This window comes from Hevea brasiliensis, chromosome 14, assembly GCF_030052815.1.
Source record: "Hevea brasiliensis isolate MT/VB/25A 57/8 chromosome 14, ASM3005281v1, whole genome shotgun sequence".
In the NCBI taxonomy this organism is placed as follows: domain Eukaryota; kingdom Viridiplantae; phylum Streptophyta; class Magnoliopsida; order Malpighiales; family Euphorbiaceae; genus Hevea; species Hevea brasiliensis.
Genome location: NC_079506.1, coordinates 77,838,898 through 77,910,986, shown reverse-complemented (window position 1 = coordinate 77,910,986; position 72,089 = coordinate 77,838,898). Strand labels below are relative to the sequence as shown.

The following is a 72,089-nucleotide window of genomic DNA, read 5'->3' as shown; positions in this document are numbered from 1 at the left end:
AACCTGATGATTGGGAATACCTCCAACAGCTTCTCTGACATCATCCAAGCCGGTGAAAGGATAGAAGCTAATTTAAGGATGGGACGGCTGCAGGAGTTGACTGAGAACCCTGTGAAGAAGACTGCCAGTTTTGGCAAGAAGAAGGAGGGTGATGTGCATTCCATCACCCGTCAGAATAATTATTCCCCATTCCCTCAAAATAACTACCGGCCATATCCTCCCCCTCATGGCCAAACAGTCGCGAACATTCCACCTCCTTTCCCAAATTATCCACACCCGCGCCCACAATACCCACCACCTGCAAATTATCAACCCAGACCGCTTCCTCCACCTAACCAACCCAGACCAGCCCCAAATAACCCGAGACCACTAAGAAACCCTGATCCACCTCTTTCCCTCCCACTCAGTGAAATATACCGATACCTCGTCGGTATAAACCAAATTGTACCAGTCCCCCTAGACCCAATTCAGCCACCATACCCCAGGTGGTATGATGCCACTGCCCGTTGTGAATATCATGGGGGGGCACAAGGGCATTCAACAGACAACTGCGGGGCACTCAGAGGGAGAGTGCATGCCTTAATCAGAAATGGGTGGTTGAAGATTGAAGGGAATGGTTCTCTCCCCAATGTTACCTCAAACCCATTGCTCACTCATGGTACAGGCAATGGCGTGAATATGATAGAACCTGGGGATGAAAGCAAAGAATCTCCTCTAGAACCATCCATTGACGTCATCCACCTAGATTCCTTGTATGAGGCTCTGGTCTCGCCAATAGCTGAGGGGCAAGAGTTGGACAACTGGACAGCAGAGGACATCCCTATACTTAATTTCGAGTAAAGTACCTTTGGTTATCTACACTTGATCATTTTGTCCATGATGACAAGTGTAACATTGTAAATGGACCCTTTTCTTATGTCATAAATTTTTAATAAATTAATAGCGCATTTATTTCCAATTCTTTTCTCCATTTGAATTCCATCCTTATAATATATTCTATTTTCGTTCATTCAGGACCATTCATCAATTAACACCTAATAATTCAATAGACTCGGAAATTCCTCTGGTTAATTTTGAAATCCCCATAACTGCCATTACTTCAAGTGATTCTGAGGTGGAACTCACAGAAGAAAGCGATGAAAGGGATGAACCTTCCCTAGTGCCTTGTGGCGACGAAACACGCACCATAAACTTAGGCACGGAAGAAGTGAAGAGGGAACTTAAGGTTGTGGAGAGTGAGGAATTGGGAGATATGATCAGTTTGCTCAGAGAATTCTTGGACGTATTTTCCTGGAGCTATAATGATATGGTTGGTCTGGACCCCCAGATAGTGACGCACAAAATTCCCCTAATTCCAGGGACAATCCCGGTGAAGCAGAAGCTAAGAAGAATGAATCCTGACACACTACTCAAAGTTAGGGATGAGGTCAAAAAACCGTATGACGCTGGGTTCCTGGAAGTAGTCAAGTATCCCCAATGGATAGCTAACGTTGTCCCGGTAATGAAGAAGGACGGGAGAGTTAGGGTGTGCGTCGATTACAAGGATCTCAATAAAGCAAGCTTGAAAGATGATTTCCCTCTCCCCCACATTGATGTGTTAGTAGATAATGTTGTGGGATTAGGTAGGTGTTCGTGTATTGATGGGGCATCGGGGTACAATCAAATCCCAATGGATGGGGAAGACAAGGAGAAGACAACTTTTATCACTCAATGGGGAGTATTTTGCTATCGGGTCATGCCTTTCGGGTTAAAGAATGCTGGCGCCACTTACCAACGCGCTATGGTCACATTATTCCACGATATGATGCATAAAGAGGTGGAAGTGTATGTGGATGATATGATCATTAAATCAAAGGGGGAAGAGAGCCACGTGCAGGTGATGAGAAGGGTATTCGAGAGGCTTAGGAAATTTCAGCTGAAACTGAACCCTGCCAAGTGCATATTCGGAGCTAAATCTGGAAAATTGTTGGGATTCATAGTGAGTGAAAAGGGAATTGAAGTTGATCCGGACAAAGTTCGAGCCATTCAAGAGATGCCATCCCCAAAAACAGAAAAGGAGGTACGCAGTTTCTTGGGGAAGTTGAACTACATATCAAGGTTTATCTCCAATCTCACTGCTAAGGCTGAGCCTATCTTTAGACTACTCCGAAAGAATAACACCCCTCAATGGGATTGCCACAAGAGGCTTTTGAGAAAATCAAGCAAGACTTGTCCAACCCACGATTGGTTCCACGATCATGGAAGGCCTCTGATCCTGTATATGTTAGTCCAGCAAAACTCAATGGGATGTGTTTTGGGGCAACACGATGATACCGGCCGGAAGGAAAGAGCGATTTATTACCTGAGCAAAAAGTTCAATGATTGTGAGTCAAGGTATTCTTTCCTAGAGAAAACTTGCTGTGCACTAGCTTGGACAGCGAATCGCCTCAAGCACTACATGTTGAATCACAAGACATGGCTCATTTCTAGAATGGATCCCATCAAGTATGTATTCGAAAGCCCATTCGTGCCAAGAAGGATAGCCAAGTGGCAAGTCATACTCTCCCAGTATGACATTGTCTATATGACCCGGAAAGCAGTGAAGGGTAGCGTGATCGCTAATCTCCTTGCAGAAAACCCTATCCAGGATTATGAAGCTCTGGATTTTGAGTTCCCTGATGAACATATTAATGAAGTAGACTGCGAAGAAGAAGAACCAGCTGATGTTTGGGAAATGTATTTCGACGGAGCTGTCAATTTGTCTGGTAATGGAATCGGAGCTGTATTGGTATCCCCGGATGGGAAACACTTTCCGATAGCTATCAAGTTGAGATTTGACTGCACCAACAACATCGCAGAATATGAAGCTTGCATAATGGGTCTACAAGCTGCTATCGAAATGAAAATCAGAAAGTTGGAGGTGTATGGAGACTCAGCTCTGATCATCTACCAAGTCAAGGGAGAATGGCAAACTAAGGATCCGAAGCTAATCCCATATCAGAAGTACTTACTGGACCTAATTAAGAAATTCGAAGAAATCTCTTTCACTCACCTTAGTCGAGACAAAAATCAATTTGCAGATTTCTTAGACACCCTGACTGTTATGGCCCAAATGGAAGAAGGGCAAACGACTCAGGTGTTAAAAATTAAAGCAAGAAGTGAGCCGGCTTACTGCTTCATGATTGAAGAAGAACCTGATGGTAAACCTTGGTACCATGACATCTTGCTTTATATCAGGACCAGAGAATTCCCTCCCGGGGCGAGCAAGAACGAAAGGAGGATGATTCGGAGATTAGCATTGGGATACTTCCCCAGTAGAGAAATCCTATACAAAAGGAGCTCCAACGGCGAATTGTTGAGATGTGTGGATGCAAAGGAGGCGAAGAAAATCCTTTTCGAGACTCATGAAGGGAACTGTGCCACCCATACTAATGGACATATGATGGCTAAGCAAATCATGCGACGGGGATATTTCTGGACCACCATGGAAAAGGACTGCATCGAATATTTCCGGAAATGCCATAAGTGTCAAATCTACGCAGATCCGATAAATGTTCCGCCTCACAAATTGTTCAACCTCGTCTCACCATGGCCTTTCGCAATGTGGGGCATCGATGTGATTGGTCCCATCAACCCTAAGGCATCCAATGGGCACAGATTTATCCTAGTAGCCATCGACTATTTCTCCAAATGGGTCGAAGCGACATCCTACGCCCACATTATGCAGAACACATTTCTCAAATTCCTCAGAACTAACATCATCTGCCGGCATGGCCTCCCCAATGAAATCGTCACTGATAATGCCAAAAATTTGAATGGTCCGAAGATTCAGAAATTGTGTAATCAATACAAGATTCGACATCTCAATTCCTCCCCGTACCGCCCCCAGATGAATGGAGCGATGGAAGCTGCAAACAAAAACCTCAAGAGGATAATCCGGAAAATGACGGTCACATATAGGGATTGGCATGATATGCTTCCCTACGCTCTTCACGCATACCGGACTTCTATAAGGACCTCAACTAGTGCAACTCCTTACTCACTGGTTTACTGGATGGAAGCAGTACTACCTATTGAAGTTGAAATTCCTTCCTTAAGGATTCTGAAGGAATCAGGGATTGATGAGTCAGAATGGATCCAGTCGAGGTTGGATCAATTAAACTTGCTGGATGAGAAAAGGCTAGCAGCAGCATGTCATGGGCAGTTATACCAGAGGAGAATGGCCAGGGGATTTGACAAAAGCGTTCGCCCACGCGAATTCCAACCCGGGGACTTAGTTCTGAAGAAAGTGTTACCAAATCAAAACGATCCCCGGGGTAAATGGTCACCAACCTACGAGGGACCTTATGTGGTTAAAAAAGCATTTTCTGGTGGTGCCTTAATTTTGACCCACATAGACGGTGAAGAACTTCCAAGACCTGTGAATGCTAACACCGTCAAGAGATACTATGCCTAAAAAAAAAAAAAAAAAAAAAAGGGGTAGGGGTGAAAACCCGAAAGGGCGCTCCTAGCAAAATGTGTGAAAGAAGGTGAAAACCCTCGAAAGGCGCTTTCTGTAAAATGAGTGAAGGATGAAAACCCGAAAGGGCGTCCTGAAAAAAAGCGAGCTAAGAAAAAAAAAAAAAGAAAAATCTAGGGGTGAAAACCTGAAAGGGCATCCCAAGAACCAAAAGGAGAAATAAGGAAAGGGGCAATGAAACCGAGGATGGAAATAAACCGTCATGGCACGAGGCTTTAGAGTACTTGAAATAATGGCAGTTAAAAGACTTCAAAGCTAACCACAAGGAATATGTGAGATCTATCCTTGTACCCTTCTCTTTTGACACTGTACCTTTGTTTCCTAGAACCATAATAAAATCATAGTTTTCTATCTATTTGCTTTTATTTTTCCTTCTTTAACATAGTCCTTCTTTAATCTTTTTACCTGATGTGCTATTAATCATTTAAAATTTTGCTATAAGGTTTGGATTTGAAATTGATAATCTCACGTACTTTACTATGAGATTTGCAGGGAATGGCCTAAAAAAAAAAAAAAAAAAACTAGAGGTGAAAACCTAGAAGGGCGCTTCTAGTCAAATGGACGGAAAGTGAAAACCCGCAAAGGCGCTTTTCAAAAAACAAGGAGAAAGTCAAGAACGGAAAGGGGCATCCGAAGAAATAAAGTCGTAGGCCAAGTCTTATAACTCGTCCTCCATTAATCATTGGCTTTCGGGATCCTGTTAAGTACACTTCATCGGGGAAGAACTTCTTGTGTCGAGATTAGGCTTGCTTTGTAAGTTGATTTTAATTTTTCAGCATTTTGAATTTCTTGTTATCAACCTCTGGTTCCTTGATCTAAGTTGATTTTAATTTCCTGCATTTAAATTTCTTGTTATCAACCTCTGGTTCCTTGATCTAAGTTGATTTTAATTTCCCGCAATTTAAATTTCCTATTATCAACCTCTGGTTCCTTGATCTAAGTTGATTTTAATTTCCCGCAATTTAAATTTCTTGTTATCAACCTCTGGTTCCTTGATCTAAGTTGATTTTAATTTCTCGCAATTTAAATTTCCTGTTATCAACCTCTGGTTCCTTGATCTAAGTTGATTTTAATTTCCTGCATTTAAATTTCCTATTATCAACCTCTGGTTCCTTGATCTAAGTTGATTTTAATTTCCCGCAATTTAAATTTCCTGTTATCAACCTCTGGTTCCTTGATCTAAGTTGATTTTAATTTCCCGCAATTTAAATTTCCTGTTATCAACCTCTGGTTCCTTGATCTAAGTTGATTTTAATTTCCCGCAATTTAAATTTCCTGTTATCAACCTCTGGTTCCTTGATCTAAGTTGATTTTAATTTCCTGCAATTTAAATTTCCTGTTATCAACCTCTGGTTCCTTGATCTAAGTTGATTTTAATTTCCTGCATTTAAATTTCCTGTTATCAACCTCTGGTTCCTTGATCTAAGTTGATTTTAATTTTCCAGCATTTAAATTTCCTGTTATCAACCTCTGGTTCCTTGATCTAAGTTGATTTTAATTTTCCCGCAATTTAAATTTCCTGTTATCAACCTTGTCCGAGCATTAAATGCTCACGGCATCCCAGGCGGTGCATCGGTCAGCGAGATCTGCCAGCTATTTCTAACACATCTCATGAATATTCTGGAAATTCCATAAAGAGATCGGCTAACTAGAGATCGGCAGATTAAGATAAATCTTTTGAATTGCGGATCGGTTTAGGGTCATTTAAATTAAAGGTCAGATCGGGTAAATACTTCAGAGATCGAAAAATAATTAATGCAATAATAATAAGATGATAATTGACAAAATAAAATCTTTATTTCCAAAAGATCGGATTACATCATTTGGGCGATCTCTAGAGATCGGATTGCATTAAAATTGGACTACATCATTTCGGTGATCTCTAGAGATCAGATTACATTGAAAATAAAATACATCATTTGGGCGATCTCTAGAGACCGGTGGAACATCCCATCTAAAGGCCTATGTCAAAGCCTAGTCTCGTGGCTGAGTCAAAAGATGTGGAGATCAGCTATTGACATCGGATAGATGTACAGCTCAGATGGGGTGACTATGACTCCCATGAAGATAAGAGACGTCGTCATCGATGTTCTGCCAAACCGAAGTCATTGTCGGAACACCGGTGCGGGAGGAGCGGATGAACGCCAAGGCGATCGGTGTTAAGGGGAATATTAGCGATCTTCTCGCTCGAAATCAGTTCGCCATTTGAATCGATCGAATGATTCGAGATCGGCACGATCGAGGTCCGCGATCCAGATCGATTAATTAGTCCATTTCTCTCACCATCATCAGATGAGGTCATTACGATTCTTCGATCACCGGGATCATAAATTTTCAGTCGGGGAATAAAAAGGTCCATCGGAAAAAGATCAAAAACCACAATCATGGCCGGAACAACTGCCGGAACAACTAGAGCAGGAAAGTAAGGAGGAAAAGAGGAAAATCGAATGGAGAAAGTTTTTTGGTCAAGGGTACATATAGGGGGAGATCAAGCATTTATTGCTAAGCAGAAAACGAAGCGGACGTTTTGGGAATCGAGAGAAATTAATGCTTTGACCAGACCGGACCTGATTAAGGGGAGGATCGGAACGATACAGATCGGAAGAAGGGAGGTCGGTATAAAAGATCGGAGAAGGATCATGTTAAGAATATCGGAAAGGAAGAGAGAGCAGGGCGCCTATCGCTGTCGTCATAATCAGAGCCGAGTTAGTTAAAGCGTTGCAGGAGAAATCTCAACCGCACGCCCCAGAATCGCTCGCATTTCTGACATGCACCAAAGTACGTCAGGACAGCGCTGTACATCCTAATCTCTACCATTGATCTTACTTGTAAGGACGAGCTCGGAGCCCTCGGATCGAAGAAGAAAACGACAAGATCAGCGCCTTTCACTCCCAGCCCTCGGATCGCCCTGGACAAGAGAATTTGGGACCGTCAGATTAGAAGAAGAAAATGACAAATATTCTGAACGGGATCTCAGCCGTCCGTTCTGATCCTCTTTAATTCCTGAGCCTCAGATCAGGTCCTTCAAAATCCTGACCCTCCATCTCCCTCAAAATAGATCCTGACCCTTCATGGGGAGCACCCGGTTCCTATAAATACCTGCATGAAAACTGTTCAAGGGACGGACAAAAAAAAAGGAAAGGAGGTAGTCACTATAGCGGAAGAACTCTGAAATTTAATTCAGATCGTTACTCTGCTTTCATAAGAAGAATTTTTGAAACCAGTTTTCTGAAGTGTTTTCTTAAAAAGATTTTGAACACTGAAACTCTCCATTTTCAGCTCGTTCATTATCCCGTAACGCTCACCTTTTCAGTTCCTTGTTATCTTTATTTCTACTTCCATCGTCCATGCTCAATCTCATTTAAACTCGGGTACACTTCTGACTCGATTGCATTTTAGCGAAGCACTCTTTGTTTCAAGGCGAACCTTAGTCTTCTGGATATCAACCTGCGATCTTATTACGTTTTGTGATTCTGTAGTTAGTTCAATAGATTCGACTCCCTACAGGTCAGTGTTCATATTGCCATCTTATTTAGTTCCTGTTTTACGTACTTCCTTTGTCCTTTTATGCATGTTATTTTCTTTAAGTTCAGAGCACGCTTAAAAAAAATACAAAGAAAGGTTATGTTCTAGTTTATTTTCGTGTCGGCCAATCCATACTTTTTCTCTATTATTTCTGAACGCAAGTCATCTCGTCCCGAGTAATGTATAAGTGGTTGAATAAAATGTAGGTAATGGCAATTTAAGAGTCCCTTCGAAATAATGAAAGGTCTAAATAATAAGCCAAGAAAATGGTGAAGCTGAGTCACTAGAATAACTCAATAGATTATTGGGCAAGACGTCATAAGACAGAGTAAAACCAAACTTTGGATAACTAGATGGAATAGATCGGGTATCGAAAAGTGCTGGTGAGGTGACCATATAGGAAGGTCAGAGAATTCGGTTTGGTATCCCCTGCCCAGTCCTAAGGTACCAATAAGTTAAAGAAGTCTTACTCAGACCCCCTGACACCTTTGAATGTCAGAACCCTTAGCCTTAGGTCCTCTCGATAGGTAAAATTTAGAAAGATCGGAAAAGTCCTTATCCGACTATCATTTAAATAAAAGAGAACGGAAGGGAGTCCTTATCCGATCCTCAACTAAAACTTTAGCAAATAAATATTAAAAGAGGTCGGAGGAGAGTTCTTATCCGATCCCCAAGCTAAAACTTTAACAAATAATTTAAAAGAGATCGGAGGAGAGTTCTTATCCGATTCTCAATCCAAAATTTAAAAAAAAAAAAGAGATCGGAGGAGAGTTCTTATCCAATTCTCAATCCAAAATTAAAAAAAGGTGATCGAAGAAGAGTTCTTATTCGATCCAAAATTTTAATTTTAATCTAAATGAGATCGGAGGAGAGTTCTTATCCGATTCTCAAATTGAATTTTAATCAAATAGCTCCTTCAAACAAAATTAATATACAATAGTAACTCACTAAGGTTGTCTCATTTACTTATGTATCTGGGTTATTCGAATTTAGTGAAAAATCAAATATTCCTTCTTGTCAAAAGGATTAACATTTCCATTCAAGCCCTCCTAACTAATTTATGAAGAATGCAAAGTTAAATCTACTTACCCTTATTAAGGGACGAGGTGGGGTGCCTAACACCTTCCCCACCCGTTTACGGACCCCGAACTTAGAATCTCTATTTTGAAGTGGTTTTATTTTACAAATGGTTTTCTTTAGTTTCCCTCAAAATTAAAGTGGCGACTCCTCATTCTTTTCCACTTCGGTGAGGGTTCATTCAGGCGACCGCAAAAACACCTTGCGACACAAACTATTGTGACTTATGTGTGCAAACTATTAAGTTTAACATTTTGCATATTGAAATTGTGAATATCTTATGAACATGTTTTGTAGCATAAATTCAGGGGGAGTTTTGTATAGTTGTTAATACTTTTTTTTTTTGAACTTGTGTGCATACATTTAGAGGGAGTATTTTCTGCATACTAACATGCTTGGATATACATAAGCTTACGCACACTTTTATTTATTCTTGATTGATGATTTAATTGAGTTTTATCATCATCAAAAAGGGGAAGATTGTTGACCCCGTGTAGCTCAAAATGAGCATTGATTTTGATGATAACAAAACTCAAATAAAATCTATCTAACTCAATCTTAAGTGATGTGTAGATTCTTTCTCTTATTCATGAAGTATCTTTGAGGTTGCATCTAAGAAGGAAGAGCACTCAATGGCATCTCAAGATGAATCAAAGTTGAGAAAGAACAAGATTATGAAAGTTAAAACTCAAAGTAAAGGTATGAAAGTCATAGAATTAGAAATTGAGTCTTAGGACTTGTGTAAAAAGAATAGATGAAAGTTTTAGTCAAATGGAGCTCAAAATTAAAATTTTCTTTTAATTGCTTTATAAAATTTTCTCTCATCATGACCTTGGATATTGCTATTGGAATATATTTTTTTAAGGTCTAAATTAAATTTTTAAAGATTACAATTTGAAATAGGCATCTGGTAAATTAGTTTGCTAACTTGTTTGCTAAAATATTAGTTTGCTAACTAGTTTACTACTGTCGCCAAAAATTTTATTAGTTTGCTAAATAATCAGAGTTGCTCAACTTCGCACAAAAAGACAAAATATCGGCTATTTTGCCTAGAACAGAGTGTATAACATTCCAAAAAGGGTTCAAACAGTTTAAAATGATTTGGGACTATAAATACACCTTCTTTACTTCATTCTACACTTGATGAAAGCTTACAATTGCACTCCAATCTTGATTTTTCATTTATTGCTTTCATTCAAAAGCTTTAAAGTGTTTGAGCTACCATTGACAAATCAACTCATTTCTTCTTTATAATTTGATTTGTATTGAGTGAGAGTGAGTGTTAAAACATTAAATTGCATTTAAGAGAAGTTGTACAAGCACCTATTGAAGCTTGAGAGTGTGAGTGCTTGAGATAGCACTTGTCAAGGGTTCAAGCTACGTTGGTAAAAGCTTGGTGTTGAAAAGTTGTAAAGGGCTTTTGGTCTCTTGTTTTTAAAAGAGCAAAAGTGGAGAGAAGACTCAAAGAGGGTTCTTTGAGAGAGTGGATGTAGGCTAGTCAAGCCGAACCACTATAAAAATCATTGTATTTGATTTCTCTAACCTTAATCTCTTTATTTTTTTTGTAATTTAATTTATATGCATGATATTGAATGTTGATTGAATAGATTGAGTTGATATACTTAAGGATATATTGAGTAGGTTGAGAAAATAGTTGAATATTTTGTGATGCATTTTATGTTAAAAATTGCAATAAATATTGATTGAAGCTTGAATTGTAATTTAGGGACACATTAACTCAACTCAACTCAACTCAACTAAGCCTTTATCCCAAAAATTTGGGGTCGGCTATATGGATTCGCTTTTTCCACTCTGAACGATTTTGGGTTAAATCCTCAGAAATGTGTAATGCTTCTAAGTCATGCTGTACTACTCTCCTCCAAGTCAATTTAGGTCTACCCCTTTTTTTCTTTCTATCCTCTAGCCTAATGTGTTCTACTTGTCTAACTGGAGCCTCCGTATGTCTACGCTTCACATGACCAAACCACCTCAATCTCCCTTCTCTCAACTTATCTTCAATTGGCACCACTCCTACCTTTTCTCTAATACTTTCATTACGGACTTTATCTAGTCTAGTATGGCCACTCATCCACCTTAACATTCTCATCTCTGCCACTCTTATCTTAGATGCGTAGGACTCTTTCAGTGCCCAACACTCACTACCATATAGCATAGCCGGTCGTATGGCTGTACGGTAAAATTTTCCTTTTAATTTATTGGGAATCTTACGATCACATAAAACTCCCGTGGCACGTCTCCACTTCAACCATCCGGCTTTAATCCTATGACTAACATCCTCCTCACATCCCCCATCTACTTGAAGGACTGAGCCTAGATATTTAAAGTGATTACTTTGGGACAGTGCCACTCCATTCAAACTAACTCCTTCCCTATCACCAGTTTGGCCTTCACTGAACTTGCAATGCATGTATTCTGTCTTCGTTCTACTTAACTTAAAACCCTTTGACTCTAGAGTACTTCTCCAAAGTTCTAGCTTCCTATTGACTCCTTCTCGTGTCTCATCTATCAGAACAATATCATCCGCAAACATCATGCACCAAGGAATACTCTCTTGTATATGTTTCGTCAGTTCATCTAAAACTAATGTAAAAAGGTAAGGGCTTATGGCTGATCCTTGGTGTAATCCAATTGAGATCGGAAAATCTCTTGTGTCCCCTCCCACTGTGCGCACAATAGTAGTTGCTCCTTCATACATATCTTTCAATACTTGTATATACCTAATAGATACCCTCTTTTGTTCTAACGCATTCCATAAGACTTCTCTTGGAACACTATCATAAGCCTTCTCCAAATCAATAAAAACCATGTGTAGATCTTTCTTCCCATCTCTATATTTCTCCATCAAGCTTCTAATGAGAAAGATCGCTTCCATAGTTGAACGACCAGGCATGAAACCAAATTGATTTGGAGCACCTAGTTGAAACCAAATTTAGGGACACATTATTGAAACAAATATCACTTTCACTATATATAAAGGAGCACCTAGTTGAACAAAGCCACAATTTTTCATTAGGCTACAAGCAAGGGCCGAAAAATTGTAAAGTCCAATTCACCCCCCCTCTTGGACTATTTTGGGATAACACCATATTAACTATAAATAAAATCGAATAATTGTAATCAATTGACACAATTTATTACTTTATTGTATATTAAATTTTTATATTATTAAAAGATTAATATTGAAACGTTAATTGTAAAATAGAATTTCATATTAATCTCTTGGATAACAACACATAAAAAGAAAAAGCTTAATGTATTGTTCCTTCCAATTTAAAAAAGTCTATTGGCTAAATAAATCCAAACAATTCCAAAACTTTTAATTTTAGACAATTGAATCATGACTTTCAAAATTGAAGAATTTTATCCAAAATTTTAAAAATTAATTTAAGAAGAGAGAGAGAACGAGGGAGAGAGAGAGAGACAGAGAGGCAGGAGAGAGAGAGAGAAAAAATGAATCAAATAAAAAGAAATAGAATATGTGACAAGCCACATGACAATCTAGGTGTAAAAAGTCAAAATTCTCAAACTAGTTTTTGAATTTTGGATAAATATTCTTCAACTTTGAAAGTTTTAATTAAATTGTCCAAAATCAAAAGTTTTAGATATAAATAGTAACCAATGTAAATATTTGGATTTATTTGGCCAAATGGCCTTAAAAAAATGGGTAGAGAAAAATAAAATTTAATATCCCAGCGTGCTATTGGTAGTAGTGCCTAGGCTATTATTTGACTATTATTTCCCAAAAATAAGTTGTTGTACGAAGCAAGGGTGTAGAATTTGATTTGTTATATTTTTTTTAAATAGGAAGATTGGAGAAATGGGGATTTAAATTTTAGTTTGTCGGGTGAGCAATATATTTTTAGCTACTGGACCAAATCAAGTTAGGCTTTATTTGTTAATTAGTCCCCAAGCAACACTATTTAATTACTTATTGGTCAGTTCTCAATTCATAGCACCAAAGAAAGATTGGAAGTTTCAGGGAGAGAAAATAAGATGATATCATTGGTTAGAGAGGAAGAAAATGAGAAAGGTAAGATGGAGTTCCCATGGCCATGTGGGTTTCGCTTCAGACCTTCTAAAGAGGAGCTTGTCCACTACTACCTTTAAAGGAAGTTGGATGGACAACCACTAATTCCTGATGTTGTCACCGACTGTGATCTTTATGCTAGGTATCTATGGGAGATCTTGGGCAAAAACAAGGTCAAAATCTTTGACAAGCACTATTATGTTATCACCAATTTGAAGAAGATGAGTAAAGCTAACATTGAGAGAAGAATTTGTTATGCTACTTGTAAGGGGCAAAGTACAAGATGATTAGGTAAATATAAGGGAAAAAGTCGGTGGGCAAGGATAGATTTTGTGTTTGAAAATTGACAAGAAATATGCCAAAGTTGTTGGCCATAAAAATGGCCATTGGCTTATGCTAGAGTTATCAATAGGCATGTCGAAGGAGTAAATAATTAAAACCGTAAAAATTCTTTGTTCCAGGGTTTTTATACTTTTTAATTAATTTTGATTAAGCAATCTTGCCCTAAATTGATTTCAATGCAATCTTACACTATCAATTCTTTCTTGTTTTTCTTTGCAGCATGATGGTAAAATTGTTATCTGTAGAATTTTCAACAAACATGGAAGAGATTTGGCAAAAAAAAGAACAAGTTAATATTGATCATTCAGAGGGTCTACAAGCCATTGTCCCATATTCTGAAAAGAAACAAAAATAGTCAGTTGATGATGAGGAAGAAAATTAGAACCCAAGGAAGAAGAAGAAAGGATTTGAGTATGATCAGAACATTGAGAGCTCTAGCTTCAATCCTTCAAATTCGATAATAGAGCAATCTCCTGTTAGTGTACTGCCTGAGTATTCAACTAGCATTCTAGTACTATCAGATGTGATAACTAGCCTACTTCTTCCCTCAATCAAATTTGATATTTGAGCAAGCAATGTTGCCCAAAGGATGGAGCTAGAGTTTCACCAGAGGTAGAACTAAATTCCAATATTCTTTACTTTCCATTAAAATGTGATCAAACATCACCCCTCATCTCAAATATGGATTTTGGAATCAAAACTTCCCTTAAAAATGAGCTTGATGAGGAGTAGGGGTGAGCATTCAGTTAACCAAACCAAATCGAGTTTTTAAGTAATTGAATTATTAATCGATTCTAAAAATATTAATCGAATCGAACCAAAATTGAGTGAGAATCGAAATTAATCGAAATTGCAAATATTCGATTTGTTGTCGATTGTGACCAAATTAACTAAAAAAAATAAAAAATATAATTTATACTATTAATTAATTAATTATTAATAAAATATATTTAAAATCTTTTTTATTTATAAAAAATAATAAATATGATACAATATTAATAAAAGAATAATTAAAAGTTAAATATTATTATAAAAATGTAAAAATAATTATAAATAATATATTATTAATAAAATTATAATTAATATATTAATTAATAAAAATTCGGTTATTTTGGTTACAAAATCAAAGGTAATCAAATCAAAAACCAAAAATTTTTAGAAACTACTAATCGAAAATTGAATTGAATCGAACTTACTTTTATCAAAATAAACGAATTTCATCTGTTCGATTCGATTATTCGATTATAATCGGATAATGTACGTCGTAACGAAGAGAACATTGAGAGCTGTAGCTTCTTCCCTTCAAATTTGATAATAGAGCAATCTTCTGTTGGTGTAATGCCTAATGTTCAAGTAGTATCCCAATGCCATCAAATATGATGCCTTGCCTCACTTCTCTCTATCAAATCGAAGGTCTAAGCAAGCAATGATACCTGAAGATGGAGCTGCAGTTTCACTACTAAAAGAAGGAATAAATTCCAATATTCTTTACTTTCATTAGTTAATGATTTGACATCACCCCTTTTCTCTGATCTTGATGTTAGAACCAGAATTTCTTTTCAAAATGAGCTTGATAAGCATTGGCGGAGGACACCCACGACCGTGGCTTCCTGTACTCCCTTGCCACCATGACAGTGGCTTCCTGTACTCCCTTGCCACCTCTTCCTATGCAAGGCGATCACGATAACGACAACAACTTCTACTCATCCAAGCCTCCATTGCCACGAGACTTCTTATTTTTTTTAGGAGAGTGCTGCAGAGAAGAATGCAACTTTACAGGATTTTAGTTCATGTGCTTGATTTCTCCATTAAATAGATATCTTTCATTAATTATCTGCTCTTTTACCTTGATTATAAACTATATACGCATATATAGATTGATTCACATATCTGCCACTATTAATCTAGGATTCCACTTTTTGCATTGATTTTTGGGTTCAATTTCTTATATTGTGTGGTTTAGGGGTGAACACTATTCGATTTGACTAAATAAACAGAAACGAATTGCCTTAAATCGGTTCAAATTTTAAGATAATTCAGTTTGGTTCGGTTTTGTTTTGCATTTTAAGAATTTTGATTATTTTAGTTCAGTTCGATTTTAGAGAGGAAAATCGGTTGAACTGAATTAAATTGAATCACTTTATTAATTTTTAAATTGATTTATTTTCATAGGGAATTTATGACTTATATTAATTATATATATATGAATTGTTTAACTTCATTGATTAAAATTTATTAGATTCAAACTAAGGTCAAAATCAGATCAAATAACTTAAAAATCAAATATGAATTAAAAAATCCATCAAAACTTAAAAACTGATCGATTCAAACCGAACCTAACCAAAATAGAGCGATTTAGTTTGATTTGATTTTTTATTCATTTTGATTTGGTTCAATTTTTAAAATATAGTAATTCGGTTAATTCATATTTAATGATTTAATTTGATTTTATTCGATTTAAACCAAATGCTCAGCCCCAATGTATTTAACAAATTATTGGGTTCTTATTAATCTAAACAAACACATGCAGCTGCAAAGGCACACTCCTTGAAAAAAATATGCAGCATATTAATGTCATGACAACGTGTGGATGTTTTCTAGTATGCATAAATGAAATATTTAAATGTTGTTGCCCACCAATTTTGGATGATTGGTCTGAAATTAAAATGTTAAAAAAAATTATCACAGATTGGGTTTAACATTTGGCTTTTTTATCTAATTGGCCTTATTTAAATATTAAAACATATTACTTTACATAATAATATATTTAGATAATATTATATTTAATCTTATCTTTGTATACCTTTCACCAAAATAATGAAGGTTACAAAATTATCATACATTAATCCCAAATTAAATAAGATTAAAAAACTTTACCTTACCATACATTATTTTATCTTATTTTAAAAAAATAGTAATTTATAACTAAATTTCTAGGGTGTAAAAAAACCACAAGTTAATCCTTTCTTTTCTTTTTTTAATTACAATTTGATTTTTAAATTTATATTTCATTAATAAATTGACTCATACCGTTAACTGCTTTTTAATTTAAAATAATTTAGTATTTAAAATTTTATTTTATTATAAAAATAGTCATTAGATCTAAATTTTATATTTAAGTAATTATTTATTTTATATTTAAATAATTATGTAAAATTATTTATTTTCTATTTATGTAATTATTGAAATATAAAATAAATAATTACGTTAATACAAAATTTAGAAATAAAAACTATTTTACTAATAAAATAAAACTTTAAGAATTATTAAATGATTAAAATAAAATTTCTCCCATCAAAAACAAAATAAAGTAAAATTTCAAGAAATAACTTTTTAAATTAAAAATATTTACGATATTAACAATTAATTTATTAACAAAATTAAACTTTAAGAACCAAATAGCACTCAAAAACATATCAGGAATCTCAAAGACTTAAATGTAAGTTACCCTAAAAAATTTTATTCTATGTCCTTGCGCTCCTCGAAGCCTCCAAACCTCCAACCATAGTGTTAAGTGTGGTGGGCTTGGGAAAAACATGTGGACTACCTAGTTGGGATAGGCCAGCCCATATATACAGCTCCACAACAGCCCAACTTGCAGGAATAGCAGGAAAAAAAAAAAAGAAAAAAGAAAATTATTCTTTTGATTTGGTCCCTACAGAAAGTCAGAAGCAAAGTTTGTCCTCGACGCTGGGCAATTTAGCAGCCCATAGCTCGCCATTAGCGATCTGATTCTCTCTACACCCAGAAACGAAATACGTCAAATTCCACAAAACCCATAAAGAAAGTGGAATTTTTTTCTTATAATTTCTCCCTCTCCAGGATAGTTGAAGGAAGAGAAAAGTTATGGCGCTTTCCCGGTTTAGAAATCCTGTGATCTCACGCGCCCCTTCTCTTTTCAGAGCTCGCTTTCTTCCCTCCACCTACCATTCCTCCTCTGGATCCTTAGCTCGGTACTTTCTTTCTTTTTCTACATATATGCACTTGCGCTTGACATAGAATTACATGCTCGATTTTTCTTGAAGATCATGCTAATAAAAGTGATCAATGATTGAATTTTTCGTATTAGAAGACGAATTAGAGTGCATTTGATTCGCTTTTCTTGGAGGAAATGAAGATTTTGAGAGGGGGGGTTGTTGGGTTTTGATCTAAATCACATGATATATGAGAATTGGCTTTGAAAATGAGAATGCAAGAAATCAATAATAAGTCGAAATGAGTGTTTGCGAGAGTGTGTATGACTTGGTTTAATTGTATCGAGGTTAGGGTCCTTCCTCAATTGTGGAATGGTGGGCCTTTGTGTTCCTTTTTAACTTGAAAATTATGTTTCACTTGACTTTCATTTTGGAGAGAATTTCCAGTAAGTTTATCTGATTCTATTGCTAGCAAATTTTGTTTGAAAGTTTGATTGAGATTGGACTACTTAAGCATGCACTTTAAGTCTTAAGTTATAACAACTCAAGCGAACTTGCATCCCTACCTTTTGGTTCCCAGGAAAATGTAATGCTGTTGAATATGATTCTATTCCTTCTTCAACCTTTAAAATGTGCCTCCATTTTACTAAGTTCAATTCTAGCCCATTTGCCTAAAAGAAAATATATGGTAGCTCTTCAAAATCCGTTCAGAGCTTTTGTTGGTTCACAGTAGGTTGGCCCTTACCAAGAGAACTTTGTAGGATCCCGGTAACCAGAGAAATTTCACATGCTACCTCTATTATCTGCTAAATGTGTTGCCAACTGATAATCTTTTGTGGATACTGGATGATATGCTATAAACTGTAGTTTCAACTACTTATAACAGTTTTATGTCCTTATTGTCGACTTCTTGTCGTTGATGCAGCTGTTCCAGTGGGCAAAACTCTTCTGTGGATGGCAACTGCTCTCTGCTAAGGTTACTGTTCATTGACTTTTCCATTTGCCTTTAACTATAACCTGCTATTACTGCTTTACATGGTTCTATCACACTTTTGTCAAGCTTCAGTAAATAAATTTTGTACTTGTGTAGTGGTTTCCTTTAGAGGAATCAGCTTCCGTTTTGCTTTGGTTACTGTGAGTTTTTTGGACGAAGTTCATAGCTAGACCAATTGAAAAACATCCGACACATCCATTTGACCAAAAACTACATCTGCTTAAGTTGTTGGTATATTATAATTTAATCAAGATAGAATCAACAAAATGATAGGTGATTGAATTTTCAATTAACATTGAGTGTGTTTGGTTTTGGTTAATAACCTGTTGCTGTTTAAAATACTGTACATCCATCAAATTGAGTTTGTCTGGTTTCTTGTTTTTCTATTTAGACTGAGCTAAGTTGCAATCTTCGTTATGTATTATTTGGTTGTATCTTTGTTGGAAATTCACCTATAATTGTGTTTATCAGGCTGGCTTCCTCATATGGAGTACATGATAGTTCTTGGAAGCTCAAGGTTAGCATGAATTTTATAAGAACTACCAATTTAGATATATCTGCTTTTTAATGTTGGAAGTTCATGGTAGTTCTTGGAAGCTCAAGGTTAGCATTAATTTTATAAGTTCTACCAATTTAGGTATGTCTATTTTTTAAAATTTGACTGTTATTTTGCAGTTGCGAACTGGTTTTCGTCATTTCTCATCTACAGGTAAGTATCATCTTCATTTGATTAGCAGACACTCGGTATTTTATGTTTGTATCTCAGCAGTTGTTACTTGAAGGAACTTGCTTGGTTGTATCTTCATTGTCTTTTTACCTAATGGCATGGTGAAATTGGAATTACTGAAGATGGTATGATCTTATTTAAGTTCTCAGGGCCAGTACAAAATTCTCAATTTAATGTTAGTAAAATTTAGTCCTACTCCAAACTACTGCTTGGATAAAAAATATTTACTGTTAACTATCGTTAATAACCTGTTGATATTTGAGTTACTTTAGGTAAATAAATGTACCAATATTTTTGCTAATTTATTTATTATTAGGTGACGCTAGTTCCAAACAAATCAGGAGTATCAGAGTCACACCCAGAACCCAGCTGTATAATACTGGGTTCGCATGGACTCTGGCTTGCATTTATTCTGATGTTTATAATTTAGTTTCCTACTTGGATAAGTGGGATTGCAATGAATATGGAGTTATGGACCAGGTCGGACTTAAATGACAATTTAACTGGCTGAAATCTTTACTGATTATTGTTAACTAATAATTCATGTTTGTGTGTATTATAAAAGACTGTTACGTACAATGAACTTGTGTATTTCTTTATTTCAAGGAATATTAATTAGTCCACCTAGCTGGGACATATTTGGCTTTTTTTTTTCCTTTTTGTGGGGGGGGAGGGGGGGGGGGTGTGTTTGTGTTGGGGGACTTCTTTGTGTGTTATCCAACTTGATTGTGGGACTCTGCTTTTGTAGTTTTTTTCCCCTTGCTTGCAGTTGCATTTTGTTTTTTTGTGCGTGCGTGTGTGTGTAGGATTCCTTATCGTAAGAAGAAAGAAAAAAAAATCATGTCAGGGTTCTTGTTAATATTTCATCGTGCATATGAGTAAAGATCCTAGCTTTTTATGTGAGGTTTGACCTTATTTTCTGCTGTGTTTTGTTATTATTTTCTGGTGGATCTTTTTTTATGGGAGTCTTATGAATTCGACTTAACTCAACCTCTATCACACTCCAGTTGGGGTATGTGGATCTTTATTCTCTATTCAGCTCTATATAGCGCCATATTTTCTTCTATCAGTTGAGATATTAAATTCTTCTTCACCTTTCCAATCAAAATTTTTTTAGGTCCACGTCTTCTCTTCTTGAATCTGCTTCTTTCTCAGCACTAATGCATCTGTAGGATATTTTGGATTTTCTAACCATCTCAGTCTTCTTTCCCTCAACTTGTTTTCTCATGCCACATCCTCGTATTTATGGCATTTATGCCTTTTGATAATGATTGTGATTAATTTACATTTTTCTATGCCTAGTTATGTAGGTCATTAGATTTATGTACATATTTATCATCAAGCTCTTTGTTGTTCTAGACCTTCCACCTCATGCAGTCATTGGAATGCCAGCTTTATCTCCTACAATGGTAAGATGTGTAGGGATGGTATAATATCAAACAATTCTCTCTCTTCTCTTAGGGGTTTATTCTCTTCTGCTAGAAGTCATGTTTTTATTCATTTTATTTTGTGCAGACTCAAGGTAACATAGCAAAATGGAGGAAGAAAGAAGGAGATAAGGTGAATTTTTTTAAAAGGTGATAAGATTGAAATAAATCCTTTCCCATGACAGAACAGAGTTAATTCTTTCATTGCATCTCTGGGCTCTGGTTCTACACTTTTGAACCAATCTAACAGATAGAAGTGGGCGATGTACTGTGTGAAATAGAGACAGATAAAGCTACACTTGAGTTTGAAAGTCTTGAAGAAGGGTAACTTGTGTTTTTTTTTTTTTTTTTTTCTATTCTTTCCTTTCTTTATTTCTTTTTTTCCCATATGTGTGTGTGTTACTTAGGCTTATACTTGGGGATTTTCTTGGAATTATTCTTGCAAATGAATCCTTCTCAGAATTTTGATACATGATTTATTTGCATTATTTTTGGACCAAAGAGCAGAACCATGGTCTGCTTTTATTTTCCTTCAAACTGCCATGGAATTTCATTTCTCTTCATTGATTCATATTTCTTCCACTGCAGGTTTTTGGCCAAAATACTGGCACCTGAAGGTTCAAAGGATATTCCTGTAGGACAACCCATCGCAATAACGGTAATTTGCGTTCATCCCTTGAAAAATTCTGTGCTTCTGTATTATTTTGTAGTCTTAGACCTATTTTTATTTGATGAGAACAATCATAGCGCATTGAGAAAATCATCTTTGTTTGAAAAGAAAAAAAAAAAAAAACATTAAGAGAACTTTGACATTATTAGCAAATCGATTTCTATCTCACTTTTGCTTCTCACGTACTTCCTGTTGTGGTTCCATGCTAAGTTCTTATTTGAGTATCCTTCAGCATATTTGATATCATTGAAATATTAATTTTCTGCGTCATGCTGTTCACAAAATCTGTTCAACATTGATATTGCTGTTTTATGCTTTTTCCATTATTACTTTTGAGAAATTAAATCATTCAGGTAACAGTTTGTTAACACTCTTTTGATGGTCTTGCAAGGTTGAGGATGCAGATGATATCCAAAATGTCCCAGCAACTGCCAGCAGTGGAGCACAGGTTGAAGAGGAAAAATCATCTGACAAGGATTCCAATAGTGAAGACAAAGGAACCACCTCTATTAAGCTCAACACGTCTGAACTTCCTCCTCACATTGTTCTTGGAATGCCAGCATTATCACCAACAATGGTAAGAAAGGATGGACCAGGATATGAGACGTCTCTGGCTCCATTGTGCATTGCTGAATTTTCTCTTTTCCTGCAAAGTTTAATTATTGGTTTTCTATGTGTGCCTGCACAGAACCAAGGTAATATTGCCAAGTGGAGAAAAAAAGAAGGAGACAAGGTTGGTTTGTTTGGTTAAGTTATAGGTTCATTGCTGAATTCCTTTCGGTCTTGCATATACTGATTGATCAAATCATAATACCTAATTCTTTTGTTATTTCTCTCTTAACAGATAGAAATGGGTGAAGTCATATGTGAGATAGAGACAGACAAGGCCACCCTTGAATTTGAAAGTCTTGAAGAGGGGTAATTATTCTTGTACCATAGAGATTGTATTGCTCTTTACATGGGGGAAATTTTATATTGGAGTACAATTTGCTAGTTTAACTCATGGGATTGTGTGTTTAATCAAGTTGTATACAATCTAAGGGATATATAGCTTGACCAAGTTAGATACACTAGGGCATTTTTATCTTTATGGTTTGACCACCCTCTGGACTATCAGATCAGTAGGTGCTCATTAAACAGAGGTATTTAGCACATGTATTGGAGATAGAAATTCTTAACTAGATGCTTTCCATAGCAATGGATATGGGCTTTTATGTGGATTAAGGTGGGAAGCACAGAAGGGAAATGATGTTTTGTCACCTCTTCACTGGTAACACTCATTTCCTGTGGTGGAGAGTTTGGTCAAATCCTCAACTTAATGTGCATCCCACTCTGTTTTGATGTGGTATTTGACCTGAAGGTTAATTTGCGGTTAAATTAGATGACTCCTCTGGCTGAAGAAGTGGGTGGTTGTCTTGTAGCAAGCTACACCATGTAAAGGGGGTCTCTTTGTTGGATGGATGTTCATCTTCCTTAATGAGCTAAACTCAAAGGAAAAAACTTTTGGGTTCTCATTGCAAAAAAGAAAAAAAAAATTGAACTGAAACTTGTCTAATAGAAAAAAGCGATTATTTATCCTATGGTGTGGGAGGCTTACTCTTGTAAAAGCACTTCTTTCGATGTTCTTGATTATCCCTATTCCTTAATTTCTGGCAAATACGTTAGTTCAAGTTGAAGTTTAGAAAAAGGTTTCTATGAGTTTGCACAGGACAGTAACATTTCATATGGGAAGGGGGACTAGAAGCGCATTGACAAGGGCATTCTAGGCACCAATTGTTTGTCTTTACCTCTGGAGTGGAGGGCTGTTTGTTTTCACTGTTTGACCCCTAATGGCTAAGTTCAGGTATTTGGTGAACCAAAAAAGTTACAATTATTGGCTATTTCAAGCCCAACAATTGTTGATTCTAAAAGCTCAGAAATGGAGATTTTGGACAAAATTGTGCTTATTATAACTTTATAAGTTATTAACAAGTGGGCATTTAACAGAGCTTTTAATGTCAAGTAGTTTTAGAGATTCATTATTGAAAAGGGGTCCTCTAAAGTGGATGTTTGTTGGCTTGTTTTCAAACATGGCTTGGATCACAATGGCTGGGACTCAAAGTGGATATTTTGTGTGTGTTTGAGGGTGTCTTGTTTTGGCATGATCCAGAGTACAAATATTCTTCTCCAAAATCTGATTGCTATATCTTCGTTTGTTGGCACAGGATAGGGACATTTAAGAGAATATTGAGTAATTGTATGTTCCCCTCAATGAAATTCTATCTTAGAAAATATCCTCGTGAGACACTGTCAAGACTGATTTAAAGATGTTCTATATATATTGCGGACATGCAGAGGGAGGACATGGCTAGATTGATTAGTAGTAAGGAAGAGTGTTTTGATCTGATGATAGCTCGTATTATTGGGTCCTTGTTAACAAATGCAATAGTGAGGACAGGGATAACTAACCAAAGAGGTCAATTTGGAAAGCTTATGCCTGGGGGATTGTGGTAGAGGATCCTGGCCATTGACAATTTTCATGACATGCGAAAGTTCAAGCTTGCTAAATGCTTTCTGTCTGAAAAAAAAATGCTATCGTTTTCATTGATAAGAATGCAACTTATAAAAAGAAAGAAAGAATGCAGCTGAAACTTTTAGTTTGAAAAAAAAAAATCATCTGAATGAATTCAGCATTTGCTTTTGTAATGTTTTTGTGCTAGATGTTTTTGGAATGAGGTTCACTCTTTCAATATAATCTCCTACTTATAAGCTGAATTTATTTGAGATGAACCATGGAATGGAGAGGTTTATACACTTCTACATAGAAGGGGAAAAAAAGGCCTAGAATTGATCCCTCTTGCCACTTTTGTGTTGTATAGAAAGAGAGCTACAGCGAGGCTTTGAGAGAGGAATTTTCTCTGACAATGCTCTAAGGTAATTGGCTTAGTGTTCTAGATCTTTGGTTTCTGTCTCTATATGCTAGCAGCTTTGGAATTTAGTGAGTTTCTGTGTTGCAAGTAATCGCTATTTGTATATGATTTGTTGGCCTCTTGGTGTTCTTTTTTTCAAATATCTTTACTTTTATGTAATAATTTTCTTTGAAATAAGTAGTAATTGATTTTCAATGTTACGCCACTAGTAGATTTTTCACAACGGTGGAATTTCTAAGTGTAGGTATTTGGCTAAGATACTGGCACCAGATGGTTCAAAGGATGTGGCAGTGGGACAACCAATTGCAGTCACGGCAAGTTTCAGTTATTGCTTTTATGAGTAACTTGTTTCCTTAAGCTGTCATGAGATAATGATGTATTAGATTTCTTCAGTATTTAATTAGTAGCTCGTGGGTACTTTTCCTGAACTACAGTTCTTAAAAAGCTTTTTTAATTTATGGAAACATTTTAATTTCACTTGTAATTTGTGTCGAAGTGAGTCACCCAAGCGAGGTGAGATTGCTGATTGTGTTGTCTTTCCAGGTTGAAAATCCAGATGATATTGAAACTGTAAAGACTAATTTTAGTGGTAGCATGGAGGTGAAGGAAGAAATATTGACCCATCGTGACTCAAAGGATGATGGTAGAGAAGAAAAGACAAGTTTTACAAGGATTAGCCCCTCTGCTAAGTTGCTGATTTCAGAGTATGGATTGGATGCATCATCATTAAAGGCATCTGGTCATCATGGCACTCTTCTAAAGAGTGATGTTTGGGCTGCAATTAAGTCAGGAAAGGGATCTTCAAGAAAATCTACACCTAAGGATAAAGCAGCTCCATCTCAAAAAGGCTCACAAGCTTCAACCACAGCTTTACCAGAATCTCACCCACAGCGGTCAGATTCTTTTGAAGATTTGCCAAATACTCAAATTCGCAAGGTAGGTTCCATCTATAGTTAATGAAAAAGGTGTAGGTTTTTCCTATTTTTGAGTCCCTTTAATTTGTTTGGTCAAAATTTTGAAGGGTTTTATAGAACTTTAGAACTTTTGTCTTGATACTGCTGCTCGTCTCTTTGTCTTTATATCCTAGAATAAAATGAAGCATGCATGTAAAACAAGTGATTTGGAACTTGATGGAATATGTCATACCTGAAACAAACATCATCTCATATGTATGCCCATAGCCATTCTTACTCATGTCATCTGATAGTATTTTCTATCCAATTTTGAGCAGACTTGTATTATGACATTAATTTTCCTTTTACTGCTACATTATGATTACATATCAACATATTTGATACCATTGCATGAGTTTCCATGGTCAATTATCTATTTGTTGGACCTGCATGTTATTTCCATTCCACATCAGATGTTGTAGAATAGCCGAGAAATGAATGTCTTGTTCTTTCTCACACTTTATGGACTGGTGGAATCTCACTTTTTGGATAAGAAATTTTTTTATGTTGTTGCTATTCATTTGTAGTTGTGATCTGTTTTGGTTATTTACTTACTGTAACACAAGTATTAGCACACATGTTGCAATGCATGAATGCCCTTTCTGATATTTGGAATAGAAGCTGGGTGCAGTTGTATTGAGCTTTTGTTTCCTTGTGATGTTTTAATGGATTTGGCTGTCACCTCTGTTTGGTTACTCTGCTTCTTGAGCCATTTGGATGTTTACAAGTTTTCCCCCTTCTCTGTATCTTTCTTTTGGGGTTTCTCTTGCATTCTTTTCCTGTACTTGGGTTGTGTTCTCTGTTATTGCCCTACTTTTATTATTGAAGAAATTTGCTAATGTGACTTAAAATTTAGTTTGCGGTGAAATTTTCTTGTTAACTTTGCAGGTCATAGCAAGAAGGTTATTGGAATCAAAACAAACTACACCACATTTGTATTTATCAACAGGTAATGTTAATCTATATGGTAGTTTATCTCTCATTTATTTAGATAATATTTTTTCTAATTTTATTAGCGGTGTCTGTCAGATGTTATACTGGATCCTCTTCTTTCTTTCAGAAAGGAGCTCAAAGGTATTGAACTTAAACTTTGGATTTGTTGCTTTGTTTTTCTGGACATCAATAATTTGGTAGATTGCTCATGGATTGGTGCTGCCTCAACTTACAGAGCAACATGATATTAAGGTGTCAGTAAATGACATAGTCATCAAAGCTGTTGCAATTGCTCTGCGAAATGTACCAGAAGCTAATGGTAAGACGTGTTAAATTGTTAATTGTTTTGGATATTATTGTAGAAAGAATACTCTATATCTAGATCTTTTTCAAACTAAGAATTGATTGCTGGTGTGGTGCCTTATCAATCATAGCGCTATGTCTATATTCGTTATGCACATTGTAAGTTCAGTTTTTTCTATGATAGTGCTAGAACATGTTTTCATGTTTGAAAACTAATACTCAACTCAACTTCACTCAACTCAACTAAGCCTTTATCCCGAAGATTTGGGGTCGGCTATATGGATTCGTTTTCTCCACTCTAAACAATTTTGGGTTAAATCCTCAGAAATGTGTAATGCTTCTAGGTCATGTTGTACTACTCTCTTACAAGTCAATTTAGGTCTACTTCTTTTTTTCTTTCTATTCTCTAACCTAATGTGCTCTACTTGTCTAACTGGAGCCTCCGTATGTCTACGTTTCACATGACCAAACCATCTCAATCTCCCTTCTCTCAACTTATCTTCAATTGACACCACTTCTACCTTTTCTCTAATACTCTCATTACGGACTTTATCTAGTCTAGTATGGCCACTCATCCACCTTAACATTCTTATCTCTGCAACTCTTATCTTAGACGCATACGACTCTTTCAGTGCCCAACACTCACTACCATATAACATAGCCGGTCGTATAGCTGTACGGTAAAATTTTCCTTTCAACTTATTGGGAATTTTACGATCACATAAAACTCCCGTGGCACGTCTCCACTTCAACCATCCTGCTTTAATTCTATGACTAACATCCTCCCTACATCCCACATCCCCCATCTACTTGAAGGACTGAGCCTAGATATTTAAAGTGATTACTTTGGGACAGTACCACTCCATTCAAACTAACTCATTCCCTATTACCGGTTTGGCCTTCACTGAACTTGCAATGCATGTATTCTGTCTTCATTCTACTTAACTTAAAACCCTTTGACTCTAGAGTACTTCTCCAAAGCTCTAGCTTTCTATTGACTCCTTCTCGTGTCTCATCTATCAGAACAATATCATCTGCAAACAACATGTTTGAAAACTGATGCTATAACAAAATGTGTTGCTGTACTCTTGTGGAACACTTCTGTTCTGTTGGATGCATTTGGTGGGCTATAAAATGAGGTGTAGCCCTTTGAAGTCTGAATTCATGTTCAAGCATCTGATATGGTGCTTATTCAATTACCAACTAAGCAAATGAACAACTCCATTTGAAGTTTTGGCTCCCACTCCCCCTGCCTTGTTTTTATGTAAAAACAATGAGAAATCCGATTTTTAAACTATGCTTTTGAGTTTAAGAAGGCAACAAAATGTTTTTATTGAAATGGATTCTTTTAATAGTATTTGGTAGAAATCTGACAGTTGACCTTTTGAGTATTATTTTATCTACTGATATTTTGAACCTATCTATTGATATTTTGGAATTCATGGTATTATTTGCGGTTCCCTCCCTTACTGTATTTTTATTCGTTTTTGGTACTGAATCTGATATATCAATGCACTGCAGCGTATTGGGATGCTGAGAAAGGAGAAATCATTTTGTGTGATTCTGTAGACATATCAATTGCAGTTGCTACTGAGAAGGTGTGATGATAATAATCTGTTGTTTTGCATGTCTAGAAAACATCTGGCTTCATTACATTTTTTTTTTTTTTAACTTTGCAGGGCCTAATGACTCCTATTGTTAGGAATGCGGACCAGAAGTCCATTACATCTATCTCCTCAGAGGTACCTTGTGGCAAGTTTGATTTGTTTTCTGTTTTGTCTTTATGTGGAGTCTCATACATCAAAAGATAGAGCTTGCAGCTACAGCTAGTACTTTATTGTGCTGGCTGGCTCATAACCTCAAGGAAACAAGGAATTATCTTCTACTTTATTACTCTTGAAACATACCTTACATGCATATTTATTGGAAACTTATTACATGGAACTCGTAGAGATTGATCACCCGGAGAAAAGGAAATGACTTTCAGGTCATTTTTGGATCCAGATAGGAAAATTAATCCTTTATACATTGTTTCCTTTTTCTTTATTAATCGTTGCCAATATTTTACTTTGCCTAGTTTGAACTAAAATTTTCTTTTCATCATTATCTTATTGTCAGTAACTTGGACTTTCAGGTTAAGCAACTAGCTGAGAAAGCTCGGGCAGGGAAGCTTGCTCCAAATGAGTTTCAAGGAGGGACGTTCAGGTATACATATTATCTCTGTTTTAAATATCCAAAGTGCCCTTTTTTATTAAAATAAATAAATAGTTATATAATCTCAATTGCTGTCGATCATTGTGCAGCATTTCGAACCTAGGAATGTATCCAGTGGACCAATTTGCTGCAATTATAAATCCCCCTCAGGTTCTTACTCTCTTCGCTACCTGCATGCACATACTACGCTTTTTCAAATGAACACATAACCGTTGGTTTCATCAGTCATCTTTACATGCAATGAAAATGCTCTGCTATTTGAATGATGTCTTCTCAAAAGCCAAGACCTTGTTGGACTTGGACCTTGAAAGAAGCAAGGGTTTTTAAAGTGTTTTCATCTCCTTAAAGGCAGACTTAAAATTTATAGGCACAATGCACATAGTGCTAAATCATATTATTTATAAAATAACAATAAAAAAAAAGCCTTCTATTAGTTGAATTCTGAAAACCTTTTTGTATGTTTCTTGAAAGTTGGTGGTGGAAAACTGTTATGGAAAGTCAATCACTATATTATTTCTCTGTATATTCTATATTCTGTATTCCTATTTAGGATTTCTTATTTAGGATTTCTTCCTAATTAGTAGAACACAATTATAGGAATCAATTGTATATATATACACACCCATGTACAGATTAATTGAAATTAAGGAGAATCATCTCTTTCTACATAGTATCAGAGCAGGTCATCTATCTAGGGTGACTATTTGTTCTCACCACCCAGCTCAGGAGAGACCTTGGCTGTCGACCGGCCATCCCCTCTGATCCGGTTGCCAAAATCCAAGCGCGTGAGGCTCACGCCCCCAACTCAGGTTCTCACCGTTTCTTCACTCGCCGGCGCGTGGAGGCACGTTCGCTGGCCGTTTTGACTCCGATCAGTATCGCCGGCATCGCCTCAACCCCCTCATTTCACCACTGTGTGTTGTTGCCTGATTCAGTATACCATTAAAGGACTTCTGAGGTTTGGCTCTCAGATCCTATTTCGGTATTCGCTTGATTTGTGATTTTGGCTTATTTTGTGGCTGTAAGCACTTTGGATTAGCGTTTCGATTAGTTTTCTTTATCTCAACAAATGGCAGACAATAAGAATGTTATTTCTAATGTGATTTCGGTGATGACTAAGATCACGGAACACAAACTTAATGGTTCGAATTACCTGGAATGGAGTAAGACTGTTAGGGTCTATTTGCGTAGCATTGATAAAGATGATCACCTTACTAAAGACCCATCTACTGATGATACATGGCAAACTTGGCTAAGAGAGGATGCTCGGTAATTTTTGCGGCTTCGGAACTCAATTCACAGTGAGGTAATTAGTTTAATTAATCACTGTGAATTTGTTAAGGAATTGATGGATTACTTAGACTTTCTGTATTCTGGTAAAGGGAATATCTTCCGTATTTATGATATTTGTAAGGCATTCTACCGTGCTGAGAAAGAGGATAAGTCTCTTACTGCTTATTTTATGGACTTTAAACGGGTATATGAGGAATTTAATGTATTGTTACTTTTTAGTTCTGATGTGAAAGTTCAGCAGGCCTAACAAGAGCAACTGGCTGTTATGAGTTTTCTTGCAGGCCTTCCTTCAGAGTATGAGACTGCTAAATCTCATACTCTCTAGTTCTGAGATTTCCTCTTTGTATGAAACATTCACACGAGTTCTTCGTACAGAGAGTACTCAATCTTCACAACCTGCCAGTAGTGCTCTTATTGGCCGTAATCCAAATGGACAACAGGGTAATAGAAGAGGAAGTAGAGGAATTACAGGCAACAGAGGTAATCAGTGCAATGGGGATGCTAGTTCTAATCAGGACTCAAGAGTAGTCATTTGTTATTATTGTCATGAGCCTGGCCATACAAAATATAATTGTCCGCAACTTCAGAGGAAAAATCAGCGATTACAGATGACAAATATGGCAGCAGAGGATTCTACAGTATCTTCTTCTGAGAAAACTGTTTTGGTATCTGCAGAGGATTTTGCCATAGTTATTAAAGGCCCAAGGCGCACCAAGGCGCCAAGGGTCCTGGAGCCTAGGCGTAAGGCCCAAGGGGCACGCCCGAGCAAAGAGAGGCGCAAAAATAAAAAAAAAATCAAAAAAATATAAATATTCCATCAAATTTCAACTATCATAAAACTAAACATAATAATAAGTAATAAACATAAGGTAATAATAATTTTGCAATCCAAATAGAATAAAAATGAACTACTTTATTTTAAGAAACTAATATAAAGTGTTACAATCTTAACATATTAACATGATAGACACTAGTCATACTAGTAATCAAAATCCAAGAAAGAAAGTAGTTAACTAGTTACAAAATAACTGGTTAACTACTTCTTAATCTATTTCAAGTGTAGCATTAGTAATCAAAACTAAAGTACTAATTACTAATTACAAAATAACTAGTTCACTACACTTAAATCTATATCAAAAGCAGCATTAAGATCCTTCCTTATCTTCCCCTTCAGCTTCGTCCTCTTCATACTCATCTTCTTCAAAATCAATATCTTTATCTTCTTAGAAGATGTCTCTTCTCTAAGTAAAGGAGTATCAGCTCTAGATGGTGGCTTTCCTTTATGTTTTGACATAGATCTTGAAGCAACTGCAGATGCTATATTTTTTCCTTTTTCGGATCTAGTATTGTAGGCATCCTCTTCAACTCCAATAGCTTCAGCAACCGCATTCCAAGTCAAATTGTCATCCTCTAACACAAGTTCATCATTTTCTAACTCTTCTTCCATTTGACCCATCAACCATTCATTACTATCATCTATGTCTTTCAATGAAATGGGGTCAATGCGGTGACGTGCATCATATCGGCGCCTTAATGCCCGATTATACTTCACAAACACCAAATCATTCGATCTTTGTTGAGCTAGCCTATTTCTTTTTTTACTATGAATCTGTAAAATATAACAATTTTAATAAGTAATTTTTAAGAAAGAATAAATTAAAAGTATAATTGTAAAGAGACATGTTTTGTTACTTACATGCTCAAAGTTACTCCAATTACGCTCACAACCAGATGCACTACAAGTGAGGCTAAGCACTTTTATTGCAAAATTTCTCAAATTTGGAGTTGAAGCTCCGTAAGCATTCCACCATTCAGCTATTAATAAAATAACGCATATTAATCATGATTAAAAAAATTGCAAGACAAGATTAAATGCTTATGATTAAAATTATGTTACCTGGAGATATTGCTGTTCGATTCCTAATTGTCACAGGCATCCCAAATATGCCAACACTATTTTGATACAAAAGTAGTTGTTTCATGATTTTGTCTTGCTCTTGTTGGGTTGGAATCAACCTTTGTAGAACTGTGTATAAACCAGTCATAACCTCTTCATCTGCAGCAATCTGAGTATTTGAATAAAAAAATTCAGGATTCAAATAATGTCCAGCTGCATGCAAAGGTTGGTGGAGTTGGCTTTCCCATCGTTTATCAATGATCTCAAACACCGCCTTGTATTTTTCTTCCTTTTCACCAAATGACTTTGCAATTGCTTCTTTAGCCCTATCCATAGCCTCATAAATATATCCCATTGCAGGCCTTTTCTCACCATCAACTAATCGAAGCACACGAACTAATGGACCAAATATCTTTAAGATGTACACCATAGTACTCCAAAAACTAGGCATCATCACAATACTAGTCACTTTCTTACCAGCTTGCTCTTTTGCCCACTTACTTGTGGTCCATTCCTCTGAAGTAAACATTTTTCTCAAATTGGTCTTGTGCTTATGTATGCGTTGAAGGGTGAGAAAAGCAGTTGCAAATCTTGTGACAGCAGGCCTAATTAGTTCTCTTTCACTGGTGAAGTGCCGTAACATGTTCACCACACCTGGACGAACATAAATGTAGCCATTCATTGTCACTGCCCTTTTAATTGTGTTATGAAATTTTGGCATTTTCCCAATGTCTTCTAAAATCAAATCTAAGCAATGGGCAGCACAAGGAGTCCAATACAAGTGTGGATGCTTGACTTGTAACAACTTTCCTAAAAACAAAACGAATATGAGAAGTTTTTATTTACTACAATTGTTAATTAAAATGAGATTTAAATAATTTAATAAAAATTAAAACTTAAAATTACCTGTAAGCACACAGTTGCTAGCATTATCTGTCACTACTTGAACCACATTAGCCTCCCTAACATGCTCCACAATTCTATCAAGCAGCTCAAACATCTTCTCACCAGCCTTTGAATACTTTGAAGCATCCACAGACTCAAGGAAAACTGTTCCCTTTGGAGAATTCACTAAGAAATTAATTAAAGTCCTTTGCTTTTTATCTATCCAACCATCTGCCATCATAGAACAACCATACTTTGCCCATTCTTCTTCATAGGACTTCAATTCATTCTTCACATTAGTAACTTCTTTATTCAACAAGGGAACCCGCAATTCATGGTAACTTGGTGCCTTCAAACCAATACCAAATTGTCCAACAGACTCTAACATCACTTGAAAACTTGGATAATTGGCAGCATTGAAAGGAATTGCCGCATCATACATCCATCGAGCTATATCCCTACATGCCTTTTCTCGCAATTCCTTTTTACATGCCTCATTTATGGTGGTTTGCTTCAACTTTGCATTCTTCCTATCTTTCACTACTTTCACTGCCCTTTCTGCATTTTGAGCAAAAAATACATCAATAGGACCCCTTGTCCTTGGCTTCTTTCTCATATTTGCAACTTTATTACTTCTTTGCTGTGGGACTTCTATGTTTGCACCAATTTCATCTTCGTTTTCATCATCACCCATCCTCTCAACATCTTCAAAATCAGGAAAAAAAGTTTTATCAAAGTCCTTTGTTGCAACCTTTTTTAACATATAGTCTTGTATTTCTTCACGTACATGTGCTGGACACCTTTTGCACATGGTGACATTGCGATGTCCCCCAACCAAGTGTTGCTTAGCTTGGTAAATCCCTCCCTTTGTAACTTTATTACAAAAGTTACAAACAAGATCATTGGTATTTGGTGGCTTTAATAAATGCACATACTTCCAAGCTGGATCTTTTCTATTATTGCCACTTTTATCTTCAATGGCAGTAGAAGATGTTCCAATGTCCATCTTTTACAACCGAACAAGAAATATCAACTCCCTATATCAATAGCATAGCAAGTTTAGCAAAGCAATTTATCACTCACATACAAGTCACAAACACCCACTCAATTGTCATTTCAAATAATATTTGTATTCAAGAAGTAAAAATTATAGTAAATAATTTTTGAAATATTCAATAAAGAACATTTAACAAACACCCATTAAACTATTTTATTTATTTATGTTATTACAGCAAAAAGCATGTTAATTATCAATATGGTAATAACTTAATTATCAATATATTATTCATGTTGCAACTTGCAACAAACACCCATTCACTGCTGCTGTGATGTATTTTATAGTAAATAATTTATTTATTGTCATTTTATATATTTATGTTAATTTTCACTTGTCTTTTTGCTCTTTATTATAATTTAAGATATAAGAAATTAAGGGTTAGTGGGTTGCATGTGAGAGGCAATCAACAAATAGCCAAATGTTGAACAGAGAATTGAAAAATAACTGCAAAAAGAAAGCAGACAAGCAACTGCTGTCATCAACTAGCAACTTGTGTCATCAAAAAGCACAAAGCAGCTGCTGGTGTCATCAAATAAAAAAAATCAACTCAAAAAAAAAAAAAAAAAAAAAACACAGCAGATGCAGCAGGAGTGAAATCTAAATCACCGAAAATTTCAGCAGCATAACAGAGGGAAGATTGAAAAGAAAAGAGCATGCTAGCAGCAGCTATGGCTTGAAAACCAGCAAAAATGAAGAAAAGAAGAGCAAAGAAAAAGCAGCAGATACAGCATAGGTGAAACCCTAGATCACTGAAAATTTCAGCAGCATAACGAGAGAAAAATTGAAAAGAAAAAGAATGCTAGCAGCAGCCATGGCTTGAAAACCAGCAAAAATGAATAAAGGAAGAATAAAGAAAGCAGCAGCCATGGCTTGAGAACCACCAAGACGGAAGAAAAGAAGATGGAGAAGAAGCCGATGATGAGAAAGAAAGAAAGGAAGGAAGAAAGAAAGAAAGGAAGAAAGGAACAAGAAATGGAAGAGGAAGTCAAGAATAACAAACTTGGATGCAGAGATCAGCTAAGTTTCTAGAATCTTCTTCTTCTTCTTCTTGTCTTCTTCTTCTTAACTTCTTTTCACTTTTTTCTTTTTACTTCTGCTGTCGGGACCTTTTTCTTTTTTACTTCTGCTGTTGGGATGGAGTGGAGCTGTTATAAACGTCCCCTTCATTAAATAGGGCGCCTGGGACTGCTGAGGAGTGCCTGGAATGCGCCTTGAGCCTGGGTTCGCCTTGAGCCTAGGCAACGCCTTCTCAGTGTCGCCCGCCTGGATATTTTTAAGGCGCAGGCAGCTGAGCCTCCATCGCCTGACGCCTGGGGCGCTCCTCAGACACGCCTTTAACAACTATGGATTTTGCACAGTTTTTCCAGTATCAGGCATCTCTAAAGCCTACCAGTTCCTCTGTCACTGCGATCACTGAGTCAGGTAAATCCACTACATGCCTTGTCTTCCTCATCCAAATGGATTATTGATTCTGGTGCGATAGATCACATGATAGGTAATTCTAGTTTTTTATCTGCTTTTCAATCTAATCTCACTTCCTCTACTGTTATTTTAGCTGATGTTTCTACTTGTGTCATGGGTACTGGAACTGCGAACTCGACTTCGTCAATTTCTTTGTCATCTGTTTTGTGTCTATCAAAATTCTCTTTTAATCTATTTTCTGTTAGTAAACTTACTCGTACCTTAAATTATTCTGTTTTCTTTTTTCCTGACCAATGTTTGTTTCAGGATCTTACGACGAAGCAGATTATTGGTAGAAGACGTGAGTCAGGTGGTCTCTACATTCTGAAAAATCATGTACCGCGGTCGCTTGTTTGCTCCAGTACTTTTAACACTTCTTGAGCTCATTGTAGATTGGGTCATCCTTCTTTGTCTACCATGAAGAAGTTGTGTCCTCAGTTTCAGTCTTTATCAATACTAGGATGTGAGTCGTGTCAGTTTGCAGAACATCATCGTTTGCCTTCTGTGTCTAGAGTCAATAAATAGGCTTCATCCCTTTTTGAGTTAGTTCATTCTGATGTTTAAGGTCCTTGTTCTTACTTCTAAAACTGAATTTTGTTATTTTATTACTTTTGTTGATGATTGCTCTCGTGTTACCTGGTTATATTTAATGAAGAATCGTTCTGAGTTGTTCTCTATCTTTTGTGCCTTTTGTAATGAAATCAAAACTCAATTTAATATTTTTGTGCACATATTAAGAAGTGACAATGCCAAAGAATATTTTTCAGCACAATTTCAGTCTTATATGACATAAAATGGCATTCTTCATTAGTCTTCCTGTGTTGATACCCCATTCCCAAAATGGCGTAGCCGAAAGAAAAAATCGGCATCTTCTTGAGGTAACTCGTGCTTTTCTTTTTCATATGAAAGTTCCTAAATACTTGTGGGCGGATGCAGTTTCTACGACATGTTTTTTTATCAATCGTATGTGATCTTCTATTCTTAATGGGGATATTCCTTATACTGCTTTGTTTTCTACAAAATCTTTGTTCCCTGTTGAACCCCATATTTTTGGTAGTACCTGTTTTGTGCATGATGTTCATCCACAGGTTACTAAATTGGATTCGAAGTCTCTCAAATGTGTCTTCCTTGGGTACTCCCGGCTCTAAAAAGGGTACCGCTGTTTCTCTCCTACTCTTAATCGTTATCTTGTTTCTGCAGATGTCACATTCTTTGAGTCTACTCCATTCTTTCCTCAATCATCTGTGTATGAGAGTCAGGAGGAGGAGGATGATCTCTTAATATATACTGTCCAACCAATGTCTAGTCCTCTCCTACAACCTGTTCGTTCTGTCTCTAGACCTACTCGACCTCCCGTTGTTCATGTTTATTCCAGGAGATTGGATATTCCTGACTTAGATCCTCCACCAGCTACTTCATTGGGAGATCCTGTACCTTATACTGATCATGATTCTGACCTAGACTTACCCATTTCTCTTCGTAAAGGTAAGCGTTAATACACTTACCCTATCTTTTCTTTTATTTCTTATGATCAATTGTTTTTTTGTTCTCGGTGTTTTGTTACTTCTTTAGACTCTGTTCCTATCCCTAATATTGTTGGTGAGGCACTTTTTCATCCTGGCTGGTGTGCTGCTATGAAAGAGGAAATGAAAGTTTTAGATGCTATGGTACATGGGAACTGTTGCCTTTGCCAACTGGTAAGAAAGCTATTTGTTGCAAATGGGTATTTACAGTAAAAGTAAATCCTGATGGTTCTGTGGCTAGGTTAAAAGCACGCCTTGTGGCAAAAGGATATGCTCAAACATATGGTATTGATTACTCTGACACTTTTTCTCCTGTAGCTAAACTTACTTCTTTTCGCTTGTTTATCTCTTTAGCAGCTATATATGATTGGCCCCTGTACCAATTGGATATCAAGAATGCTTTCCTTCATGGTGATCTTCAGGAGGAGGTATATATGGAGCAACCACTTGAGTTTGTTGCTTAGGGGGAGTTGGGTAAAGTTTGTAGGCTTCGAAAGTCTCTTTATGGCTTGAAACAAAGTCCTAAAGCCTGGTTTGGGAGATTCAATGAAGCAGTACAGGAATTTGATATGCAAAAGAGTAAGTGTGATCACTGAGTATTTTATAGGCAATCTGAGGCTGGTCTAATTCTCTTGGTAGTTTATGTGAATGACATTGTCATCACTGGGAGTGACTCTGCAGGTATTTCATCTCTTAGAACCTTCCTCCAAACCTAGTTTCAAACTAAAGATTTGGGATTGTTAAAGTATTTATTGAGTATTGAAGTTATGAGAAGTAAGAAGGGTATGTTCTTGTCTCAAAGAAAATATGTCCTCGATCTATTGACAGATACAGGAAAATTAGGTGCTAAGCCTTGCAGTGCACCAATGACTCTAAATTTACAACTGTTAGCAAGGGGATAGTAAGTTGTTTGAAGATCCAGAGAGATACAGGAGATTGGTAGGAAAATTGAACTACCTTAAAGTCACTCGTCCTGACATTGCTTATGTCTTTAGTGTGGTAAGTCAGTTTATGTCTTCCCCAATTGTTGCTCATTGGGAAGCCTTGGGACAAATCTTATGTTATCTGAATGGCGCTCTAGGAAAATGTTTGTTATATGGTAATCATGGGCATTTGAATGTTGAAGGTTTTTAGATGCCGACTGAGCTGGATCTAAGGTTGCCAGGAGGTCAACTACTGGATATTGCGTTTTTGTTGGAAGAAATTTAGTGTCTTGGAGAAGCAAGAAGTAGAGTGTAGTTTCTCGATCTAGTGCTAAATCGGAATACAGAGCCATGGCACAATCAGTATATGAGGTAATGTAGATATTTCAATTACTACATGAGACAGGTTTTAAGACCTCCCTGCCTACGAAATTGTGGTGTGATAATTAAGCTGCTCTCCATATTGCTTCTAATCCGGTGTTTCATGAGCGGACTAAATATATTGAGAGTGATTGTCACTTTGTTCGTGAAAAGATTCAATAACAGATCATCTCAACAGGACACATCAAAACTGTAGAGCAATTATGAAATATTTTCACAAAAGCTCTGAATGGAGCTAGGATTGACTACATTTATAACAAGTTAGGCATGATTAACATCTATGCTCCAACTTGAGGGAGAGTGTTATGGAAAGTCAATCACTATATTATTTCTCTGTATATTCTATATTCTGTATTTATATTTAGGATTTCTTATATAGGATTTCTTCCTAATTAGTAGAACACAATTATAGGAATCAGTTATATATATATATACCCATGTACAGATTAATTGAAATTAAGGAGAATTATCTCTTTCTACAAAAAGTTATTGAGAACAAACACCCACCATGTCTTAGCTTTACGCTTTCAAAAACACAATAGGGGAATAAGGAAACTGTAAATACTTTACTGCATTGTTGTTGTTGTTGGGTTTCTCTCTCTCTCTCTCTCTCTCTCTCTCTCTCTCTCTCTCGAATTGATTTTCATTGTTCGTTGAATTGTCCATATATAATGTAAAAATTCTCCTCTACAAAATTTCAGGCTGGCATCCTAGCTGTTGGTAGAGGGAATAAAGTTGTTGAACCAGTACTTGGAAGTGATGGTAAGTGTGTGCTCCTTGTAGGTTCTGTAACATAATATTATATGCTTTTGAATGAGTAATATAACGTGCATTTACTTTCTACCAGGAACTGAGAGGCCTGCAGTGGTCAACAAAATGAACTTGACATTATCTGCTGATCATCGTGTTTTTGATGGCAAAGTTGGAGGTCTGTGATGTTGTAAAATTGCTTTATTTGAAATGGGGAGGTATTCTTAAAATTGTCAGTTTTTTATCTGGTGGATAATGTCTTGGTGTTTGATTCCTTTTGGGTCAGATTCCTGCTTCCTTAGGCTAGTGATTTATGGGATTTCAGTCCACGAGGTTGTCATTAATCATTATACAGGCAGGGCTTCTACTTAAGTGCCCCTAGCTTAGTTAATTGGACAAGGTTTTCAATACACATTTGAGGTGATGCAGTTACGCAATGTGTAGGGTGCAACTAACTCTGGAGAATTATTGAGCCTTGGTGACCTTGCCTGCCATTTAACTTTACTTGTTGAGAAGGAATGATATTTTTCTTCTTGCCCACAGGGTTATTTTTCCAGTTTGTTTTTGAAGTTTATCTCAAGGTGTTAAGTAGCGATTTGATTGGTGCTGCTGCATGGGGCATCATCATAACAAAAGTTCACTTTGACCTATGATTTTGAATTTTGCTTTTATTAATTTTAAAGCTATTCTCTTTGCAGGTGCATTTCTCACAGCTTTGCGTTCCAACTTCAGTGATATCAGGAGACTTCTTCTATGAGGCCCTCAAACTACAAATGGGTTTCAAAAAATAAGACTCGACAGAGCACGTTATGCGAGAGCAGCAGCTAGCTAGGAAATTTGTTCAAGGGATATTTTTCACCAATACAATTGTTTGTGATGTGCCATTTTTACAAAATTTTGCCATTCATTGAACTCGTCCTGTTAATAGTTAGAATTTAGAGCTGATGTTCAGGTGCTGATTCAGGCAAGTTTTTTGCCATATGTGAAGATCATGCAACAGTTTGAGGTTTATTTCAATAAGAAAAATTGCAATGTATGAGCAAATTATGGAAAATATGCACTGCTTCTTAATAAATTGCCCTGCAGTTTTATACCAGAATGTTGACAGCACATGATCTGTTAATGGATTATTAACTATTTAGACCAATTTATTACCAGGCTACTTCAAATATTAGCAATTTTTCTGTTATGAGCAACGTATTCTGGAATTAAATGTATAAAATTCAGAGAGTGCAGGCATATCACCGTTAATTCATTTGAACTCAATACTGGTCTACCTACAGAGCCTCATGGGCGTTTGAAATTTACATTCCAATCGATCGAGGTTTTTACAATCCGATCGGGGAGAAAGTGTATGGGCATTGATAATGATTCTACCAGTAAGCAAGGATAAAAAAAATGGAGAAGTTCCGAATTATCCATTAAGAGAAATGGTCATCCTGACATTTATGTGATACTGCCTCCTAAACTGAGTCACTGTTGGCATTCTGGATTGACCTCTTTGACATCGAGTGGTTCATACCATTGTAAGGCAATTCCTGCAGCTTTCCTTGCTTCCTCGATGAAGGGTGGCTTTGACAGTTCTCTGAAGTGTGTTATCAGCATAGCATTCAACCTCTGAATAATCTCTTCATTCTCCTCTGTAATTTCACTTTCTGCCACTCCACTTTCTTGGGAAATCAAGCTTTGCTTGATAGTTGGACGTTTAGATGTCAAGCATAGATACTTGAACCACTCGACTCCAATAGCATAATGGTTAATCTCTTCTGGGTACACCATTCTCTCCAGTAAATCAACTTTTTCATTGTCACCTCTGTTGGAGTCCCACATCGGATAGCAAGAGAAGCCATGCTAAATTGGCTTAAACCATTTTCGTGAGGGCAACTCCAAACTCAACAACTAAATCTTGTCAATAGCCTTTAGCACTCTCCAGATTTCACATAGTATCAATGCTGCAATTAGCTAGATCCATATAGATCTATGAGCTAATAAAAAAAACTAGACATAGAACCAAGCCACAGAAAAGAGGCAAAACTCTAGATATGCCACCACATGCAGTTCAAGTGACAATTAAACATAAAAACTTGAGTTCAATTCAATTGCATTTGAGAGGATGTTGGAGTCCTACATCGATGACAAGGAGGAGCCAAGCCAAATTGACTTAACCCATTTTCTGAAAACAACATCTGAAACTCCCAATCAAAGAAAAAGTTCACAACCTCCATTGTAAAACCAAGATATAGTTGTTGGCAGTACATCAAGTCCCCTGGCCTGCATTTAATCAATTCGCTAATCAAACATCTACGTGTGGAATATTAAGATAATATAAATAGGATTTTTCTTATCTAACCTAATCCATCATGTACCCAAGACACATAATACATTATGTATGATAGAACCTAGATATCTCATATTTATGTTTTGAGTTCGTGATGGACCGAATCTAAACAAAAATTTCTCCAGGTAACATTTGATATCCCCATAAATATAAACCAGTGCATTATCTTCTAATGTCAACCAAAAGCTTCACCGTGTAGCTCAATTCAAGAAACAAGTACTGTTATTGTGCACAAGCATTTCAGAAATAAGCATCACTAGCATTCATTATGTTATTCTGGTTCAACTAAAGCAATGTTAAATGAAGGATACCGATCCAACTCTGTATGTATGTTAGGCACAATTCAATGGTCAATCTGCTTACTTGATTATGCACATAAGAAACTCAATGGCTTTTACTGAAATAAATCATTTGCGAAAAAAAAATTCAAATGAATTCTTATGCAATAATGTATAATTTCTATTTTTTTAAATAAATTCTTTTTTAAATTAAAATAATTGATTTATTTTTTATTTTATATATGAAAAATAACGAAAAAAAATTGTTTGAATTAAATTTTTGTAATATTTTAATTTCCAAACACGAAGATTCTATTTTTTTAACAGAAAATGCACACAAGATAGGAACAACACACTTCCCTTGATGCCATATGAAACTGATTCATTGTCGTAAAAGAAAGGAAAAAATAACACAATGTTTGAGGTACACATATGGCTTTGGAATTCGGATCTAATAAGAATGTGGCTGCAGAAAGAAGTAAAAGATAAAACCTATAGATAAATCAACGTTTCATTGTCTTTGGAGTCCACGTCGGATAACAAGAGGAGCCAAACTAAATTACTTTAAACTATTTTAGTGGAGACAATTCTAAATTTAATAATTTGAACAGTTTTTAGCACCGATAATAAATCAATCTAAAAATCTCTGATCAATAATTCTTCTAATACTTATTTTTTAATATAAAAATTTTATTAACTATTATTATAAATGGATTATATATGATATATTTTATAAATTATTAACACACGTTTAATAATTTTAAAGATATTTGAAGATAATTTGACATACTTTCTTAGTAACAAAAAAAAGTGTTAATCTAATCTTATTGAGTTCTTTTTTTATATAAAAATTAATTATTAAATGATTAATGTTTATCAATTATCACATGAAAACATAGTTATTAAACCTAGCTCAAAACTTGACTTGGCTAAAGGACTGGGTCGATGGATTGCTAATTCAACCAATTGATCAACAGTTCAACTCATTAAAAAAAATAAATTAAATATATATTAATTAAATATTACACTTATTAATATACTTAAATATGTTTAAGCAACTAAATTAAATAGGGTAATGATTCATTGGGTCAGCGAGTCACTCGTTCAGCCACCGGACCATCTAAATTTTCTTGATCAACTTCTTATCCGGTTCAATGGAAAAATTGACTCGATTTTGTCCTTGAGTCCCAATCAACTCGCTGGGTCAATCACGATTTTATAACGATGCATGAAAAGATTTTTTTTTTTTTTAATTGCATTTAGCTATATAAATTTGAAGGATATTTTAGTCTATTTAAATTCCAAGCAATTAATGGACTAAGACCTAGTCAAAATAGGTGTAGGTTTTTATAGAAACCAAACATCTTTGGGTCAAATTTCATGGTCATCTTGAACCATATCAACGGTTACCAATTATTTTATTAAAAGCAAAATTTAAAATTTCCATAGCCTCCTTCAATAATATCTAATCTACATCCTTATCAATTATTCATCTAATACATATTTATTTATTTTTAAATAGGGGACAACGAACACTCTTATCTTACTTTTTAAGAAAGTCAAAAAGGAAATTCTTATCTAAAATTGATTCATCATAAATTTAAAATAAAAATATATAAAACTTGTACATTTAATGGGTGGGTCCAATCATATATCTTGTTTCTTGGATATATAATAGACTAAGTCTAAGAAAAAAAAAATCTTGGTCGAAAAGCCGAAGGAGTCCTATTTTACAAGATTGTAGATTAAGAGGGTGTTTGTTTAACTAGCATCTAAGTTTTAAAAATAAATTAACCGGTCTTTTTATACCATTTTTTGGACTTATAACCCAATAATAATAATAATAATAATAATAATAATAATAATAATAATAAGCTGAAAGAACCAATTTTTCATTTTAATACTTATAAATCATATATTTATAAACTAATTTAAACAAGTATTTTATCACATTATTCTCCTTTAATTTTAAAAATTTCATTACAAATTTTATTTAATATCCTTTTTAATCATTTTAATAATAAATATGCTTATAAATTATTTTTTTATTGAATATATTAATTATTTATCAGTTACTTAAATATATTGTTACGAAACATGTAACTGCTTAAAATTTTAAATACTTACAAATTCAAATAGGTTAATAAGCTAATTTTCATAAATAAAGCCAAATCCGCTCTGAGACACTTAAATGAAATAAGTAAATATAAAATCCCATTACAACTTATCATACTCTTTGCCAAGGTTAATGTTAATTACTGCATACCCTTTCTTACCCAGACGTCTTTCCATCGAATGGGTCACCCCCTTGACCAAGACAATATTATTAGTTATGTGACGTCCAGGTGCAAAGCTAAATTGTTGTTCACCGATCAGAGTTGACGTGCATGGCTTCAACTTATTTGAAATATCGTTCATTATGATCTTTTATCCCATGTTAATCGGCCTGAATTGTGAAATAGATTTTTGGAGATTTAACTGTGGGAATAGGTACCAGGTTAGTCTGATTTAATTTGCATCTAAAGTCCTAAAAATTAATTGAAAAAAAAAAAGTCAAGTCCTAATGTTAATTTTTCAATTCTATTTTAATTTGAGGACGGCTTCATTATGATTCTAATTCAGTTGAAACAATCCAATGATTGTGTTTACACCAAAAAAAAATTATTTATTTATTTATTATTTTTAAGTCTAAGAATTAATTAAATTAATTTTTTGTGAGATTAATTTAATTAATTTTATTTTATTAATTTAATAAATCCATGGGCTAAGATAATTAATAATTAGATATTTGGTGATTATTGTATGGTTATCTAAAAGAAGGGAGTTAGTAGCAATTCCAAGTAGTTCCAAAGAGCGGGTAAGTAACTACTGGTAATTACAGAATATGGTAAAGGGTCTTCCTGATACCTATAAGGAAGCTATAAGAGTCAGATATGTTATAATGTTAAACCCTTCAACACATCAAACAACAATAATTCAACCAGACTCTAGTAGTCTTTTATCTTTATTTTATCAGTTTTTATTTTTTAAAAGCTCTTACATTTAATTTCAAGTCTTGTACTTTCCTTTTAAGCAATCAAAGCATTCAACTTCAATTCACTTGCCTTTAATTATTTGTTATTCGTGAGATTGATGAAGCTACGTATAGTAGAGTTAGTTTCCATAATCATTTGATTCGAGAAGTCAGAGCGCAATCCCAAGTGATATACTCAGTATCTAGTACGCTCGCACAATCGTAAGCCATGAGACAAGTGCAAAAATAGTGGTATGGATTGTTGAAAATGAAACTGTGTGAGAATGGATCCCACTAGATGTGCCAAAAATTATTTGCTAATTTTTGGCACGCCTAGATCTCCTACATAGTCAATACATCATTCTGCACCAATTTCCATTGTTCTTCCCCAAAAATTAGCAAACAACTTTTGGCACGCCTAGTGGGACTCATTCTCACATAGTTTCATTTCAACAATCCATACCACTGCTTTTGCAGGCAACACCATGCCTCTAAAGACTAAAAGTGTTCTTGGCAAAGAAATTGCCAGTCTCAAGACACGAAAGAAAGTCCTATTGCAAAAGGCCTGAATGTTCAAATTCCTTTTATGGTCAAATGCCTTTAAGGGAGGTCAAGCCCTTAAGAAGAAGAAATTCAAAATCCAATTGTTATAAAAACTGTACGTACTTTGTCTACTGACGCAGTTTGGAGATTTGCAAACAAATTCTAGTTCATTGGAAACTCTTGCATCAACCATCACTAGTGTTTTGATGAAAGACATGGAACAGTGGTTAGAAACTCTTAACCAATAAGTGGAGAGAATTGATGTAAGTCAGGTCCCTAGGCCAGCGAAATCTGACATGGCATCCAAAGGCACTAATGAGCTCAGGGGACAATTTCAGTCATGTACCTCCCACGACAGTGCTGAGGGAAGCCGTTTTAGCAGTGAAGAAAGATATCAGCCATCCCACAAGAGAAAAGAACAGATGGCTAGCCAAACAAGAACACCAGTTTAACCTATCCGCCCTAATGGCAAAACTGTTGTTCCCACCCAAGTTGTCAGTAATACTAACCTAGTCACTCACCCTAGTATTTATGATGCAGAAGCAGTTGCAAGTCCTCATGTGGTACTAGCTCTCTAGCTTTAGTAGGTACAAATGGCCCAAGTGTCCTTTGGCTCTTTTGGCTTGAGGGGCAACAAATTTAGAGGGACTACAATGTCTGTTGTGTAGATACCTCAACCAATACTAGCACTTCTACCTCAGGTACCAGCTGCATCCCTAGTGACTATGGATGTTGTTAGAGATGTTATGCAGGAGCTGTATGGTACTGGCTTTAGGCAAATTAGCTAAGCAGAGCTCCAGAAACCATATCCAGACATTATTGACAGGGAGAACCCATATTCAAGAGGGTACTACATCCCAAATTTCAATATCTTTTCAGGAAAAGATGCATAGTTGACTCTGAAACACATAGCAAGGTTCACCATCCAATATGCTTAACTGGTGAACTATGAGAATTTTGCCAGTTACAAGCTAATTTAAGTTTATTTGTCCCTTGATTTTAACAAAACATAAAGGTTTATTTGTCCCTTGATTTTATTAAGGAAAAATTATTTTTTAATTTTTGTATTTTAATAAAACTAATTATTTGATCTTTACATTTTAAGAAATACACTATTTTGTCCTTTTATTTTGTGTCCGTTAAACTATTTAGTTCCTCCATCAAATTTTCTGTTGTTCATACTATCCAAACTGTTATTTAATCCTCATATTTTAAAAAAACTAATTAGTTGATCTCATTATTTTGAAAAACATTATTATTTAGTCCCTATATTTTAGTAAAACTAATTAGTTTATCCATATATTTTAAAAAATACAATATTTTGAAAAATATATTCTTGAATAAAAATATAAATTTTGTTTTGTGGAGACCAAATTTAAATTTACAATTTTGTTTAATTTTCAATTCCTTAGATATCATTTTCGTGTTTTTTCTATTAAGAAATAATTTTCTTTTATTATTTAGAAATTTAAAGAAACTAATTAACTTTTTTGTATAGACAACTTGCATTGTTTTTATCAACAAATGAAAATAAAGAAAAAATGAAGGGGAGAAGGGTGTGGGTGTAGAGAAAAAGAAACATAAAAAAAGAGAAATAGGGGAGGATAAGAAAGAAATATGAAGGAGAAGATTAAGGTATTTCAAGTATAAAAAAATAATTATAGGACTAAATAGTTAATGTAATCAAATTACAGGGACTAATTAACATATATTTCCAAAATAAGAGAAGACATTCTTACTATTACCATCTTTCTAAACCTGTAAATAATAAAAACTATATTATATAATATAACACGATATATTAATAAACTACGTTACATTCAATCTAAACAGGATAAAGGGCCAGATTGTTTATTTTAAATATGCATACATAATTGAGAACAATTCTAGTAATTATTCTTAATTGTTATTATAAACTAGTTAATTGCTGTGGGATCAAAAGCAAATGAGAAACCTAACTCTAGTACAAAAAAGTTTTGAAAAAGCAACAAATGGTATAGCTACTCTCAAGGCATTTAGATAAATAAAGCAATCGAAGAGCCAAGAGACGCCCTAGCAGAAACCTACTTGGGAAGACAAGAGGCGAACAATTTTTCAGAAACACGATATAAAAACAAGGCTAGGCCACATCTTTTATTTTATAGTATAAAAACTGTTCATTTCGTATGGATCTCACCATCCCTCCAACAAGTATAAATTCAAAGGAAGCAGCCAAGACAACAAGGGTAAAATGCACAACAGGCAACCATAAATGTTTAGAGAGAGCCTGGCAAGAGTCATCTGCACCATAGCCAGTTAAGGCCTCACAAAAATAACACCACAAAACAAAACAATACAGCCAAATTAAAAAGATTTTAGGAATCATTGAAGAATACCGTTCAAAGAACTGTACAATTGTGGATTTTTTTTTTTTTTAAACAAGCCAAGTGAAAGGTTTAATTACTGGAATCAAACAACAGTACATCACGGAGGATAGATGGAGGAGAATAACCCCAAATATCCTTATTAGACAAAGAACCAGCTGCCCTAGCCAACACGTGAGCAGCTTGATTCACTGATTTTTTCACAAAACAGCAGCTAATAGAAGCAGAAGAGCCTATTATCATATCATTAACTATTTCACCAAAATAAGAAAGATCCACTGCTGAACTTTGCAAAGCTCGAACTAAAATAAGTGAATCTGATTCGATAATGACATCTTGGTAGAAAGATTTGAAATCAAATCTCCAACTTAAGTTATATCATTTCAAGAATCTGGCAGCTATATATTCTGCAATCGCCAGGCTTGATGTTAGACCGGGTGACTCAATTCCAAAAAGGTTGACAAGACCAGGCAATTGATGACTATCTTCTCCCTGCATAAAAAAGGTTGCAAGAATTGTACAACTCTCAACAAAGAATGGAAATCAGTGAGATAGTCACTGTAATCCACCATCCGTTCTATTTTCTATCAACAGTAAAAATTGTGTTGCTATAAAATAGAACAATGCATCTAACAGATTTACAAGATGAATATTTGGTTGTAATTCTTATGAAATATCAATGACAATGAGAAAGGAAGAGAAATGTTAAATAATGTGACCTGATTAACCATAATTTATTTCCTCCTAATTAATTCCATGCAAAAGTATACAAATTTGGCATTTGTCTAATTCTTTGCTCACTGCCTATTTCTCTATTTCTTTCTTCTGTCAATGTCATTTGCTCAGATTCCTCACTTTCCTACACAAGCAAGCACCTAATCCTATCTGACTTTTGCTTATCAGTTTATCAGTTTTTTATCATAATCCACTTGTACTGTTTTTCTGTTTTAACTTGACAGGGATTTCAATTGGTGCATAGAGGTGGCAATTTGGATTCAAAATTCACAGGTAAAGAAGAGTGCTTACTTGAATTACAAAGTCAATATGAGATTGTCCAGGACCAGTAATTTTTGGTCGAATCCCTGCATAACCAGGCACCAACGATCCATCCCTCAGATTTGGATAGTACTTTCTTATCTCTGGGTAAAATCTCTCTGCACGACTAGCACTAACAGAATAGTCATACCTGAAAGCAACAACACAAATAGCATTTATAATACAAGACAACAATAAAATAAGTTTTTTTTTTTGGCAGATACACAACTAAAAATTTATATTATAAAATTAAAAAATCTCTATTAAAAAGTAATAATTTATATTACACAACTAAAAATTTATGATTTGGGTATTACTTGAGATCTCTTGTTTGTGATTAACTGGAAGAGTGTTGTAGTGGCTTTTCTTGTATAGTGAATTTGATTCAAAGTCTAGCACGTGGTTTTTCCCTCTACACTGGAAGGTTTTCCATGAAAATCTTGTGTTCTTTATGGTAGTTTATTTTTCCTAAATATTTTTGTGCTTACTTACACAACTGTGAGTTTGACCCAACAGTAATGCCATTCCAATCAGCTAGCCCTCACACACCTCTACTATGCAGTGTGTCCCATTTTCCAAATTTGTAAAATGATCCAATTTGCCAAGTTCAATGTCAATTTAGCCACAAAAGTTATTTTTGTGTCTAATTGAGCCTTAGTGTTAAATGCAATAGCCAAATTTGTTTCTATAAAATGCGTAAAAGATGTGCAAAAAATTTACAATGGCCAAATGATCGCAACTAAATGACCTTATCCTCAAAACAAAAGTTGTATGAAAAAAATTATCTTTAAACTTATCCAACAAAGATTCTATATTCTCAAAGCTCTATCCAACTCCAAATTAGAACTACTTTATTGTCTTTAAGTCATGTCTAGCTATGAATTCATCATTAAGTTCTAAGTCAACTAACTTGTATGTCCTTGAATCATGTAAAAAAAATTAATTGTAGTTTCATCCTAACTCATTGTCATATATCCCTTAAAATATATCCCTTAAAAGATAACATGGTGACCACAAAGCCACCTTACACCAATGAGGTTGCTAGTTCCATCCATCCCTCTCCTCTCCTAATGTACTGGGGAACAAATTATCATCCATAAGCTCCAATCTAGAGGATCATTCCATTTTTTGGGCATGCTACTATTGCTTCTTTGCCAAAGATGATTAAGAGATCCCCACAAGTGTAATGATCCGCAATTCTAAGGTAAGGACAAAAGATCCCATCATCGAAAAGAGAGAGAGAGAGAGAGAGAGAGAGAGATGGGAGAAACAAAAGAAATTTGTGATGGCTATGGAAGCCAAGGATATATGATCCTCAGGCAATAACAAGTGGATGTAGATAATCCATACAGAACCCTACAAATCAAGTGTAGGGATTAGCAAATGGCAAATAGATACATACTACATCTGACTCATACAACATAGATGCTACCAACAAAAACTATCGATAAGTTAGAATAAATGTTTATAAATTATAGCGATTAGAAGCTACCAAATAGATCAATATCACTGATTAATACAATCGATAAGCACCGCTAGAATGGGAATTCAATATTACTGCCACTGCACTTATAAACATAATATTTCTATCATACATCAAATATGACATGACTCTCACAACTAAAGTGACCATAACACCATCCATAATTATAAAACCTTTCAGATTGCAATAGATAAGGAAAAACATACATAAAACTAAAACCCCCTAGCAGAATTCTCATACATGTTTCAAATGTACTTTCAGAAGAGTCTCTTAGCTCTACATAATGTGGCTGCTCCCCAAGTCAGATGTGAAAACAACAAATGAGAATGATCTTAGCATTTGAAAGTGTTACCTAATTGTCACAACATTAAAAATCAAAGAGTAGATTATTTCTAGATAGTCTCCTACACAAGGTGTGCTAAGCATTCAATGCAGAATTAAGTTGCCATTGTTTCTAACATAATAGTTAACATGAAAATGGCTCCAAGTGACATAGTAAGAGCGAAAATTAGTCAAAAGAAGGATTACTTATCTAGAAAGCTTGATTTATCATCTACACCATGAACCCACTCAACATCTGGGCCAAACTTAATCTGGCCATCCAAATCCAGAGTAACATGCACTCCAAGGCCTCCATCCTCAGGTATAGGGTATATCAAATGCTGGAAAGGAGGGACTCTAGTATTCGAAAGGGTGAAATAGCAACCGCGAGCATAATGTACTGGAGGAATTATACCACTATTGAGGCCATTAAATCTCCTTGCAAGAGGAAGGGCACTCAAACCTGCAGAGTTCACAACAAGCTTAGGAATAAGGATAAGCTCCAGGGGCAATGGAGACTTTCCATCCCAGCTGTCAAGATGATTGCTTCCCACTATATGAAGATGCAGACGGTTATCCTCAAGATGGCCACTAATGACTGTAGAATTGTAAGAGAAGGTTGCCCCATGACTTTCAGCTTCTCCCTGGACCCAAATTGGTTAAAAAAAAAATCCAACTAACTCTAAGAAAATGAAGGGGAAAAAAAAAAGCAAAAGGGTATTCATTACCATTAAAGACAGCATAAGAGAATGCACATCAACAATCCCAGAAAAAGGGGACAATAAAGCCTTGAGGCATTGCAATTGAGGTTCCATTTTCATGGCTTCAAAACCCTCCAACATTCTCAAGCCATCCACCCCATTTTGAGCACCACGATTCATTAGCTGATACAGGTTTGGAATCTCCGAAGATGAAGTGGCAACTATGAGCTTGCCCGTCTGTTTGTGCGGAATCCCATGTTCAGAGCAATAAGAATAGAGCAATTTTCTTCCCCTCACACAGAACAATGCCTTGAGGGAATTGGGCAGGTAATAGATGCCGGCGTGAATGACTTGGCTATTGCGAGAGCTGGTACCAGTGCCAAAAGTCGAGGCGGAATCCACCACTAATACCTCTCTGCCCTTGAGAGCAAGCTCTCTTGCCACTGCTATGCCCACCACACCTGCTCCTATCACCACACAATCGACCTCCTCTCTTGGTGTGTTTGTAGTTGAAATAGAGCTCAATCTTTTTTTCAAGCTTCGAATTGTGTGCTTGAGCATCTTCTTATTCCTTTCTCCTCCTCCACAACAATCATTCAAATCAAGAATCTGTCCATTGAGTGATTAGAAGATCAGTCTGCTACTCTGGAACATCCCGCCCTTCTTTTTGTACTGAGGAGAGAGAGAGAACCAGTGGGGAAAATGGAAATTATTAGAAAATGTTTTATTATTATTATTATTATTATTATTATTATTTTGGTGTTCTATATAATGTTTTACTTGGATAGTTCTAACCAGCCACTTAAGAGTTGGCGTGCTAACACTGTTTGCTGGGGGAATTGAATAAATTTAAAATAACTTTTTAATCTCAAAATAAAATAATTAATACAAATAAAATTTAAAAATAAATAAATAAATCTATATTATATATAAATATATGATATATTTCTGAATTATCTTTATTTTTTAAATTAATTATAATTATATTTTTATTATTTAAATTAATTTTAAATTTTATATAAATATAAAATTTATTTAGATAAATTTAAAATTAATAATTATAATTATACTTAATTTTAATTAAATATAAAGTTTTATAAAAAAATTAATTAATTAAAATAAAAATTAGTGAATAAAAAATTTTATTAATCTATCTATTATTTACAAAATATTATATATATATATATATATATATATATATATATATATATATTAATAGCTACAAATAAATAATTAGTTATCAATAATGATAATATAAACTCGTCACTAATAATATTTAGTGACAATAAGATACATTACCGAAAATTTAGAAATTAGTGGCTTTCAAAAATTATTATTGCTAAATTTTTAATGATAGAAATTTATTGCTAAATTTTTTATAGTGTTAGAATATAATATATTATCACTAATAATTTTTAACGGTAAAATATTTATTATTAAATATTTAATAATTTATTTTTTAATATTATAATAATTATTGTAAATTAAAATTTTAATATTATGTTAATATTAATTTTACTTATTCTAAAAAATATAATATAATTTTTAATATAATAATTCTATAATTATATATTAATTCATTAAAAATTATTTAATTTATCTTAATAAAAAATATTAAACACGGGATATTATTATTATTAATTTATTTTTTAATTGTTTTAAATATCCATAAAACTATAATTTTAAAATTTTATTTAATTTTTCAAATTATTATAAAAATATTATTAAAAAAATTAACTATTTAATTAATATAATTATAAAAGTATTATTAAAAAATTAAATATTTAATTAAATAAAAATATAACATTAACTAAATCTTAAAATAAAAAATTTAAATTTTTAATCGAATTCAAGTTTAGTGATAAATTTATAGCCTTTTTTAATTATTTATATTTATATTGATAAAAATATATTTTTAATCAAATTTAAAATTTATTTTTATATATAAAAAATTTTTATTTATTTCTTTTTTATTAAAATAAAAATAAATAATTTTATATTCTCAAATTATTGTTCAATATAATAAATTAAAAAAATTTATTAAATACTTTAATGAAATTATTATATTTGCATTTTAATTTTTACTAATTTGTGTAAATAGAATAAAACTAACATTAATTTTACAATTTTAATAAAATCAACTAAAATTTTAAATAAAATTAAAAAAGTGTTTAGAATTTTTTGTTATTAATTAGTCCTATTTTCAAATTAATTTTATTCTTTACATCAATAAAATATTATAATTTATAATTATATTAAAATTAAAAAAAAGACTATTTATAAAAAGTATTTAGACTTTATTTGGATGATTAATTATTTAAAATAAAAATAAATTTTAATTTTATATTAAAAAATAATAAAAATCATAATATTAAATTTAAATATTTATTTATTTCAAATTTTTACCTATTTATATAAATTTTATATTATTATTTAATAGCTAAATGACTAAAAAAATAAAAACTTTTACAAATCTTTTCAGTTTTAACCAAACTTTTTATTAATTTAATCTCAAACTTTAATATTAATTTCAATTTCAGCAATTAATCTAATTGAATTTGTAACAACCCATAAAAAAAAAAATATATTTTGAAAACGGGAGGAGGAAACCCCCCCCCCCCCCCCCATTTCTCTTCTTTCCCTCTCCTTCCCTTTCTTCTTCTTCTTCCTTTCTCCGGTGACCGGCCGGCGACGTCCCAAGCAGCTCCCCACCGGCCGGCGACGTCCAGGACCACCAGAAACGGCGGCAAGAGAGGAAGAGGAGAGAGAAAATGCGCGCACAGTGGGCAGCGGCTTTCCGGCGCGATTCCGGCTTCGTCCGACGTCCGATCGAGGCGATTCCGGTGGCGTTGGAAAGCTTGTTCCGAGAGCTTTCTTTTGATACCAATTTTGAAGCAAATGGAGGTCGGATGAGTGAGATATGGAGGAGAGAAGTTTCGAGTTTTTCAAGCTTTTTCGTCAGATCTACGACGATCCGACCGTTGGATTGACGATCCGAGACCACATATGGACTGAGGAAGAGGAGAGGAACATGGTGGTATGATCAGATTCGGCAAATGTCGCCGGCGACGGTCGCCACCGTCTTGGCGGTGGTGCCGTGACCCGTGAGCTATGGAGATGGTTCAACTTCCAGAGGCTTCCTCATAAATTTTTGGAATTTTTGAGACACAGATAAACTTCGGGTAAGACAATTTTTATTATTTCTCTGTCTGTGGAGCATAAATACAGTGTTTCTTAAACAGGAAAAATTGGAGAAAAATTCTAAGAAAAATATATGATGAAAGTAAAATTATTTGGAGATATTCTATGGTGTTAGTTGAATTTTTGGGTGATCGTAGAATATTTTTGAGAAATATGGATGGATTTTAGTTATATTTTTAGCATGTGGGCATATAAGATTAATTGAAATTAAGATAATTAAATTTTATATAATTGGTTGAAGCTTGAGGATGGAGGTTTAAATATGTGAATATTTAATTGGGTTGAATTAGGAATATGTTAACTATTGGAAACTTATGGAATCGAGTAAAATTCTTGAATAAAATATTCATGGGTGACTAGAAAATTACAATTCATTTTGCAATAGCCTTATAATATTATTAAGGACCGCGGGGCAAAATTTTAGAATTTTTAGAGCTTGTTTGAGTGGATTTTTGAAAAATGTCAATTATAGGGACTAAAACGTAATTTTTAAGATTTTGAGTATTGTCTGATTTGGAGGGCCCAGGAGGGGCCATGTGATATTGATGAGGTGTGATTGTGGGAATTGAGAATTTAGAAGTGTTGTTTGAGCCTTTTTGCAGGTTGGGTAGGTCCCAGGTATAGGGGAGACTACTAGGATTTTGATTTGACTTAGGACGTAATTGGTCTTTTCTTGAATTGTATTGAGTCAATTGTATTAAATAATTGTAATATAATTGTCAGGTGAGCCGGGACAGCCTTCTTCCTCCGCCCAGCCGCCACAGTGATTGTCGTTAAGTCTGTGAGTAGAATATTAATTTTAATTGTAATTTCGATATTATTATATGTTCAAGCATGCCCATGCATCACTTATATGCATATATTTATGTAGTTAAACTCTAGGCACGATTTATGTTGCATTCATAACTGTTGATGTGCCATGGATGTTGTTGTGGTAATTTGGAGCAATGTGCGTGCGTTGGCGTGCGTGTGATGTGGTGTGGACTATGGATAGGACGGGGTAGTCACGGCTTGAGTAATTCGCTGGGACCCGATCCTTCGAGGGGTAGTCACGGCTTGAGTAATTCGCTGGGACCCTCGATTTGGTTATTAAGTGGAAGTCCGAGCTTGAGTAATTCGCTGGCACCAGGTTGGATTTAAGAGAGCTGTATAGGGGATCAGCTCCCATATGTTATGATTGATACTATAGGGTGTGTGAGTGCTCCAAATTACCTTTTTGATATTATGATGTGAAAATGTTGTTGCTGTTGCATTTCACTCCACAGGTTGCATTAGTACTAGATAGTTATAGAGATTATGGTTAAAATTGATATTTTACTCTCTGAGTCGAACGCTCACTCCTGTTCAATATTTTTCCAGGCCACAGGAGGAGTTATTTTACAGAACAACCTGTTTTCTTCCTCGCAGGTTTAACGTCAATTATTTAATTGTTTTACTATCTTTTTCTAAATTTAAAATCTAGAACTCCGCATGTGTTAGAAATAGTGTGGACCTTGGTAGAGGTTATGTTAATTTAAATTTTTAAGATTAATAAATAAAGATTTGTATGGTATTTAAACAGTTTGTAAGTGAGGTAACAGGGTTGAGCTGGGCTCCCCTGATTTTAGTTTCTGAAAATTTCTGGGCTAAGTTGGCCCGAAATGAAATTATAACAGTTTGATTTAAATTATTTTATATGCATATTGGGCCTAAATTGTGGGTCTGGTTATGGATTTGAGGAATAGTTAGGCTTACTACGGGCCTCGGGGGCTTTAAGCTGGCCCAGGTCCTAGTGCCGGTCCGGCCCATAGGTTGGGTCGTGACAGAATTACTTAATTAACAAAAGTAATTAAAATACATGTATTATTAATATTAGTGAATCTTCTATTTTTATATCCATTTTAACAGTTATTCTACAATTATTTTAGTTTATTATTTGTTCACATTTTATTTTTCAATATTTGATTTTTTTCCTGAAATTTAAAATAAAATAATAGAAAAATTGTGAATTAAAATATAAGTAAAAGAAAAAAGAAAAAAATTAAAAATTTATATAATAATATTAGATATATTATTCATTTATTATTTTTTATTAACATGAGATTTGTTAAAATTAATAAAAATTCTAAAATTATTGAATATATTAATAAAACTAGGAGAGTAGCTAAAATTGATAATAAATAAAAAAATTGAATTTTTTTTGGTCAATTGATGAGTTCAATTGTTTTAATTAAATTTATTATCAAAATTGAAAATATTTGTAAAGATTTATTATTAAATTGATATAATTAAAAATTTTCACTAAAATTGATAATTGACATAAAAATTTTGATTGTTTTTATCATTTAACTTTATTTAATTATGTAAATATATAAGTATCTAGAGTTATATTAAAGAGTAAAATTGATATAAAATATATAATTATAACAATATATTTTTAAATTATATAATTTAACTTTTTTATCAATATATTTTTTTAAATACTTCAATTTTTTTAATTTTTAGTTTACACAATAATAATAATAATAATAATATAATAATAATAATAACAATAATAATAATTCATTCAATCGTTACTTATAGCATTGTATTCTTTTTTAATAATTAATTCATAAATATAAAAATATGAACGAAAGAATTTACAAAATATCAAATTATTTTATAATTTTTTAATTTATAGTAAATAATAATTAACATATTAAAATTTTAGTCTTAATATAAATTTTATTTCAAAAAATACTTATATAGATAAAAATCTTAACTCACAAATAATTTTATTAATAGTAAATGATAACATGTAATTTAAAGGCTTAATATTAAAAAATATTTTTTTTCAAATTTTTATAATTATAGATAATTTTTTTTAACAATTTTAGCATGATTATAAAAGTTTTTATAATCTATAGTCAAAATTAATTTAAATCAATTAACATGATACAATTTTGATTGTTATTTTCTCTTCCTATCATATTTTTTACTATTAATTTATTTTAATTTTCACTTCTAATTGAAAATAATAAATATTTAAAATTAAGCTACAATTCTCAAAAATTAAAAAAATTGACTACAATAGCAAAAACTCAGAAAAAAAAAAAATAAAAGTGGGAAGGGGGAACATTAGGATTTCCAAAAGCTGTTTTCATTATTTTTATTATTTATAAAAATAAAAAAAAATGTATTTATAAAAAATTATTAATTTTAAAATTCTTATTGCATTAAGATAAATTCAAACAATAAAACACATTTTTTTTTTGCCTCATAAATCTCTATTTTAAATGGACTATAATAACTTTATTAAAAAAAATTAAAATTATTTTGAAAATAATTTTTAATAAATAATAAATTTTAATTTCTAAAATCAAAATATTCATATTCTCATATCATATTTATGGTATTTTATTATAATATTTTAATTGATTACAATATATAACTCATTAATTTTACTTTTTATAACTTTTTTAACCAATTTTAATTAGAAGTAAAATATAGTAATTAATAACAAAATTTAATTGGCTAGTGAAAGTAATATATAATAATAATATTATATTATATAAAAAAATTAAAAGTAAATTATATTAAAAGAAATTTTAAATTGCGAATATATATGACAAGTAAATCAATATGCAACGCACGTTAAGATATTAGTATTACCTAAAATAATAGTGTAAGATTTAAAAAATTAAATCACATGTCATTTTCTGATAAAATATCAAATTAATAATTTAATATTTAAATATTTATCCTACTGTGATAAATTATTTACTATGAATTTTGAAAAAAATTCTAATAATAATTAAAAAAAAGAAAATTACCAAATCAAAATTTCTTCAATTATATCATATACTTTAAAAATTACCAATTAAATTCTACACTTTGAAAAGTTGCATAATTGTACTCCACCATTAAGTAACTAACGAAAATGCCACATCACATTCCGTCAAATGCAACGTCGCGCCAATAATAAGGTAGAATTACGAAAAGTTAAAAAAGTATAGGGTATAATTAAAAAAATAAAAGTACAGGGTCTTTTTGGAAATTTCTTCTAAAATTATCAAATTTTAAAACATAAATTATTAATTATAAATATATTTATTTAGATTATAATTAAAATATATAAATTTAAAATGATTCAAGTATTATTCAAATAATATAATTGAGTTTGATACGAATTCGGGTAATTTAAAATATTAATTAAAATTGGGTAGATGATTTTCACATGTACTTTCTACGATTGTCATTCTCAACATAATTTATGGACCAAAAAATAAACATTCCTTAAATATTTACCACAAAATTTATATAAAATTAATTATAATATATAAATAACAATAACAATTAAGTTTTTCAAACTCATTAAAGTTTGCTATATGAATCAAATTTCACCATTTGTTTATATTCGAAATCAATTCCGTATTAAATATTAAAAAATTATAAGTCTTTTGATATTGTTTTCATTTTAGATCTCGTCTTTTACATTCTCATTTATTTAACTACCAATTTGTCACATTTCGCATTGAACCATTTTTTTTTTGTTCAATCAAATAAATCCAAATTGAATTATTAATTAACTCTCAATTTTAAAAGTAATTTGAAATTTTACATAAATTAAAATTGATCATGAGTAATTTTGGAAAAATTACTAAAAAAAGACTCTATACTTTCAATCTTTTTTCACAATTAAATCCTATACTTTTGAATGTTGCATAATTATACTCTATCATTAATGTGAAGTGGCATCTGACTGGGCGTGGTGCGGTATCTGACATGACATTTTTGTTAGTCATTTAACGGATTGAGCAACGGTGATTACAATTTTTTTTTTTAAAGTAAAGAATAAATTTATTAGAGATTAAAGGGGATGAGGATTAGCTCATAGCAACACCCATACAAAATACAAACTAGCTTATAAAAAGTCAATCTGCAAGCCAAAACAAGAATAGAGACACAAAAAGAGCAGGACGCTAACACCTCAAACCTGCATGGATTGCTCTTTATATACTACCAGACAAGCAAATACACATCACCAAAATAATAGCACACCAAATAGTGTATGTACTCACCATTCTGCAAATTAAAGATCTACCAATTGTCTGTACATCAATATAAAAAGAAACACATGTCCAAAAAAAGAACCAAAACCATTCATAATTGGTTTGGAGCACCATGGTAAATCAATCTTCCCGCCTAGCAACCTTAAAATTGCAAAATTCGACAGAAATAATGGTGAGTACATATACCATACTTAACAAACTTGCATATTGCCTTACTTTTTTTAAAAATATCCTCGACTACTTTCTTGACATGGCCCCATTGAAGATATTGATTTCCTTGGTATATCAGCCATCATCAATAACTCTAAACTGATGCTAAATCACAGCAGCAAAAAACAAAAGACAATAAGCCTAAAAGCTCATAATAGGCGACTGGTGCAAAACTAAAAACCACCAAGCCCACTAAGCTAAAGTAGACCTAGAGCAAAGCACCAGACAAAGCAAATGGACCAAAACTACCTAGCTACCAAACCCACCTCTAAAAGTAAAATAAAGAAAAAGGTTGCCAAAAGATGGGACAAACAAAAACTAAGAAGCTCTCAGGCTAAACGAGATAGAAAAGCCCAGAGACTTCCAAAACACCACTCAAGGAGAGCCCTTCTTTAATGCAACACCAATCAAACATGAACCAATCAATGACAGACCAGAAGGAATCAATACCAAAACACAATTGTAATGAAAAACTTTTAACATATCCACTAATCCTAGACACATCCTTCGACCATAAAAGTGCAACACAAAACATCCCAAAAATATTTTAGAATCACATTCGAAGAAAACCCAACCAGACCAAAGATTGTTGATCCAAAGGAGAAGAAATTCTTAATAGCCTAAAGCCTCCCAAAGAGCCGTATCAGAGCTAATTTGATTTGCAATGTATCGCACTACGACATTTAGCTTTGAAAAAGACAATCCAAGATGTTTGCCCAATTTAACTGTTTTCTAAGCTTCTTCTTCTACATCCAAAGGGACAAAGGCATGTCTTCCATCAACGGTAAATTTACAGTGATGATTATTCATTCGACTAATGTCACTATCTGAAGGCTGTTCAACACATTTATCATTTGATTTCACACCATTTTTACCTTTTGATTTCTTATTCTTCTTCCCCCCTCGAGCTAATTTAGGCAAAACTTTAAATAGCTTAGAAATCAACTTGTGCTTTCTACACTACTTTAAGAGATGAGAGATTTTGAAGTAGTTTCCATGGCTTAAAGTAGCGGGGGGATTGGCTAAATTCAAAGGCACGTAAGGGACAATTGCTTGGTTGTCTAATGAAAGAGATTGAGGGCTAGCTGAGTGAGGTTCAACATGTAATTGGTTGCACTGATCAGAGGTGTAGATGGGCACAATATCACATGTGATAACTAGTCCTTCAAGATCCTCAAGGTTTAGAATAGGTTATAGTGAAAGTTGTGGTGATGAAGAATTATTATGGCAGAGCATGTCAAATTCAAAATTGTGATAATTAAGGTATGCACATGCAGGCAGCGCAGTGTCTCCTTGTATAACTGAAAGAGAAATACCACCAGTTGCATGAACAATTCATCAATAGGTGCAAATATTAGCAATTTAAAATTTTTCATAACCTGGGGTTTCATGCATCATGCAACCACATTAAGCTATTGAAAAATGTAACAACCCTCACCCGACTACAGTGTAGCCGAGCAAAGTGTGCTACATTCAGTATCGGAGCACCCTATCTTATCTTACTTTATTATTTTAGTAATTTTGAATTCGTTTAATTTAATATCAATTATTTTTCTATAGAGAAACCATCGGAGTTTCCCCTATTTTATCATCAGTTGACGTATTTTACTATTTACCTGCTTGAAACTTTCAATAATATTTTATAATAAAAATATCATTCATGCTCATCATATTAATCTCACATTCAATTCTTGTAATTCACATCCATACTCATTTGTACAAATTCATTCATGCTCCATTCTTATAGCAAAATTCTCAAATTTGCATTAATTTACATAACTTGCAACTATTTACATAAATCCTTAATTTTCATGATATACAAATTAATTACAATTTGCTAATTTACATTACAATATAAGAAATAAATAACATACACATAATACATGATATGCTTAATGTGAGCCATATCTACATGCATTGCTGAAGAGGTGACAACCTTGAACACTCTGCAGATTAGACTCCAAAATCTCTGTTTAGTATTCGCTAGGCTTTAACTTCAGTACCTGAGCAAGGAAACAAATCCATCGCGCTAAGCATTGTTGCTTAGTGGTGCAATAATATAACAAGAAATAATGTATACAAATAAAAATAATTGGAGCATATTTTCTATACTCAAGAATTTTACTGGGTTCATATGAAATTTGCCATACAGTATATTTTTTGTCATTTATGTTGCTATCTAGGATCTGTTTTAGCAATTTCTCAATACTTGCTAGGTTGTCTTAGATTATCTCATAATAAGTAAATTTTAATATCGGTCCAGTTCATTTCGATTCTTTCTAATAATTAACTATTCTAATTTATTTTAAGTCATCTTACTCATTTATTTTATTTAATTTCTAATATTTTTAATTGCTAATATTCTTAACTTATTTCAATAAATTTTTTTTTCTCTGCCCAGGTAACCTATGACAGGTTGACTAAACTGGATAATGGGTCATTGGCATTGGACACCGCGGTGTCTCGGGCCGTCATACCATGGGACGCAGAACGTCAACCACGTATGCAGTCAGTATGGCTAAAAAGCTATGATAACACATAATCGGGCATAAAAGCCATGAGTGTGGGCATAAAGCCATGAATGCGGGCATAAAGTCATGAGTGCGAGCATAAAGCCATGAATATAGGCATAAAGCCTTTCGCAGTACTGCTAAACAATACCCTATTGGCATGCCAATCTATCCAATTTGACACACGTGTCTAGGCAATACATGGGCACATAGTACCATTAAGAGTTTATATGTTTCATCATTTCATTATATTTTTCGTTTATATTTTTATAGCATTCTAATTTTGTTTATAATGGAAACATAATTTCCAAATTCACATTTCTAGGTAATTTATGCATTCATCATAATATTCATACTAATTACAATTCACATTCATTTAATCTCATGTACCATTCACATTCAAAACATCTTTTCTTTCTCTCTTGATGGGAACCTAAATCCCAAATGACATTTTTATCACATTTATTCATTCAACAATCTATTCATGTAAGGTACATTTCATACTTCAAGTTGTATTGTTAATATATTATGAACTCCATTGGTGTTGGGAGTATAAGTCTCAACAATCTGTCTAGGTTAATTTCATTTCATATTCAAGTGGTATCACTCATGTTTTATTAGATCTACTAGTAATGGGAATACAAATCTTAATTATATATTCACATAACTTAAATGTTTATTAAGTCATTTAGGTAAATTACTATTTCTATTCCAAGTAATCCATGAACATTTCATGGATTCCAAATTTCATACCTTAATTTCCTTTACCAATTTAGTTCTTACACTCTGTGTCTTTGTATTACTATTTACATTACTATTCACTCAAATTATTGACTTTTTAATACATAATAAATTTGTTAAACCTAAGTTCATCAAGATACCACATTTTGTATTCTAAAGTTGTTGGTATTGGTTGCCAATACCATTTCAAAGCTTAGTGTTGGTTACTTTACAATTTTCAGATTTCAAGCACTAAGTTTACTGTTCCATTGGTCATTTGTACAGTAGGAATTTGATAAAATTGTCTTCATGAAAGTTGTTCCTTATTATGTATAGTTACATTTCTTTTTTTGAATCACTCCATTTGGAGTTTTGTAGCTCAAGTTATGGTTATTTTACCATAACTGGCTGGATTGACCTGTACCCAAAATTTCTGAGCAATTTGGTTCTGCCAGATTTAGTGACCTAAGTTTGGTTGGCAATTTAACTAGGTTAAGTTCAGAATTTGGATTTGTGTTCTTCATAAAAGTTGTAGAGCTATGTCTCAGCTTTCTACTGGTAATATTTCAGATCAATTGAACTTTTCTACATTGAGTTATGACCATTTGAACAAACATTGTTTATTTAGTCATTTTCTAGGGACAGCATGTTGGTCACCCGGCTTAGGATAATTTTTAGGTCAACTTGGTTTGCTTTTCTGGGCAGGGTTTCTTCACCAAAGTTCTACCATTATGTGTCTAGTTTCATGTACAATTGGCCTTGCACCAATTGAACCTATGCAACTCCATTTATGGCTGCCCAAACCTACTGGACTCACAACCAGTCCTGTAGGTCACCAAGGGTAGCATGCCTAAGCTCAACTCCAACATCCTTACTCACTTCAATTCCTCCTCACACACATTCAAATGGTCATTAATTGACCATTACAATGTTAATATATTATTACATAAGCAAAACTCTAATTTTTCACAAACCCTAATTTCCAAAGTGTCCATTTCATACTACCCATGCCATCTAACACATCCAATCACAAATTTCTACTAAGCAACTCCAATAAACATATTTTATTTCATTTAAATTCATCAATTCCCATAGGTACACATGCTGACCAAAATTCTTCTTCCATCAAACATGAATAATTTCTCAATTTTTTTCTTGTAATTCTTTCCATTTTCATGCTCAAATTTAAGTTTACTAAAAGAATATGGAAGAAAGTAGCACTAACCTCTTTGAGCAGAATTTTCCTAAGCTTAAACTTCACTTTCTTTCTTTTTCTAGGCTGCCAAACACTCTCCCAAGATGCACAAGCAAATTTTCATGAAAGAAGTCTAGGAATTTTATGGTGTTTTTATATGGGAATTTGAGGTGAGAAGAAAGAGCAATGGAGAGAGCTCTAGAGAATGGTGGTTCGGCTATGGCTCTTGGGAGGAAGAAGATGACCACAATTTTTGGTTTATTATTCTCTTTTCATTTGTTTTATGTAAGCTTGTTGAATGGTGATTGGTGGATAAGTTTTTAATGACTTCATCATGATGTAATAATTCCAATTTTCTTCATTTTTCTTTTCTTTTCCTTTCTATTCATTTTCAATTTAATTTTTAGCAATATTTATTCATATTTTAGATCATAATAATTATTTACTTAACTGGACAAGTTGGTCAAAAATCATCTCCGAAGGCGAAATGACCAAAATGCCCTCCGTTTGGCTTATTGGGCCAAAATCGTCTGTACCGATCGAAAAATTTTTCTAAGCATTTTCTTGGCATTCAAATGCCATAGAAACCTCAATGACTCTTTTCTGAAGTCCTAAAAATTATTTCATGAATTTTCTCCCGGGTTTAGGGCTTCTAGTTGAGAAGACCGCAACTTCCCACTAGGTTGCCCATCGCTAGGGCACCGGCTCATTTAACTTGGTTGTATTTTATTTCAAAAATTTTTCCCGAATTTTCTTATTAATGTTATTTATGATTCCTCACTCGAGTCTAAATATTTTTCCAAACGTTCTAGCTGTCCGGACCGACATCGGTCACCGAAACAGTAGAATGTATGGAATTGCTACAGTGAGGGTGTTACAAAAAACACATCATTTAGTCATACTAAATCATGTTTTAATTGCTAATCAAGCCTAATTGCCATTAGGAAACAATTTTCCCAAATTTTAACAAGTTAGGATTTTGGAGAATTCTTACCCAATAGGCGCAGAATGATATTCTAAAAAACTAATTCGGGAAGAAAGGCCACCAATTGCTAGCCCTCTAGCTTGTCCACACAAGCTCTTTGATCAAAGCCACTTGATCAACTTAAAACCTCCTCCTTTGCTTCCTTATGGTTCAGCGACAAGAAATTGGAAGGGAGGAAGAGTATGTTATTTCAAGTTTTCTCTTTTGGAAGTGATGAGAAACACTTTCTCAATTGTGATTCAAGAGCAACAATACTTGATTCTCTTGAATTCTTTATCTCAAGGATGAGAAATGGCCGACTAAGGATGGGAGAAGAAGCTTATTAATTTTCTTCTTATCTCATCGTTTAATATCTTCATTTCATAATTAATTAAGCTAATGAGTGTGTACTTTTAATTGGCTAATTAAAAGTGTTGTCTCAATCTCATTGGTCTACTTGTCCAAGCTTAATATTAATTTAGAAATTAAGATTTGATTAATTAAAAATTAATCATACCAATTAATTAATTAATCAACTATTAATAATTAATTTCCTTCCATTTTGACCAAGTCAACATGGTCAAATTTTGACAAGTCAAACTAGTCAAAATTCATTTTCTTCCTTTAGTTAATTTTTAAGTTTATATTTAAACACTTTAAATATTAACTTGAATACTTTCATAGATAAATTTAGTTTTAAGTCATGCTAGAAACTTTGCAATCTAATTGCAAACTAAATTAGTTAATTCAATTAATCAATTAAACTATTTAATTAATTAACTAACTTAATTTTACTTTGATCAAATTGCTCTTATGTGTGTGACTTACTAGATTCATTACTAATTAACAATGAGAATAATATTAACTCTTTAATATTATTGGAACCATTTCAAACTCAAAAATAAAATTTCATTTTTATTCGAGTTTTCATAAGTCATAGTTGACATCTAGCATTATGTGCTATGACTACCCAATTAGTTATGAATTTGCTCTCTAGTTCATTAACCTTTTATCATACATACCATGCACTAAAATCTCTCCATTAGAAAATTTCAATTCAAGCTGGAGTCATGATTTATGACAAACTCTAATTGCTTTGAATCATATGTTCTCTTTTAATTCTAATTCTTGATTAATAAGACTTTCCTGTCAGAAACTCTTTTCTGACTAAGTCTATCTATCCTAGCCAAGAACTTAAATTATCAAGAACCATTAAATGGACATAGGCTTTTATCCCTGTTTACTTAGGATAACGGATCCCATCTTGACTAATACCTATCTATATATATAACTAGTTGGAGCCAAAACATACCTATATACTCATACTTAGTACAAGTATAAAAGCAGTATCAAACTCAAACCACCTATATATAAGATAACTGTGTTATCTCAGGTCAAGAGATTATTTGCAATATTATGATCTAGATGACTTTGTATTGACAAAAGTAAACTCTAAGTACAAGTCATCTTGTGTCACTTGTTCAGCTTACTTATCTTATAAGTGCTCACTATATTTGTCATATGGCATGAGACTTACCATTCCATCCCATTAGTATCTAATACTAATCCATGAAAACAAATATAAGTGACAATCTTTCTGGATAAATCATGTCCAATGAAGTATCCTAGATTGTGAACCAAATTTATAATACTTGTACTAGAATATTCTGTCACTCATATTCTTAACAACTTAAGAATAGAACATCTAATAAGATATTAAAGGACCTTTTCAATTAAATTCAAACCATTTGAACATAAATGAAAAGAATAATTCTCATTAAATGGGAATAAATGTTTATATGATACAATACAATGATATGTTCTAGGGCATACTACTAACAAATCTCCCACTTATACGAGAGTTATTCATTACAAAACCTAAGACCCATCTTCTCAAGATACCGGTCCAACTGATTTTGTGTCATGGCCTTGGTGAAGGGATCTGCTGCATTATTAGCTGAAGTTATTTTTTTCATGGCTATATCACCTCTCCCAACTATTTTTCTAATAATATGGTAGCACCTTTCTATGTGTTTTGATTTTTGGTGAGATCAGGGTTCCTTTGCTTGTATGACCGCATCATTATTATCATAATGTAGTGGAATTGGTGATCTTTATCTAAATAGCTTATTTAACAGTATACTCGACCTCTGTAGTGGAGTCAGAAGATGTAGTCTGTTTGGTCTTTCAACTAACTGCACCTCCATTACATATAAACACAAAACCGGAGATAGACTTTCTATCATCCACGTTTGATTGGAAATCAGAATCTGTAAAACTATCTATTTGGAGATCACTTCCTTCATATATCAAGAACAAATCCTTAGTTCTTCTCAAGTACTTAAGAATATTTTTGACAGCTATCTAGTGTTCTAAACCTAGATTGGATTAAAACCTGCTAGTCAAACTAACAGTGTTAGCGATATCTGGCTTTGTACACAACATTGCATTTATTAAACTTTTAATTGCTAAAGCATATGGAATCCTGGCCATTTTCTCTCTTTCCTCAGGTGTCTTTGGAGATATTTCCTTGGAAAGATGGATACCATGCCTTGCAGGTAACAATCCCCTCTTTGAATCAAGCATTAACACCTTTTTCAAGTAGAGACTTTGGGATAAACCTATCATTCTTTTCGATCTATCTCTATAAATGTGAATACCAAGAATATAAGTTGCTTCCCCTAAGTCTTTCATAGAGAAAGTATTTGATAACTATAGTTTTATAGTAGTAAGCATACCGATATCATTACCTATTAATAAAATATCATCCACATACAAAACTAAGAAAGTGATTGCACTCCCACTAACCTTTTTGTATACACAGGGCTCATCCTTATTTTTGATAAAACCAAAGGATTTAATGGCTTCATCAAAATGGATGTTTCAACTCCTCGAAGCTTGTTTTAACCCATAAATAAACCATTTTAGCTTTTATACTTTGGAATCATCTTGGGATTTAAAACCCCTAGGTTGTTCCATAAATATGTCTTCCTCAATATATCCATTGAGAAAGGCTATTTTGACATCCATCTGCTAAATTTTATAGTCATTGTATGCTGCTATAACCAATAAAATCCTAATGGATTTAAACATGGCAACAAGTGAGAAGGTCTCCTCATAGTCGATCCCTTGCCTTTGGCGAAATCCTTTTGCAACTAGCCTTGCTTTATAGGTCTCTACCTTCCCATAAGAACTAATTTTCTTCTTAAAAATTCATTTATTCCCTATAGGTACAATACCTTTAGGTGAGTCTATAAGATCTCACACTTGATTCTTGTACATGAAATCCATTTTAGATTTCATTGCTTCGATCATTTTGAAGCATCTATATCTGATATAGCTTCTTCATATGTCATAGGATCATTACCCTGATCTATTTCCTCATGAACAAACAACTCTTATTCATTCTCATGAAGAAATCCATATCTCTCTAGTGGATGAGATATTCTGGTTGATCTTAGAGGTTGTGTTATGGATATATCATCAATAGACTGAGGCTGATTGGCTGGATTAATATCCATTCAGTCTGTTGGTTGGATGGAATTCTCTAATTTCAATTTTATCTCTTTGTGATAAAGGGAGATAGAAATAATATCCAAAACTATCTTTTGGATACCTAACAAACTATCCTTTTTAGATCTAGTTTTCAATTTCTTAGTCTTCAGCTTTTTGATATAAGCTGGACAACCCTAGATCTTTACATGCTTAATACTTGGTTGTCTTCCATGCCATATCTCATATGGGGTGGAAGAGACTAATTTGTTAGGGACTCTGTTAAGAATATATAAAGTTGTCTCAAGTACAAATCCCCAAAAGGAGATTAGAAGATATGTGTAGCTCATCATATTACATACTATATCTAATAAGGTACGATTTCTCCTTTTAGATACACCATTTAATTGTGGCATTCTTGGAGGAGTCAATTGAGAAATAATACTGTGTTCCTTTAGGAACTCATCAAACTCAATACTCAAGTATTTTCCTCCTTGATCTGATTGCAGAGTTTTAATACTTTTTCCTGTTTATTTTTCTACTTCAAATTTAAATTCTTTGAACTTTTCAAAGGATTCATGCTTGCATTTCATTAAATACAAATGCCCATAACTTGATTTATCATCGGTAAAGGTGAAGAAATAGTGATAACCTTCTCTTGCCATTTCTTTAAATGGACCACATATATCACTATGTACCAGCTCTAAAATATCTTCAGCTCTTAGTCCTTGTCCAACAAAGGGAGATCTAGTCATTTTGCCTTGAAGGCAGGATTTACAAATTAGAGTAGGTTTAGAACCCAATGAAGATAAAATCCCTATTTTCTCTAAATTTGTAATCCTATCTTCTGTAACATGACCTAATCTTAAGTGCCAAAGACGTTTTAAACTTGAGTTTTTTTGAGTAATGGTATTAAATTCAATTTGATTGCTTGCACTAGTTTTATATTTATTGTTATTATCCAAATAATAAAGGCCATTATGTAAAATACCCATACCAATAATTTTATTTTCAAAATAAATTTTGCAAACATCATCTGTGAACCGAAATTCATATCCATTACTAGTCAAACTAGATACAAAAATGATGTTTTTAAAAGCATCAGGTACATATAATACATGATCTAAATACAAAACATGTCCTTTTAGATACAAAGACTTAGATCTTATGGCTAAGGCTGCAACTGTTATTCCATTGTCAATGCGGAGTCTAACATCTTGTGCCTCCAAGTATTCACTGCTTGCTAGTTCCTGAATATCAAAACATATGTGAGAACTTGCACTAGTATCTAAAAAATAAGCTATAGATGAAATATGAGTATTACCAGAATCTAAATAACAAGAAATAGACATACCTACCAAAGGCTTATCCTTCTTGTTCTTCACAGACTCTAAATACTCAGAGCAATTTCTCTTCTAATGCCCTTTTTTTTTATGATGGAAACACTTTCCTTTATCTAAAACAGCTTCAGATTTCTTCTTTTTCTGTTTGGTTATTCTTCCAGATGGACCTAGAACAGAAGGTTTCCTTTTCTTATTACCTTTCTTCTTCTTGGACTTTCCAATAGAAGAAGAAGAGGCAACTAAAGCAATCTCCTCTCTTTTATTACCTAGCATGTTCTTTTGGGCTATCACTAGCAGGTTTAACAACTCAGCTAAGGTGCACTCCTATTTAGTCATATGAAAATTAGTAATAAAAGATCCAAATGACTCAAGTAGGGACTGAAGGATCAAATATATTTGTAATGGGAAGTCCATGTAAAAATCAAGATCCTCTAGCTGTTCAATAAGTCGGATCATCTTATGGACATAGTCTCCCACATTCTGTCTCTCAGTCAGCCTTATTCTAAACAGCCATTTAGATATCTCATATCTTGCATGTCTATTGTTCTCACCATACAACTCTTGCAGGTGAGTGAGGATGTCTGATGCACTTTGCATTTTCTCATACTGCTTATGCAATTCATGTGTCATGAAAGCCAGCATATAGCATCTAGCCCTCATATCATACTATTTCCATCTGTCTAAAGTTTCTTATTTTTCCTGTGAAGCTGCTGCAGGTAAGGGACCAGGAGCCCTTGAATCCAGAACATATCCAATACATTCTAAATTCAGAACAAGCTTTAGATTTCTTAACCAATTAGAAAAATTTAGACCAGTAAGCCTATTATGGTCAAGTATGCCCGCTAAGATATTGGATGGTTGTGGTTGAGTGCTCATTTTATCAAATTAATATTATAAAAAAATAACAAGATTCAAATTAGCATATTGTATCAAGTATATTAACCAAAATGATCATGGTCTTTTAATCAAATTGGCCCTCCCACTAATTTGGCAAATCCTATATTTCCTTTTTAGTGAGTGATTGAATTCTTATAAACCATTATTCATCCTCAAGTACATCTATTCTTGGAATCATAACAATTTATAAGTAACTCTTTATTCATCACATCACATGTGAGGTTCAATTAATTCTTTGGCCCCTAATGCTCAAAACTTCAGGTATATCCATTCTTAGTTTATCTTGCATTAGTTAAGTTGAGCCTTTAAGTCAACAAGTATGCAAATTTGAACCTCAATGACCTCAGGTACGTCCATTCTTGGCCATCAAAGTATTTACATACTCATAACATCTCATGCTTAACAATTATTTCAAGAATATCTCTTAAACTAAATACATCATTCCTATGTAACCATAGCCAACAATGCAAGTGTCTAAAATTTCTCAAAATAATTGCCTTAGTGGAGTGCCATGATGCAATTTTCAAAATTACACCATTACCAACTTAATCATTTTGTTGGAAGATTTCCTTGGCCGACTTAATTACTATTCGATCTCACTTTGCACATTAATCATTTTCATGCATATATCATATACATCATGAACATACATATCACATACATATATTCATACAATGAAAATGTAAAAGGCATGATCATGGACTATTCTATAGGAATTCAGCCCCAGCCACAAGGATTGAATTCAAGGCATCCTAGGTTACATCCGTCTATTTGCAGCTTGTTCACAATTCTTCAACTCTTAAAGGGTTGTGCTCCCACTGATCTCCATCAATGTTGTAAGCTCCATTTCTTCTTGTAAATCCATCAAGCCAATTACAACATTTATCCTTGGCATACCAAGGTGAAAATACAATAAAATTGAGCATGCAAGCTCAAATAAATAAATTACAACCTAAGAAATCTATCACAACAACTTATGATACAGCCCTTGAAAGAATTAAAATAATTATTACAAGTCCATAGGAATAAATAGGAACACAATCACATTGGTCTCCTAAAGTTTATGATCACCCTTCATGCCAATATCCAGACATTCATCACATGAACATATATTTAATTCTAAATATCACATATTCAAAATTAAATTTAATCAACCATGAATCTCATTCATAATCATATTATATTCAATTTGGGACTAAGATTAAACAATTTAATCACCAAGAAAAGTCATACAAGTTGAGAAAACACCTTGATCACATCATTAGCCTAATGGACATTCCACCTTGGCATAATGGTGCTTTGCTCAAAATTTATGATTTTTCTTAGTATCTAATGGTTTTAAACATCATCTCATGCATGTACAACACCATTAAATAAGTTAACTCAAAAAGATAAAATTGTTTGAAATAAGTCAAATTTTGGACGAACCAGAAAGAGCATGGTCTCACTATAGCTGATTCAATTCTAACAATTTTCTTTTGAGTTTTACTTGCTTCCAATTACATCCCCATATAAATGTCCCAAATTGCCTATAACATGAATTAATATTCTTAATGGCAAATTCGGGTGGCTCTGATGCCAATTGAAAGAGAATACCATCAATTGCATGAACAATTCATTAATAGGTATAAATATTAGCAATTTAAATTTTTTATAACCTAGGGTTTCATGCATCATACAACCACATCAAGCTATTGAAAAAAAAAATCATTTAGCCATACTAAATCATGTTTTAATTGCTAATCAAG

The 72,089-nt window shown here is 33.8% G+C and overlaps 2 protein-coding genes and 1 long non-coding RNA gene across 6 annotated transcripts; 2 read left to right on the top strand and 1 right to left on the bottom strand.

The window, feature by feature from the left end:
• The first annotated feature begins 17,153 nt into the window (after window positions 1-17,153).
• On the top strand, window positions 17,154-39,803 carry LOC110641408 (dihydrolipoyllysine-residue acetyltransferase component 1 of pyruvate dehydrogenase complex, mitochondrial). Of its 4 annotated transcripts, none has more exons than XR_002492280.2 (23): window positions 17,155-17,443; window positions 18,330-18,380; window positions 18,870-18,915; window positions 19,074-19,107; window positions 20,485-20,534; window positions 20,641-20,685; window positions 20,803-20,876; window positions 21,141-21,210; window positions 21,614-21,799; window positions 21,911-21,955; window positions 22,067-22,140; window positions 24,376-24,445; window positions 24,675-25,067; window positions 25,973-26,033; window positions 26,114-26,158; window positions 26,253-26,336; window positions 27,842-27,918; window positions 28,000-28,062; window positions 28,455-28,525; window positions 28,624-28,684; window positions 29,217-29,492; window positions 38,656-38,716; window positions 38,802-38,882. XR_002492280.2 is itself a non-coding variant. In XM_021793107.2 (23 exons), exons 1-23 carry the CDS (start codon window positions 17,337-17,339, stop codon window positions 39,459-39,461), a joined length of 1,908 nt encoding a protein of 635 aa, XP_021648799.1. In that variant the 5' UTR covers window positions 17,155-17,336; the 3' UTR covers window positions 39,462-39,803. The 4 variants fall into 4 exon arrangements, 3 of the variants coding, with proteins under 3 accessions (XP_057989328.1, XP_021648799.1, XP_021648800.1); XM_021793107.2 differs by lacking the exon at window positions 29,217-29,492 and adding an exon at window positions 39,403-39,803; XM_058133345.1 differs by lacking the exons at window positions 29,217-29,492; window positions 38,656-38,716; window positions 38,802-38,882 and adding an exon at window positions 35,395-35,804 and having other exon boundaries at window positions 17,154-17,443.
• A 7,416-nt stretch (window positions 39,804-47,219) lies between these two features.
• Window positions 47,220-51,495, bottom strand: LOC110641410 (L-2-hydroxyglutarate dehydrogenase, mitochondrial). The gene is made up of 4 exons (XM_021793110.2): window positions 50,807-51,495; window positions 50,286-50,722; window positions 48,266-48,425; window positions 47,220-47,731 (listed from the first exon to the last, which is right to left on the bottom strand). The coding sequence occupies exons 1-4, from the start codon at window positions 51,338-51,340 to the stop codon at window positions 47,618-47,620; spliced, it is 1,245 nt and encodes a 414-aa protein (XP_021648802.2). The 5' UTR covers window positions 51,341-51,495; the 3' UTR covers window positions 47,220-47,617.
• Window positions 51,496-53,880: 2,385 nt separating this feature from the next.
• Window positions 53,881-55,786, top strand: LOC131172495 (uncharacterized). Its single transcript, XR_009143002.1, has 3 exons — window positions 53,881-53,961; window positions 54,704-54,761; window positions 55,340-55,786. It is a non-coding gene; the product is annotated as an uncharacterized LOC131172495 (long non-coding RNA).
• Window positions 55,787-72,089: the final 16,303 nt, after the last annotated feature.

Coding starts and splice junctions, on each gene's coding strand:
- LOC110641410 (XM_021793110.2), bottom strand. CDS start 51,340: ATGCTCAAGCACACAATTCGAAGCTTGAAAAAAAGATTGAGCTCTATT. Junction 50,723..50,806: donor CTCTTATGCTGTCTTTAATG/GTAATGAATACC, acceptor ATTTGGGTCCAG/GGAGAAGCTGAAAGTCATGG. Junction 48,426..50,285: donor AAATCAAGCTTTCTAGATAA/GTAATCCTTCTT, acceptor TGTTGCTTTCAG/GTATGACTATTCTGTTAGTG.
- LOC110641408 (XM_021793107.2), top strand. CDS start 17,337: ATGGCGCTTTCCCGGTTTAGAAATCCTGTGATCTCACGCGCCCCTTCT. Junction 25,068..25,972: donor CAAATACTCAAATTCGCAAG/GTAGGTTCCATC, acceptor TTAACTTTGCAG/GTCATAGCAAGAAGGTTATT. Junction 28,685..38,655: donor CAATTATAAATCCCCCTCAG/GTTCTTACTCTC, acceptor ACAAAATTTCAG/GCTGGCATCCTAGCTGTTGG.